Consider the following 71874-nt stretch of genomic DNA (forward strand, 5'->3'; position numbering starts at 1 on the left):
TAAACTCAAGTATGAATCTGTATGTGAGGCCCCATTCTTGAGTGCAAAGCAAAATCATATTAAGGCAGTTGTAGGGACATCTAAGTGACGCTGAAAATTTTTACTTAAAATTGACTAATGAAATTGGTTGTACTAACTGGTTCACTGCAAATTTGAGCTTATGGACGAGACCTTATTCCTCACTGTCAACCTTATAGATAGGTTCTTAGAGCACCAAACAGTTCTCAGAAAGAAGCTTCAATTGGTTGGGCTGACAGCCATGCTATTAGCTTGCAAATACAAAGAAGTTTGTCCCTATTGTGGAGGATCTTATTATTATATCAGACAAGGCTTATACAAGAGAAGAAGTTCTTGATATGGTAATATCCTTAATTGGTTCCCACTAGCTTCCTTTCCTTCCTTTCACTATTAAATTAAATTTAATGATTTCCCTTGCTTATAGGAGAGATTTATGGTGAACACATTACAAGTTAAGTTGTCTGTGCCTACCCCATTTGTGTTTATGAGGAGATTCCTTAAGGCAGCTCAATCTGACAAAAAGGTCAATAATCCAATGTCATAGAATCATCTTGATTTAAATTAGATTTTGTTTTTGTAAAAATTGATACTTATAAGTTAGATTTCCACCTATGCACAAATGTCAAAAAATTAAATCAGTAAAATCAATAATATCTAGTATATAGTTGCCACCATTTACATCAAGTGGAAATTACCGTAGTTACCACAACAAATAAGTAGAGTCAAACACTATCTACATCAGTAAAAAAATTTAGCTTACTCCTGGTTGTAAACAAACATAATATGCCATAGTTACCACAACCAATAAGCAGAGTCATATTGCCTGTCTTTTGTTCCATATTCCACAATTTCTGACCTAAAGTCGTAATTGAAACTCAAATGTCCCCTTGTCTTTGATGCCTCTGTAGGTCCCAGTGAAGAAAGTGGTTGTCTATTGATTTTCACCTCAAAATACTATTTTTCTGTTCGGTTAATGGGACTGAAACATGATCATGGTTCTGCATGTAATAACTATGAGCTAGCCTGCATCGATGAATATTCTTCAAAAAATGTTTTTCTCCTGTTACAACCTTTTCATTTGCAAACCCCACTTCTCAGGATTTGATCTTTCTAAATCCTTGGTTAAAACACAAGCAAAGCTTGAATTCATATTTATAAAAGTTCACCTTATCCACACACACACAAACACAAAAATGAAATAGAACATAAAACAATCCAATCTTAAATTAGAGAAAAGAACACTAACTGCTAAACTACTACTAGATCAGCAGTCCAAAAATACTAGTTAAAAAGATGGATAATCTAAAATGTGTAAATCCATGCATATGTATTCATGTAGCTCACAAGTTATTTTAGGCAGCTTGTATTGAAAAAATAAATCATCAACCTGTTTCAGTAATACACATTAAACAACAAGAACATCAATCACAACATCAAATTGTAGACAACAGGTTATGCATATATTGAAAAAAAATATATATCTTCAACCTATTTCAGTAATACACATTAATGATTAAACATCAAGAACATCAACCACAACATCAAATTCTAGGCAACTGGTTTTTAATATCATCATTACTGAATCAGGCAGGCATTAAACCTTCACAAGCAAAGAAATCACTATAATAGAAGTAGTAAATAGAAGTAGTAAATCACTATATAAAAATTTGACACCCTTAATTAGCAATGTACTTGAATGGTAGGGTACTTGAAGATGATCATGTTAACAGAGGCCAAGTCAAAGTTGACACCCTTCATGGTAGGGTACTTGAAGATGATCATGCTAAGGAGAATGCCTTCACAATTGTAAAATATACAATCAGAGAAAACTTCTAAGATCCAATAGGTTAAAAGTGGAAAAGTGAAATCATGGCCAACCCACAAATGACCTAACACCCTTCAGAGAAAGAAAAAAAATGAAAAACATTACATTACACATAGGGCAATTACACATTACATTACATTAACTAATTGGTATGCAATTTTTGTGACAAACCAAATGGCAATGCTAATGACTTTTTGTATGCATCCTATAGGGAAAGTAGCTTATAGTATAAATGCCATGTTTGGTCCTTAAAATTTTATCCAATTTTTCTTAAGCTTTAAAAATGCATAATTGAATGGCATATAGCATGCATTTTGATCTAATGGCATATATCATGCATTTTGTTTCAAGTTGCATTTAGAAGGATGCCATGGTTCAAACTTAGCGTATCTAATCCACGAGACCACCACTCGTCGATATCTCGTTCCGCTTAAGACATGTTTTTTGGTTATGCCCCTCTTGGTCACACAACCTGCATTGCACCTTCCTCCCCCCCTCCTTCCATGGTGTGGTTCTCGGATGTTTCCCGCCCTCGTCCATCTCATTCCTGATTCGTGTTGAGACAGGGCGACCTTTATCTCGGATCAATTGGGGGTTAGGGACGACCCTTTGAGTTTCTTTAGGATTCAGCCATGATAGTTTATCTTTCAACGCAGGGAAAATGGGAGCATAGCTCCAAAACAGTGCATTCACGCTATAGCATGGGTCAATGTACTGCTCTACATCATGTCGATACCTAATACAAACTGCAATGACATATGAACATGGTATCTTGTACAATTTCCATTTCTAACATGTGCAAGTTCTTTGTAGTATATTAACTCCATGTGTGTGATCCCCATGTCCAGCAATCCCTGGATTATGTGGTGTATCTACTTGATATGATTGTTGTTACGCGTTCAATCTCGTCACCCTGTGATGCTCCGCCTTCGCCTTATTTCTCATGAAGATATCCAAGGCATATTTACACAATTTTTCCCTGAATTCAACTGCACTATGCTCTTTTTGTAACGATTATCGAAGTAAGCATTCAGTTTGAACCATGTGTATTTTACCATTGCCGTAATGGGTATGCTACGAGCACCCTTTAGAACACCATTGAAGCACTCAGAGACGTTTGTAGTCATCGCCCCATAATGGTAACCCTCGTCAAAAGTTAGAGCCTATTTCTCTTTAGGCACATCCTTCAGATATTGGTGCGCATCCCGATTGACATTTTCAATCAAATCGAAGGTGGCATTGAACTTTCGCTCATGGGTGGCACTTGCTGCCCTCCATACTAAATTCTTTAAAATTTCATTGTTCCATCTAGTGTTGACGTTACTGCATAGATGACAAAGGCAGTAATGATGTTCTATCATGGGATGCTGCAAAAAGTCTCGATTAGTGTCTCTGAAGACAGCTTGTATCCTAGGGGGTCTATCAGATATGATGCACAGCTTGCTCCAGTCGGTAACATACCTTCTTATACAAGCCAAGAACCAACCCCAAGTTTCTGTGCTCTCGCTTTCGGCAACGGCAAAGGCTAGTGGATAAATCTTATTATTAGCATTTGTCTCCATTGCAATCATCAATTTCCCTTTATATTTTTCATAGAGGTGGGTTGCATCAATGCTAATCACAGACCTACAGTGCTTGAACCCAACAATACATAGACAAAACGCCCAAAATACGGACTTGAATGTACAGGTTCCTCGTTCATAATTATCATTCACTAGTAACTTATACTTTGTACCCAGACTTGCATTATTAAGTCCTGCCAAAAAATGCAACAACTCTACATAAGACTCCTTAAAATCCCCGTATATAGCTGCAACGGCCTTTTGTTTGGCATCCCATACCTTGTATGTGAACCATAATGATTACATTAGAAATGAATACAAGTTAAATAATTATAGTTGAAGAAAACAAATCAAGACTTGTAAAGCTATAAGATGAAGATAATATTTCTTTCTCTTTATTCCTTTTTTTTTTTTCAATTTCATTTTTCATAATATAAGGTATTTGTGGGTTTTGGGAAAAAATATCATGTTATACTTCCATCAAGACTGATGTCTCTACATTGTATTGAAAAAAGAATGCAAGTCAAAGAATACCTTGTAGTGAGATACTTCGTGTTTTAAGTCTGCCAAAGCAACATGGCGTAAGTTCTTTATCTTATACACGGGGTCTTCTCGTATATAGTGCTCAAGTACGTATACTAGGAACGCCGAATCAATCATCCGACCATCATGAGCATTCTGAATTTTGTCGCACGTGTGGGGGCCCTTACATTTTGCAATCTTCCAAACATTATCTTTCTTACAACAGATTGCACGGACTGACCATGGATAGGAATCATCCTCGTAACTCACCATAAGCCTTTCTGAGTCTGAATGCTCAGTTTTGAAGCTAAAATTCTCTCACACTGCGTACCAAGTCAACGCATGTTGCACCGCCAATTTAGTCACTAATACCATCCCTTTCATTGGCTGCTCCCCAGGCATCCAACTTGATACTTCTGCTTGCATAACCGGTGACAGATCAAACATATTATCCCAAGTGTTTTTGGTGAACCATTTCGACTTAATATCGAGATCAGGGCATGTGTCTCTATTCTCTTCTACAACCACATCTTTGATATAATCAACATCCTCATGTCCACCCATGGTATCTAGGAGCTCCTCGAAGTCATCCCTAGTAACATCAATATGGGTTGCATCATCACCAAGTCCGTGATCATCTTCATTTTCGGATGTGCCCCCATGCAGCTCATCATGAGATAAATGCTCTCCTTCATGCACTTCCTGGGCCCTTCCTCCTCCTCAATCGAGTTCACATGGGGAAATGTCTGCCACGGTTCACTGCCATACCTATATTTTGTGCTCTCTGCACACCCTTGGTGAGACTGTAATGGTATTGAGTCGATGCACTCATCTACAGTTCTATCCAAAATAGTATGTTGTGAACCCTCTCCAACCTCTACTGTGGCGAGCTCAACAATGACATAGAAATCTGAAGCAACAAATCCTTTCACCACCATTTGTTCAACAACTTCCCACGTCATCTTCACTTCAGCGCCACCTGATAACTGTAATGAATTGTAGAAAACCTGGGTGTTTACAACTCGTTGAGGTGCTCAGTACACAATGGAAATGTTATGCCTAGAGTGTTCTAACCCCCATTGCCTTCAATATTCTTTTTTTGCAATTTCATAAGACCTATCCCACACTTCACCTTAACACATTTTTGCTTTTGGTTCGAGCTTTGGTATGACAACCCATGCAACTTATGATAATACGTATCTCCATCGTAGTACACATAGAAAAAGTGAAAATCCATCACCAACTTGTTATTAACAATATAAAAGTTGTCATAATCTATAATTACTTACATAAATTTGGCGTATGATAAAAACAATATATATTCAAACTCAACCTCCTCGACTTTGTGTATAGACATATAAATAATTGAATCTCGATCATTCAAATAATTTATACACATAGACATAATGTGTACTTAACCATATCGAATTTATTTTATAATAAAAGGTCAACAATTTCGACTTTATTTTATTAAGCCAATTTCTTTGTTGAGTAATGAATTCATATTATTGTGAACACCCTTATTATTGTAAAAGTCAACAAAATATCATAATACCTCTATCTATCAACCCATTAGTTTTATACAATTAAGCCACACGTGAACTATACTTGTTACTATTTGGGAAATCTACTAACCTTTACTAATAAATGTGTACATATATATATATGTGTGTGTGTGTGTGTGTGTGTGTGTGTGTGTGTAGTTCTAGCACTTGCTTATTCTGAAGGCGTTGTTGGATTGAATATTTTCAAAGAATTTACTTAATTTCATTGTGTTTACACCACTACGTGTATGTGTGTAACTTACAAATTAAAAGGAATTGCATATATTTCAACTATCAAGCAATTACTTTTTCATGTGTCCTTCACATGGTGGTTCTGAATAAAATAATCTTACTATGCATGGTCTCTATTTGCTATCATATGGTCAAGCTTAATTCTTTTATATTTGTGCTCCATTTGTTTTGACAAAAAAGTTACATATATATATATATATATATATATATATATATATATATATATATATATATATATATATATATATATATATCACCAGCTGTACATAGTTAATGTTGCAAAACTCTGCCATGAAATACACCCCATGCATAAAAATCTCATAGGAACCCCATGCAAACACAATCTAAAACTAAGCATTTAACTATTACCTCTATGTACTGATCACAACAAGGTTGACCCAAAGGTTAAATGGACAGCACGTTGGTCTTGGATGGAGACACTGACATTGAGAGTCAAAGACTTGCAGATGGTGACCCAACCACTAGTAAAGCTTCTGCTTCCAGTAAGCCTTCTGACTCGTCACATGGACTTGGAAAGATAGATACTAAAAATAGATGAAAGCTGGCAAGGGGTTATTTTGTTACAAAATTACTTGGTGCCAGTAAGTAGGTGTGGGTAATAAGTGTGCCACTTGGTACTCGAGTTTCTAGGACTCGAGTACTGTGTTAGAAGTACCCGAGTCCACTAAACTCGAGTATGGCTCGAGTATAGCAAAATGAGTGAAATCATCTAGATTCATACTTGAGTTTCTAGGACTCAAGTATTGTGTTAGAAGTACTCGAGTCCACTAAACTCGAGTATGGCTTGGGTATAAATAAGTGAATCGTCCAATTTCATACTCGAGTTTCTAGGACTTGAGTACTGTGTTAGCAGTACCCAAGTCCACTAAACTTGAGTATGGCTCCAGCCTTAATTTACGTATTAGAATTTTGAAAATTATTTTTTACCAGTACAACTTCTTTGCAGTTTACATAATGACCATTACCTTATTTGAAGAATCCAAAATTTTATATTTGGATGGAAGGAATTCAAGTACAAGCAAGTGATGGTGCATGCATGTGCAAATCTAATTAGATAGTTTCTTATTGTTCCTCAAATATTTTTTTTTTCCTTTCTTTCTTTCTTGTAGGTGGATTTGTAGTTCTAGATAATAAAGTGTGTAGTTTCTTTCCTTCTTGTCAACATATTAACCACATATTTGGTGATTTTGACACTTATTTTCTCTCTTTTAAAAAACACTCACAATTGTCCCTCCTCTTTCTATTTCATCTCTACCTCATTAATTTTTAAGCCACCTCTTTAGATGACAAATACCTTTAACAAAACCCAAAGCTGACCTGTCCCATTGCCAATAGATTTCTTAGAGTTCGGTAATCAAGTTAATGTTTGGGTATCGCCAAGATCTTTGTAATTCAATGCTGCTTCCCACTTTTTATAACAATTGAATAAAACTGAATAATCAATTACTATATCAGAATTAAGTCCAGAACAATGGAGAGGACATATATGCAGACCAAAAAATCACTGCTTTTTATTGCAAGTATGATCCAAAAATGTCATAACTTACGTGCATACAATGGAGGCTCTCCAAACATGATAACATGTCAAATGGAGCTGCAATGAATTGAACATTGAAAACTAAAAAACAAAAAATAAAAATTAAGAAAGAGAGCAAGAAAGAAAAGAACACATCCTATAGTAGCCTAAACATTTTACCTGCCTTCAAACATGAAATTTATGGCAAAATCCAATAGTTTAGATGGAAGAAATAATGAGGAGTTAATTCCCGGCATGTTTGGAATGCCACGATAGATAACGCACAAGATTTCAACATATATGTTTTTCAAGCTACATACATATCAGCTGATGGCCTTCGCCCTTCAGCCATTTTCACAACCGCAGTCTTGACACCAATGACTGATCATGCACTCTTAGCATTGTCTTGATCCACAAAGAGAACAAATAAAATTAAAAAGTGAGAATTGCTGGCATAGAAACACGTACAGCACATTCAGAGGAACTTGTAATATAAAGCAATTTAGGATAAACTCTACAGTCACTACAAAAAACGCGGATCTATAGCCACGTTTTTTTTAGCCGCGTTTGCAAAACCGCGGCTATAGCTATCCTATAGCCACATTTTTAAGAAATGCGGCTATAGACTTAACCTATAGCTGCTTTTTTAAAACGCGGCTATGAGTTAAGTCTATAGCCACATTTGTAAGTAGTTTTAGCCACGTTTTTAAAACGCGACTATAGGTTAAATCTATAGCCACGGTCATAAACGTGGCTATAGGTCTAGCCATATATATATATATATAAATATATATATATATATATATATATTTTTTTTTTTTTTAAGGAGGACCTATAGCCACGTTTTAAAAACGTGGCTATAGGTCCAACAAAATATATATATTTTTAAAGAAGGACCTATAGCCACGTTTTATAAACGTGGCTATAGGTCCAGCCAAATATATATATACTTATTTAAAGGAGGACCTATAGCCACGTTTTTTAAAACGTGGCTATAGGAAAAAAAACCCAGATGGGTTTCTTTCAGTGTAAACAAAAATGGAATATGCCATAGAATATTCTATGGCATATTCCAAAATGTTCCATAAAAAAAATAAAAAAAAAAACTAAACTAAACTAAACTAAACTAGCTGAATGACCGACTTCAGCGTAAACAAAAAAATGGAATATGCCATAGAATATTCTATGGCATATTCCAAAATGTTACCAAAAAAAAAAAAAAATACTAAGTTGACTGACCGACTTCAGCGTAAAAAAAAAAAGAATATGCCATAGAATATTCCTAGAATATTCTATGGCATATAGTAAGCTGTCCCAAAAAAAAAAAAAAAAAAAAAGTCCGAAGATTTCAAATTAAGAAATCTCAGACACTCCCTCTCGTCAAAAGAAAAAATGGCAGTTCTCTCAGTCATTCAAAAAAAAGCTCTCTCATTCCATAATCTTACAACTCTCTCAATCTCTCTCTCATATGTGCATGTTGTCATCGATCTATGTTGCTGGAGATCCAAAAGTCTTGACCCACCGTTAATCCCTTTTTCCCACGATCTGTATGAATGGGTTTGTGAAAATATGAGGTTTTGTTCATTGTTCTTTGAGTTTTGTTCATTTTTGTTCCCTTTAACTTTGTCTCTCTTTGTAGTAGATTTGAAAGTTAAGTCTCTCTTTGGTATAGACTTGAAAATTTTAAATCAATGAAGCTAAAGTGCCTCAAAAAATTACCTCTGTTTGCTTTATTTTTCTCTAACCCATGGCCAAAAATTATTTTCTTTTGTTTGATTGTGCTTTGATTAATTTTGGGTTTGAGCATATGGACTCTTTTTGGACCTGTTTCTGTTATAGGGATTTTTGTATTTTTGAGCTTGTACTTTTGTTGAAGGAGATGTTTTGTTTGTGTTCTTGCACTGTTTTATTGTATTTTAGAGCATGTTGTGTTTGTATTGTGGGCATGTTGTGTTTGATTAATTTTGAAATTTTCTGGGTTTTTGTCTGAATTTGAATTTGCTGGGTACGTATTGTGGTTTTGAATTTCTTAATTTAATTAAAATTAAAATTTTAAAGTTTGAAAGCATTAATTTTAAAAATTTTAATTTTAATTTTTTTTTTAAATTTTGATTACCGAAAATTAATTTTTGGTAATCAAAAATTTTTTTTTTATAAAAAATATAAGGGTCTATAGCCGCGTTTTTTAAATGCGGCTATAGGTTGAGGATTTATAGCCACATTTATAAAAACGTGGCCATTGGGCCGGTCCTATAGCCGCGTTTAAAAAAATGTGGCCATAGACCCCTCAGTCCTATAGAACGTTTCTTTTATTTTATTTTATTGCATTTCCCTTGTATATAATTTTCGGCAAAATATGCAGACCCCTATAGTAAAGAACAATAATGGATTCTATAAGCTCTTCAAGTGGAGCCAGCTCCTTTTCTCAATTTGCACAAATCTATATATTACTAAAAGTTAAAGCGTAGTGTTTAATGCTGTTGCGCTCACGGTGAGCCATGTCAGTGTCCACGTCATTATTATTATATTTTTCATTTTCTTATAATTATTTTTAATATTTTTTTTATTTCATATTTACACTTCTCCAACATTTCTCTCTCCCTTACCTTTTCATCTCCTCACTACTTCTCCAACCTTTCTCCTTCCCTCACCTTCTCATCTCCTCACTACCCTCTACATTAATATCATTCTTCATCTTTCCCTTCATCTTTCTCTATTTTTGTCTCTTCTTATTCATACCCTCTTACTATAAATTTGTCACTATCTCTTTCATTCTATGCATTCTTTTCCCTTTAAAAAAAAGGTTCTCTCTCTCTCTCTCTCTCTCTCTCTCTCTCACACACACACAAAATATTTGGGTGGATTTTTATTTTTATTTTTCTTGCATCTTCTTTAGGTTGATAATTTTTTTGTATTCTTTAATCTACTTTAAGTTAATGCGATTCAGTTTTTTTTTTTTTAATTGTTGTGTTTTTTTCTCTCTCTCTCTTTGATTGTTAAATGTTATCCCATACTGCGTTATAAATGATTAAATATAAAAATATAATATTGCATTTAATGTTGTTGCGCTCACGTTAAGCCACGTTAGCGTCCATGTCATTATCTTTTTTCTTTCAATTTTCTTATAATTATTTTTAATATTTTTTTATTTCATATTTACACTTCTCTAACCTTTCTCCGTTTCTTACATTTTCATCTCCCCACTACTTCTCCAACGTTTCTCCTTCCCTCACCTTCTCATCTCCTCACTACCCTCTACATTAATATCATTCTTCATCCTTCCCTTTATCTTCCTCTATTTTTGTCTCTTCTTATTCATACCCTCTTACTATAAATTTGTCACTATCTTGATCTTTCATTCTATGCATAGTTTTTCCTTACAAAAAAAAAGGTTCACTCTCTCTCTCTCTCTCTCTCTCTCTCACACACATACACAATTTTGGGTGGATTTTTATTTTTATTATTTTTCTTGCATCTTCGCTTTAGGTTGATAATTTTTTATATTCTTTAATCTACTTTAGGTTAATGCGATTCAGTTTTTTTTTAATTTTTGTGTTTTTTTTTTCTCTCTCTCTTTGATTGTAAATTGTTATCCTATATTGCCTTATAAGGAATTAAATATAAAAATGTAATATTATTCTACTACATAGCATGATTTGGATAATTTAATTTGGTAGCTATTGTAATTTGATAGCATAATTTTTATAGTGCTCAATTTAGATGTTAAATTATGAGACTTTAATCATTTTTGTTTATTTTTTAATCCTTTGTGGTGGACAAAGTACTTTTAATAATCGTATTAGAAGTACTCTATAATACCATTTATTTAGAGAAAAGCAAATGTTGGCTAAACAAAAATTATTGGATGAGAGACAAATATTATCTTTCGCAATTTTACTTTAATTATTATTATTATTATTATTTTAAAACAATGTATATATAGAAATTTAATTCTTAGATTTTGCTAATAATTGTTTATTTGATAATATGTTTTAGGTGGACGAAATTACAATTTCTGCAAAAAAAATAACCTTAGTAGATTATAAACAACAAATTGTTTTCCTAATTGATCCAATTAATCATAATTAAGTTTTATTAATTTTTTTAGTTACTTTTTTCAGTGTTTTGGATTGTAGGCAGAAAAAATAAGTTTGAGAAAGTTTTTTTAAAAATAAAAGAATAATTTTCAAATTTTATATTTTTTTTAATGATTCACAAAATGTTATAAATAACTTTTATTAAAAAAAAATTTAGTACGACAAAAAATATTAAATTTATAATTTATGATTATTCCTACATTACATTTATGATTATTCTTATAAAAAATAAAAAATATAATTACAAAATATATTACTCTTTATTAAATTAGTTTAAATTGTATAAAAATAATTAATAAAACCACCATAAAAATAATTATCATGCGCAACGCGCAGGTTCGTGACTAGTTCCTACACAAAACCAGTGCAAGTTTAACTAAAAGCTTCATAATTAACTGATAAATTCTTACATCAAACAGAAGGTGCACTTTACATAATTCTCCTAGAACTTCTATGTTAAATGAAGAACAGAAACATAATGGTTGGTACGAAGAGTTTGTTCTATACACCAAATGTTTTATATAATGCAAGAAACAATTCAGGGAATGACGCGAAAATAGACTAAACCGAAGTACTCTTCTATGCACTATCTTTTACTAGCAATAATAAAAAGGTAAATTGAAATAGTGCACCCACAATAAATGTAACAGGCCGAAAAGTTGCACCAATTCCATCATCACAAACAACCAATGGGACATAAGTATGTGTATCAGTCACACCAGAGGAGGTATAACCTTGGTAAAACTAGATATAAACAAGAACATAGCAAGATTTCAAGAATAATGGCTATGAGATACCTAGAGTACCGTTTAGGAAAAAGGAAGAGATCCAAACTCATGTGTGAGTATGGCAAAGATATGGATGTTGACACTATAGGAGACAAGGCAAGAAACTAAATTTAGAAATATGTAATCCATGAGGAATTAAATTATAGATACAACAAATTAGGAACATGATTAAGAAAGTATGCTACAAAATTAAGACACTATCTTTATTATTGTAGCTTTTACAGGAACACCAAGTATAGCTGCTCCATTCAGCCGACCGTCTTTAAGAACCTAGAAACAAACAATTTTCCAGTCCAATCATCCTCTATCTTTAAAAGCCATATTTTGGAACAAAAAATAACAAAATTGTAAGGTTACAGCTGGAAAAGTGAGATTGGAAGGGAGAGTAGGAGATATAATTTGAAGCAATTCTGGAACATATGCAAGTTTTAGATGATTTCCACAGTTAGAATATTTGATCAAGTTTTGACTTCTTCATAACTATGACTTCAAATCCTTTCATCTATATTATTGTAGTGGTTGTAAGCAAGGAAAATGGCAAGGGTATAGATATTTCTTCATATGTACACAGTATAAACGTAACAGAAATTGCCAGTAAGCTATTGAAGTGGAATCCTCAATTCAAAAAAAAAATCCAACCTCCAAGAGAAATTTCCTGTAAGTTTAAGATTTGGGAATTATCCAGATTGTAGGCATAATTCTGCTAGAAAATAGTGCATTTGATGACCACTAATAATTTTAACAACTAAAGTTGGCGCGCTAGATAAGCATAGAACAAAGTCTAACCTTTTCTGTATCTCCTGATGATACCAAAGGTCTGGCAGAATCATGGACACAAACAAGCTCTGAGTTCAAATCAACTGCCTGAAAACGGAAGCAGCATCATTGATAATCAAACAAATTCAACGTAAAATGAAAGGGGTCATCAAACTTAACATAACCATTTATTGCATATGTTCACAGCATCAGCTTACAAATTTATAGCATTATTAGGATTTAATGTGAGCTTATTGAAGAATTCATAGAACATGTAAACCAACATCAACAACCTCGCCTCAATCCTATTCTTATGGAAGGAGAAAGTGACATATGCAAAAAGATACAAAACCATACATCATCTCAAACATAACAATGGCACAATTAACAGTTTGAATAATATGAAGTGTGAGAGCTAATAATGACTCTACAGTTTCACTAAGTTGAATTCTAAAAGCTTTGTCCCTAAAATCATTATCTGTTGCAAGAAGCTGAGGATGTGACATCCAGCTGCAGATGGGGAAAATAGACTAATACATTAAATCCAAAGACATTACCAACATCATATACCAGGTTCTGTAGTGAGTGCAATGCGATCCCTTGCGATCACAAGTTCAGGTGACAATTCATCAGAGCCCAAAGTTTAAGGTACTCCACTGCTGTTGTTAAAGCCCTTGACTTCCTAAATTTTCAGCATATTTTTTAACAGGCTTACACAAAGATGCACTAAATCGCTTCTGCCCAGTTGCCAAGCCTAAGGACAGTAGTCTTTTCCATCAAATCCTAATCAAATGATTAAAAAAAGAAATAAGTATTGTGGACAGAATATACAGGTCAAAATACACCTCTACAAGTACCAAATTAACCTGCAGAAGCTCAACATAGGATTTCCCTCCATGCTTAGTTCTAAGACCCCTTGACCAAATCGTAAACAATGCACTGGAATGTCACAAAACCAACCCCCCCCCCCCCCCCCTCAATAAAAATCATTATTAAAGTTTGGCGCGCTGGTCTAAAACAGCAGATCCATATTCTTATGCCTGTTTAAAATCCTATGGCAGAATATATATTTCACTGATTATTTCTCAAGTGCACACTATTTTGTCACAATTATTTCTCTGTGTAGTTTTTGTTGCATTACATAAAGTGATTTAGGAAAGATGTTCACAACTATTACATCTTTGGCTAGTAATGGGTAAAATGTGGAAAATTGGTAACCCAATGACAATATTGATATCTTTAAATCTATGGCACTTAATTTGTGTGTGTGAACTTTTCTAATTTGCTTTGCTGTAATAATTTGATGCACCATTTGCTGGGGTTTCAATAAATAAGTTTCTTTCCCACTAGTTTGCAAGGGTTTCTAAATGACAAGTTTCTTTCTCATTATAAGAAATTCTATGGAATTAATTGACCAGCTACATTCAAGATGTGATTGGTCTTATAGGGGCATGATAAGGTTCAGGACAACTAAAAATTGAACAAGTAACATCTATAATTGGCATTACTTTTTGACTTGTGATGTAATTTTTTTTTTATTTAAATTTTAATGTGGGTAAATTGTTCAAGTGCACCTCTCTATTATGATATCTCATGTCCTTCTGAATTTCCATATTCATATATGCTTAAAATTCCCTCTAAATGGGATACAAACTTGGTTTCAAAAGTGGAGAATGGATGTTAGGTTCAATCCTAATTTTTGGCATTTGAAGAGAAATGTCTGAAATTTTTTGGTGATATTCTGTTGTTTGAATAACATTTGGATCTCCCAAAATTTCAGAAGTGAGGTTAGGGTATATCACAAGGCCACATGAAACAAAGCTCTCTTTGATAACTTGATTTATCCAAATGTTGCTAGGTGGTTTTGAGAGATTTTGCATTATGATTTTGTGTTGGGCATTGCCCAAAAATGGGGAGAGGATGCCTCATCAAATGTGCCTTATAACAGCTCAGGTATTTTGAATATTGGGATGAACTGCAAATCCATATGTAACCCTTTTATTAGTATAATCATAGTGGCAAAAGAGTTAATTGGCCCTTTTATAGTCTAACAGGAAACAAAATTTTAAAAAGAAATGAAATCTTGAAAATGATTACAAGTACAAAACAAAGTATTCCTGATAAACATATTTATATACAATGACCTACTATGAAAACTAAGATCATCTTAGGACAAATTTCTCAATATTAATAAAAGGGAGAAATGCTGTAAAAGTTTTTTATCATGATTAATATACTTGGAATGTAATCTTGAGAACTCCAGTTCTTTCTTGCTAAGGACAAGCTCTAGTTCAAAGCAAGTTTCAACGATGGTTGATGATGTCAAAGCTGAAAGTAAGACAGCAGAACATGTTTAGTGGCTATATTGTTTGATGTGCTTATATAACACTAAGTAGAACCTATGTATTCTATTTTGGTTAGCGCTTTGTATAACCAATGTCAAAATTGGTCCAACTCGTTCACAAGAATAAAAACTCACCCATTTATCAGAAGTTCAATTCAAAGAAGCCAGCATGGTCATGCATATACAAGAGGGTCAAACAATGTAAGAATGCCTTCTAGTTCTACCACTGTTGTGCATCTTGCTCTTTTCCCCTTCAAAAGATGAAGGAATGCAAAAGTTATCAGAATCTATCAACATAGTGGTAGTCTGAACTGACAAATATTAGTTTTAGTAATAATTGATAATTGTTAGAAATTTAAAGCCATATTTGTTAGTAATACAATTAATGTCTAAGCCATATGTTACTAATTGAGTAACAACAAAGATAAGTCAACTTACAGAGAGATGTACATCCCTTACCTTAACTACTAACTGTTGGGAAATATCCTCCAAACATTTGTATGAACTGGGGCAACCAAACAAGTTGGCCTCTTAAATTACAACAACAAGGCTAATGAAAAGAGAAGACTGCAAACATTAATTGAAGTAAGTATTATTCAATGCTTTAGTAGAGATATGTAGAAGATATTATTTGTGACATGAAATCAATGCATAAAAAGATAGCTAATCTCCATATGTTTACCTCAATGAACAGTAAAATGTTGAAGTCAAAGAGAAGACTGCAAACTTTAATTGAAGTTATTATTATTCAATGCTTTGGTAGAGATATGTAGAAGATATTATTTGTGAAATGAAATCAATTTGTAAAAGACGGCTAATCTCCATATTTTTACCTCAATGAACAGTAAAATGTTGAAGTCACTTTGTTTAGATATGAGGCCATGATAACAACATAAGATTAGATATGTGGATGAACTATTATGAATTCTATTTAGTAAAAAAGATCTATTGCTTAGTATATATATAAGGAATGAAAGTAACTATGACGTAAAAGCTAAGCCTCACATTACATATTGTTGGTTGTCAACATATTGGTGCCAACTAGTAGGAACTACGAGATCAGACCAAGGTTTGTGGACCGACCATAGAATCCTGTTCAACAAGTGGAACACGTTAGCTATCCATTCTATGTTTGGGCAGTAAGGGCTGGATAAAAGTAAATTATAAAAAAAAAAGAAAAAAAAAAGAAAAAGAAAACTCAAGATAGTAATATGGCTTATCAGAATCCATAAGTTGATCTCAAGCAAAAGAGTAAACATTCGGTCAGGCTTGGCGTAAAACCAATGTTTTACGCCAACCAATAGGAGGCTGCCACGTCATCTCTTTTAATATTTTTTTTTTGAGTAAACATTCGGTCAGGCTGTGGCGTCAAACCAATGTTTTATGCCAGCCAATAAGAAACTGCCACGTCATCTTCTTTAATTTTTTTCTCTCATTCTATTCACTCCCTCACTGTTTCTGAACATCTCTCTGTCCCTCACTCTCTCTGAACTCTCTCAAAGTCCCTCTCTCTCTCTATTTCTCAGTCTCTAACTCAAGCTTCTCAGTCCCACTTGTCGTGGAGCTGAAGAAGTAAACGAAAACCGAGTCGGTGAGCCAGAGCTTCGGATTGTGAAGCAAGGTCTCGCCTTTGACGATCTTCTTGATCGTGAAGGGGATCCAAATCCGGGTCGTGACCATGAAGCCCGGTTACTTTTTGGTGGAGAGGAACATAGAGGCTGGTGAATCGGACCGATGGCGAGCTTAGTCTTGGCTCGGACGAAATTGGCCATCGACTCGGCGAGTCGCGAGAAATCGCCCTAGTTCAACTGCGCCGCTTGCTGAGGTGAGGGGTGCGGCGCGACGAGGCGGAGGGGAGGGCGGGCCTTGACGCCGAAGAGATCGAAGCTCCGTTGAGACTCTTTGAACTCGATGTTGCGAAGAAGACGTTAGGGTTGCCGGGGCGTGGGCGATGAAGGACTAGGCGAGGAGAGAGAATCGGAGTGGAGGGTTTGCCGGAGCTCTGACTTGTCGTGGAGCTGGGTGGCGTCGAAGAAGATGAGGAGGTAGTAGGGTCTTGGGGTTTTCGTGGAGGTGAGGTAGCGAGAGACGGAGTGGTCATCGAGGTGGATAATGCTCGATTTGGATCGGGATTGGAGGGATTGGAGCTCTGAGACTCAGTCCGAGTCGGAGGAGTTGGTTGAGGTTGAGATGAGAAGAAGGGAATTGAGGAGAAGAAGGGGGAGAGAGTGAGTGGGAGACATGGTTATGGGTATTTTGGGGTTACAGAGAGAATGAGTTTGGTTTGTTTTTATTTTGGATCTTTGGATTTTTGATGTGTGGCTTGATGATGATGATTGGATTTTTGGATTTTTGAATGGGTATGTGAATTTCATTGATGGTTGCTTGGTTGAATGGGATGGTGGCTGGGTTGTTGTGTGGCTTGATGATGGTGGTTGGATGATGGTGGCTGTGTGGGTTATCTTGGGTCTGTGAGAGAGGTGAGAGTCTGAGGTGGAGGTTTGGGCAAGCAAAGATGGAAGAGGGAGGAAGCTTTGGTCTGAGGGTTGTAGGTCTTTCTTAATTCAGTCTTTGTTCCGGAATGTTTCCAAGCTCCACGCATAGCCGGTGAAGCCGGTGTGTGGTGTGGTGGAGGTTTGGGCAAGCTTCGGTTTGAGGGGCGTAAGGGTCTTCTTTCTCAATTCGGTCTATGTTTGGACTCTTTGGAGAGGATTTAAGTGAGTTAGAGACTGATAAACGGAGAGAGAGTTCGAGAGAGTGAGGGACTTTGAGAGAGTTCAGAGAGAGGGAGGGAAAGAGATATGTTCAGAAACAGTGAGGGAGGAATAGAATGAGAGAGAAAAAAAAAATATTAAAAGAGATGACGTGGCAGCCTCCTATTGGTTGGCGTAAAACATTGGTTTTACGCCAAGCCTGACCGAATGTTTACTCTTTTTTTTTTCTCTCTCATTCTATTCCTCCCTCACTGTTTCTGAACATCTCTCTTTCCCTCCCTCTCTCTGAACTCTCTCAAAGTCCCTCACTCTCTCTGAACTCTCTCTCTGTTTATCAGTCTCTAACTCACTTAAATCCCTCTCCAAAGAGTCCAAACATAGACCGAATTGAGAAAGAAGACCCACAGCCCTCAAACCGAAGCTTGCCCAAACCTCCACCACACCACACACCGAGTTCACCGGAGCTATGCGTGGAGCTTGGAAACATTCCGGAACAAAGACTGAATTAAGAAAGACCTACAACCCTCAGACCAAAGCTTCCTCCCTCTTCCATCTTTGCTTGCCCAAACCTCCACCTCAGACTCTCACCTCTCTCACGTACCCAAGATAACCCACACAGCCACCATCATCCAACCACCATCATCAAGCCACACAACAACCCAGCCACCATCCCATTCAACCAAGCAACCATCAATGAAATTCACATACCCATTCAAAAATCCAAAAATCCAATCATCATCATCAAGCCACACATCAAAAATCCAAAGATCCAAAATAAAAACAAACCAAACTCATTCTCTCTGTAACCCCAAAATACCCATAACCATGTCTCCCACTCACTCTCTCCCCCTTCTTCTCCTCAATTCCTTCTTCTCATCTCAACCTCAACCAACTCCTCCGACTCGACCGAGTCTCGTAGCTCCAATCCCTCCAATCCCGATCCAAATCGAGCATTATCCACCTCGATGACCACTCCGTCTCTCGCTACCTCACCTCCACGAAAACCCCAAGACCCTACTACCTCCTCATCTTCTTCGACGCCACCCGGCTCCACGACAAGTCGTAGCTCCGGCTCAAAACCCTCCACTCCGAATTCTCTCTCCTCGCCTAGTCCTTCATCGCCCACGCCCCAACAACCCTAACGTCTTCTTCGCAACATCGAGTTCAAAGAGTCTCAACGGAGCTTCGATCTCTTCGGCGTCAATGCCCTCCCTCACATCCGCCTCGTCGCTCCGCACCACTCACCTAAGCAATCGGAGCGAGCTGAACTAGGGCGATTTCTCGCGACTCGCCGAGTCGATGGCCAATTTCGTCCGTGCCAAGACTAAGCTCGCCATCGGTCCGATTCACCGGCCCTATGTTCCTCTCCACGCAGTAACCGGGCTTCATGGGTCACGACCCGCATTTGGATCCCCTTCACGATCAAGAAGATCGTCAAAGGCGAGACCTTGCTCACAATCCGAAGCTCGGCTCACCGACTCGGTTTTCGTTTACTTCTTCGCCCACGACAAGTGGGACCGAGAAGCTTGAGTTAGAGATCGAGAATAGAGAGAGGGACTTTGAGAGAGTTCGGTAGAGTGAGGACAGAGAGATGTTCAGAAACAGTGAGGGAGTGAATAGAATGAGAGAAAAAAATTAAAGAAGATGACGTGGCAGTTTCTTATTGGCTGGCATAAAACATTGGTTTGACGCCACAGCCTGACCGAATGTTTACTCCAAGCAAAATGCATCAAATTTGAGTTTCAAGTTGTTCTTCCTTATTGGGCCCTTCAATTTCTAGCACAAATCTAACACTCTGTTTGTTTCAACAATAATGTTTTTTAGAAAATGAGTCATTTTTCAAGAAGCATTTTTCATAAAACTATCTCATTTTCCAATGTTTGGTAACAATTTTAAATGAGTTGAAAAACAAATTTCTAACTTCCCTTATTTAGTTTGCTGTGAGATAGAGTTGTTTTCCAAAAAAAATTTAATGGAAAACAATCTCTAAAAATAAGTCATACTTTTTATGTTGACCAAAGATAGTTTTCCATTTACTCATCTTTTTTTTATGCGACCAAACACTGAAAAATAAGGAAAACTATCTTTACACAAGGTTTTCCATTGAAACAAACGGAGCATAAAGACAAAATTTCATAGTCTCTGTCATTGATTATTTCTAAAGATTCAATATTCAAATAAAGATATATATTGTAACACCCCATAACTTTGATACCAATTTAATTATTATACGTAAATGATAAAGGAGGCCTAAAATTAAATGGATTAAATTGATTTGGGCCTAAGATATTAAAAATAAGATAAATACTATGAAATATGAAGCCCAAGTGAGGTGGTATAAGTAAATATATGAGCCTTGATAAGCTTTTAAAAAAACCCTAACCGACTATCATAATGCAAAATCTCTCAAAACCAATGGGCCTTGATGGGGCTTCCTTTTGCTTCAGCCGACTATTGAACGTTGTTTTTCTTCACCGTGGCTATGAGTTGGAGTCTACAAGTATGGTTTCCCACTCTTATAGGAGGCATCTCTTATTTGGGTACCTGATAGAATAATAGGTATGGCTATCTTGGATCTAAATTTATGATTATTTTAATGGGAAAAGGGGTGCTCTATGGTTATTTTATAATTGTATATAGCTTTACTAATTTCTCCACCATATGTCATGCACCTACACCTTTTTCATTGTCCAAATATGTGCCCAACAATGTCCTTATGTTTTGCGGCATCAAGAGAGCATACTAAGCAACTAAATTGATAAATTAAAGCTATCACGTGGCTTCCAATGTCAAGTTGAATATATATAATATTAGAGTGAATAGATATCTAGCAGTGGCATCAAGAGGGAATACTAAGCAACTAGATTGATAAATTAAGGCTATACGTGGCTTCCAATATTAGATTGGATAGATGTAATGTTAGAGTGAATGGATATGAATAAATAATATGGCTGTTACATTTAGGTTGGTCAGATATTCATTATTCGTCCCTATTGAAGTTTCATGAATACCTATGATGGCGTTAATGGAAATATTTGATTAGGCGGCAATATCTTTAAGTCCAAAAATCTTATCAAAGCTGAAAGTGAATTGGATAGTTAGGTGAATAAATGGAGACTTTTGGATATATCAATATTGTCCAGGATAAAACCGTTTAAGTGTGAAAATAGATTTTTAAGTGGGAAATTGTGTATTGATGAACCTATTTTTGGTGTTGCTAGGTTCTGCTTCTACTGAATTGTTGTGATTCAAGAGAGGTTGATTTCCTTTATTTTTGCAACTAAGAAGTAAGTGGTGTTTACTAATTTTGGGGGTTTTTCCAAAACAATGTTGATTATTAAACTATTTTATATCAAAGAAATATGTTGATATTCTATATATAAATTGATATTTTATAAATGCTTGATGTGCACATTGACTATTCATTTTATGAAAAACTTGTGGGACAACCTAAATTTATTTAAACTTGTATGTGTGAATATATCTTTTATATTGTTGAGAATTATGAATGGATTATTTTTGTGAGCATATTGAATATATTTTGAAAACCTATGGCAAGTTGTGATTAAAAACTCAGTAATGTATTTAGTCCTTAGCAAGGGACAATAATATTGCAGTTAGTCCTTAGCAAGGGACAATCCTAGAAAAGAGGACAGTGCACATTTGATAGCTCCTTAGCAAGGGAGTATATTATTGAGGATCCAAAAAGGAAGCTCCTTAGCAAGGGAGTGCACCTTTAAATTCCAAAGGAGCCATCTTTAAGAAAATGGATGAAAATGGGGTTCTAGTCCTAAAAGGGGACAGCACAACCTTGTCAACGGGGCGTAAACGTTGACCACGATAAAAGCCTAGTAAATTATTTATATGATGGTATTGATATATATATATATATATATATATATATATATATTGTTTTATATGACTCACAATATAAAGATATTGTTTTATATGAAATATTGATGAATTATAAGTTATGAATTTGTTGTAAGAATCATTTATTTGAAAGGTTTGTTCTCACACCCTAATGTTAGTGAATTCCACTTATTGAGTTATCTCACCCCCCTCCCCCTTTTATTTTCTCCTACAGATACATTAGAGGGATTATAGGAGTAGAGATTCTTGGAAGGCAATAGTTACTAATTATTTTGTGGAGATGATTTTATTATTATTTTTATGGTATTAAACATTGTACTGGAGAATTATTTAGATGATGTTTTGTCTTTAGTGGATTAGAGTTTTGACATTTGTGATGAGATTTTAGGTTGCTGGTTTCTTTTATTTAATATTTTTCTTTATGGATTATTCAGATTGAATAGACTTTTATTGCTTATGATTTTGGGGCGTTACATATATGATGATAACAGTATGCAAGGGTAATCACAAATGCATACCTCAGAATCTAGAAAAGTGTTGAAGTCACTGCTATGACGACTTTTTGTTAGGGAGCCGTAAGATAAGATTTGAAAAGGGGATGAATTGTCAGAAACTGAATATATTCAAGAAAGAAAAGAGTTATTTCTGATTATATAGATAGGAAATGGAAGCAACCATGGCATAAACTGTAGGAAAGCCTAGGCCTTACTTGAAGCATTGTTGATGGTGATACTGAATATACCCAATTAACAATTGCAGATGCATACAAGTTACGGTTCCAGTTGATCTGCAACCAGAAACTTTTGAGGAAAAAATAAAAAGAAAGAAAATCATGACGGTAAAAATTAATGTAGCTTGAGAATCACTTAATGCAATTCAATCATAAGTAATGCAACTTATTGACCATTATAAGATCCCAAAAGAAAAGATAAGCCAACCCTCTCGTTCAATTTATTTTGAATTTCAAGCCATACTTCCTTATATTGTACATTGTACAGTAAACCAGACTTTAAGTTCATCTACAAATCTAATTAAAATAGAATAAATAATTTTTCATTGATTATTTCTCAAGTTCAAAACTAACTTCATATAAATTCAGAACATCAACAAAATTTGGTGAAGTCTGAAATTTGAATAACTAAAGAGCCTTAATTAATCCAAATTTGATAAGTCAAAACTTAACAAATGAAGACAATATAATAGAAACTAAAGAGCCCCAATCAATACATTGTTGGTAGCCCAGAATAAACACACACACATAATCTCAAGAAATTCTAAATTGATTTTTCAAATGAAAATACTTTATTTCTGTTGTAGGGAGGAAATTTGAAGATCCAAGTATGCCATGCAGCAAAATTTGCTAAGCTATATAAGCAAACAAAAATTCTAAGAAAACTATTAAAAAATAAGTGCGTAGGCTATTCTATTTCAAAGTGAAATATTAGACAAAAGGACATTTAAGAAAAAAAACCAATTTTAGATTCTTTTGAGCTTAGATTAGGAACCAAAAGTTTATGTAGATATTTACAATCTTAAATTATCTATGTTGAAGTACAAGAACTCTAATTGGGAAATGAAGTATTTACAGCATCTGCCTATTAGCAAGGCACCACACCCTTCTTGTAGGTTGCACCTGTTTAATGACAGCTCATCAAATAAATTAAAGGTTCTCCAACTATAGTGGAAATACATCCACTCTCTCTTGTCAACTCTCTGATTTTCAAATTTGTTACTTATACTTGTTGAAAAAGATGAGGCAACAACTTGACAAAGGTCACCACCCTTATAATGTTTGATTTGTGTGCAACTTGAAATGTTAGACAACCTTTAAACAAAAAGAAAAAGAAAAAGAAGCAAGTTCCTCCAACAATTCAACAATAATTTTTCATTCTTCCATGGATCCAGATTACATTACCAAAGTTAGATAACACCACAATACAAAGTATGTAACTGGAAAATCATAATGAGTATGCAATTCAGCGCATTTACTTCCCCATTTGACAGAATATGAGAATCTTTAGTAATAGAAAAAACTTAGATTTTTCAACGTGTAATCCAGTCTCAGAAGTGTTAAATAGCATAGAGTCTCAGCTTTAGATTTTGAAACACTACCCAATAATAGATCCATGTTGATGATTAGAAAATGGTAAAGAAAAAAAAGTTCCAAAATGAAAAACGTGAAAAAGAGCAAAAAGTCAATTTTGGATGGACTTACTACCAGCTTTTTCTGATATCACATTAGCTTCAAGATGCTTCTAGGTGAGTGACATAACAGTCTATCTGCTTTAGATGACAATCTTGGAAAACCTAGGGCATTACCTTAGGCACATCCTTCCTTTTAATGATGAAAATCTTGGACAATCAAATATCTAATAGCTCCCATAATGTGGCGAGGCATTGAATGGGAGCACATGCATCAGCTATGAGGAATCACGATTGCTATATGATGCTCCTAAGTAGAATCTTCCCTTTTCTTCTACGATGGGAAACTAGGGCCATTAGTAATAGACAAAACATTTATAATTCCACAAATGCAAAAGGATTGTTACCCAACTATGTACACACAAAATTTGCAATTTCAACTATTACAACAATGTCAATATGCTCTTTTCCATTATGGTGTGTCACATATTCATCATTAATCTAAGCAACATCAATTTTTTTTCCTATCCTAAACAATGTTGTATATGGATGGGTAAATAACAAGATCCTAAGAGATGTTGAAGGAAGGGGCACGTTGTCATTATTGTAATACTTAACACTGTACTTACAGGTCAAAATACACCTCTAGTTGAGATCTATAGCTGCGTTTTTGAAAACACGGCTATGGGCTGAGACCACCTATAGTTGCATTCTTAAAAACGCAACTATAGACCATGTTTTGGGTGCGTTTTAAAAGCGCCGCTGTAGGATATCTATAGATTTGAAATGGAAATTTCTGAAGTTCATTTCCAGAATTTTGCAAGTTACCAACAAAAAATATATCAGCTTATAAGCCTAAATCTTCAAGTTCATTGCCAAAATATATGTGGTACGAAAAATATATCACCATAGGACAAAAAGATCCTATACATCACAAAAAGATCCTATACTATTGCAAGCCCAAAGCAGCACTGATTCTTGAACTTGTTGAGCTGCAACAAAAGACCAACTACAAGAATTGGTATTAGCAGAGTACTTTTCAAAAAAAGAAAAGCAAACAAATGGCAAAGCATAATCTAATTGAATTAATAATCAAACTTATCAGCTCTTCAGGTAGGTAACTGCTTCACTTTGTAATGTCTCAGAAAAAAATTTTGTTTTCCCAATTTCATAATTGAAAAACGATAGATATTGTTGCAACTGGAAAAAACAATACCTAGTACTAAACACAACTATAAAATGTATCTTCAAATGTCAGTTGACTGTTTAGACATGAGATATTGCCTCCCAAATTACTATTCTCAACACACCCATCATGAGTGCTTCTAGTCCACTTACTAAGACATTATTTTATGCTTCCTCATTCTTGCAAAGTTGTTATCAATTCCTACAGTTTCACTTGCCTACTAACTATGGTTTTCTTGTTGTTAAGACCCCCATAACTTGATCAAATGGGTGTAAGAGTGAATTAGAAAAGCTAAAACATTCACACCCTTGAGTGAGCATGTACCAACTCTGAATGAGGATGTCAAAAACTCTTACAATTAGGAATCTTTGAGTTCAATTATTTCCTACTTGACAGATATGACTAAAGGATAGCAATATGTTCTCAAGATGGATTTCCTACCCCTTTAAGAAATGTCCACAGTTGAATTGAAAATAGTATTCTTAAGAGAAACACACCACTTTGAGGGCACCATTTTTGGTTCCACCCATGCCAATTGACCATCGAAAATCATCTCCGTTTTCTTCTCCTCACTGGTTCCTTGATTGGTCTCACATTGCCTGAAAAGAACACAAGCAAATACTAATATGCAAATCTTTTAACTATAAAGAGATGTATATGTAATCGGTATTGAATCGAAGTATAGTACCATGTCCAGTCCCACAATCAAGAGGATGTGTCCGTGTCCGTGTCCGTTACGACCTTTGCGGTCTATCCTCAATGTGTGAAGCCTCTGGTGGGGGGGGGGGGGTGGGTATCGTTATCTAGATGAACTCAGTATTCACAAACTTAGGAGGGACAGCACCAAGGGTAGGTCGCCCAGGGGTGGGCATGAATCTCATGTCATCTCTACCACGTACATCGATGGGGGCGGTGCTAGTAGTCGGTGGGGGAGACATACGGGTGGTGGGTAACGGAGATGTAGTAAAGGATGTGAGTGGGTAGGTATCATCGCAAACCATGGATGGGGACCGAGATGTGTCCCCATGGGCAAATGTATGGGATGGACCCGCATCATCGTGTGCCATGGAGCCCATGTCATAACCAGTGTCCAAACACATCTCATCTGCTGTCTGACTTGCCTCCTCCATGGTGTGGTCATGCACGGATGTGTAACGCCGACCAAATGTGGGACGCTGACTAGATGTATAATGCTAACTAGATTGACGGCCTCCATGCCCTTAACGTCCACCTGCTTGATGACCACGCCTTACAGCCAGTTCAATTGTGTTGCCCATAGCGCGTGCATCGTCCAAGGTTAACCGACCGATCTCTTCAACAGCTTTCAAGGAATTAATACAATTGGTGTAGATCTCGGACCCTAGTTCACACTTCGTTATAATCTTCAACTGTGATTCAACTTATCACAAGTATACAAGAGTAGTGTTAGTAGGTTGAACTAAACTATGTGAAGCGAGGTACATTTATAACAGAACAACCTTTGTAAACTTACCAAAGTGTCCCAATACGAGATCTCTTTTGTAGTATGGCGAACAGTGTGGAGACGAAACCACACAATATTCTCATCATTATAGCTCATCTCCCCATGAAAGGGCGATGCATCGGCAATTGTGGCGTGCGCAGACCATCTAGCAATATGCGTGGCATGTTCTTCAGCCCAGTTTTTATCCTGCTTGCCCTGGAATGTTATCTTGTGAAGGTTAGTTGAAGTATCGACATCAACTGGTATGCCTTGCTTCATCCCAAACTGTCGAAGAACACGTTCGGGATGATGACCTTCAACCACCTAAAAATGTATAAGCGGCACGATAGACTTCCATATGTGTTGGCCTGCCATACAATATGCAAGTAGGGAACCCAAATAATTTCTATATGGCCCCCAGACAATCTGCAATGATCCAACATATACAAACAACCATATTAACAATATAATTAGAAAATATGTGTAACAAATGTGAACAATATATGGCAACAATGTTTAACTCCAAAATAAAAAATGTTTATTCATTCCAAAGCGAATTTTAAGTACAACAACTACATGCCAAAGCGGTTCCCACTTGTAAGGCACGATACCTAATTTGGCCGTAGCGAAGCAAGCGACACATGATAGGCGCGTAGGACGTGCATTGGATGTTCAATTGTGCACTTAGCCCCTTTCCATCTTGTAAACAACACAGACATAACCTTCATGTTAGTTACTTACATAATTCCCATGTGAAAAAGTTAATGCGAAAATGTAAAACGGTAACTATTTAAGATTCTACATACCTGATAGCAAGTGGACCGGGGGCAATGCCTGGTATGGATGCCTCATCATAGGACATATGTATGGAAACCTCGCCTATGCCCACAACTGCACCAATAGCAGTGCACCACCAATCTGCTTGGTTGTCTTCTCTAATGCGTTACAGAGGTGTCTATATAGCCAAATTAGTGCTACACTACCCCAACTATAATTCTTTCCATTGCTGATTGGATTGAAAAATTGCAGATACATAATTTAGAGTCATTCACTAGATCTGTCCATAAACAACATACTACCCAACATCCCCAGTATATAAAACCGAGCATACTGCTGCACAAGCACCTCAGTGGCGTCATCTAGGAAAGGGTTGCTAAATTGCTCCTCAAGCCATTTGGCTTTTACCCTCGGCCCTTCCATCATTATAGTGTTCTTACTAGCACCGACTACTCTGTTCGACGGCCTATGCCCTAGCAATTCGGAGCAGAGGTCGCCCAAATCTTGCATATTGGTAAATCCCACCAACGGCAAGTCATCTACAGGTACCTCCATTATAACCTCCATGTCTTGTAGCGTGATGGTCATCTCACTGTGGAGCAAGTGGAATGAGTGCGTCTCCAACCACCATTTCTCCACCAACGTCGTGATCAATGCATGGTCAAGGTCTATATCTGGGACCCGAAGTAGCCCCTCTAACCCCGCATCTGCGATATAAGTGGCAATCTATGGATCTAACCCACCTTCTGATACACTTATAAATTGGTGACGACAAGTTAGTACACCTGGCACTTCCTGCAAACGGAGCAGCATTGTATTAATAATAGCATTCACTAAGCACGTAATAAATATGTTTCAAACTTAAATTCCAATGCTAGGGACAAGTGCATAGTAAGAAAAATCTTTCTACTACACTACGATTTTGGACAAATGCATACCTCGCATGCTGAAGGAGCATCCCAAAGCGAACTCGAATGATGCACATGCTGCCTTGTCAACAAAGGTTGGACAGAGGGTCCCGCTCAATGTGGGTCCATATCTAGCATAACTTAAAGGTGATTAATGGCCCATTAAGTGACTATTGGCCCATTAGGTCGAATGCAAAGCATAAACATTCTAATCCTCTTTTTTTTAAGGAGCATGACACATTCTAATTCTAATTCTCTTTTTAAGGAGCATGCCCAAGGCCTAACCTTTTAGATATATATTTTTTAATATCATCCAAATTAGATTTGAAAGCATATTCATCAAATACCCACAAGCAATTATACACACACACACACAAAGAAAGGAGACACATTTTATGGCCTCATAAGCAAATAAAATATTTACTCATGCCTAAGCCACTTGCATTAGATATTAAAATGAACGAATACAAATATATATTTTTTTCTTAAGTAATTAATCCCTCAAAACCAGCAAAGCCAGTGTAAGCAGAGCTGACCTCCCCTGATCAATCCCAATTCACAATATACATAAGAGATATTCATAATTACTACTGGTCCAGTGATAGCAGTTTGTCTCTATTGATATGGTCCCACATTTTACTCCAAAATTAAGAAATAAAACACTTTTAAAATAAATAATTTAGGATACATGGTGCAAAATTGGACTTCAATTATAAAATGTAATTGGATTTTCTCTAAGCTTTACCTATTAATATATATATATATATATATTTATATATATATATATAGAGAGAGAGAGAGAGAGAGAGAGAGAGAGAGAGAGATAAGTAATGAACAATTTCTATTGCAGAGATTATCTAATGTACAAACAATCTATTTATGCATCAAAAGCTATGAAGAGAAATATTACATGTTACCATAAACTATCACTTTTAGAAGTATCATTAATCAAAGATTAATATGAATTACAATTCAAAATAATCCTGTGTCCCAAATACTAAGCTTCAATCTTTTCCCACCGATTGTTTGTGAGCAGCTTAATCTTAAAATCCACAACTAGAAATGATTAAAACAATAATGAAAGTTCACCTCACTAATGAATTTCAAAACAATGTGTAATTCTTATTTGATATAGAAGAAAAAAAATGGGGACTTGTAATTTTTTTTTTTTTTGAGAGACAGTTGTAATTGCTTTTAAGAAACAAACAAAGTTTCTATGATAGCCTCAGATTAGCATTTTGGGACATTTTTCATTGCAATAAACAACATTTATTATAGTAATTTCTACATGGTGAGCAAATAATATGTTGTTGCTGCGCATGCCATAATGTTTGTTATCATTAGAAATAACGTACACAAACTTATTAGCATGCAACTAGACCTTAGCTTCTATCTAAACCTGATACAAAGTTCTATATTATTTAACATAAAAGTTATGAACTTTCAATCAAGAAAATCTCAATCAATACCTTTTTTTTTTTTTTACAAATTCTTAATTTTTTAGGCATCATGTTAAATCCCCTACATGTATGTATAGAGAGATAGACTTAACATTAAGAAAGACATTGGCTAGGCCCTAAGATTTTTTTTAAGGCTCAAGGGATTGAGAGAGGACCCCTCCAGTATTGTTAAAATCATAAAACAACTACTCCTCTCATTGAAGTTTTAATGTTTAGATCGATATGACATTCATTTGAAGCTACAAAAATGCAAGCCCCATGATCATGACAGCACAACTATTCTCTGAACTACAGAAAAAATCACTTGTAGACAATGAATGATATAGATTGAAATCATTATATGCAGATGTTTAACAAAAACCAAGTGTTGCATACCCCAAATCGAATCCATTTCATCCAAAGAACAAAATAATAAAATCAAAATGGCCACAATCAGAACAATGATAAGACAAGTTCATGAATAGCATATGGTTGCTTCTATTCACAGCATCCCTTTTCCAATAGCCCAATTACATTTTCCACCCAAAAATAAAATAAAAGGCAATATCAAAATCAAATTCAGCTATCCCCAAAAAATATAAAATCAAAACAGATAATTTCGGCAGCATTTGGATAGAGTGGTTGCGTCTTGCAGTCAGTGTTTTCAGGTTTTTTTTTAATTTTATATTACTGCGAAGTCATTTCAGTTGTTAGTTTTTACTGTTCACGGGACCCACTACCACTTTATTCAAAAAAAATATTAAAAATGGGTCCCACGGCACTATTCACACAATGAAAAATTATTTTGCTACAGTGTTTTCAGTTTTCAGCTGTATCCAAACGGACTCTTAAACTCCAAGCAACCATATCAATTCTAGCTCTGTTTCTAGGAAAAGACCATATCAATTCTAGCTCTGTTTCTAGGAAAAGGGAAAAGTACTTTTGAGTCTTATGTTTACCTTTCTTCCAAATTTGAAAAGGAAAAGTGAGAGACAGTGAGAGAGCTGAGTGAGAGGTCACCGATGAGAGTCTTTTGTCGCCGACGAGATGCACTTGTCTCTGGTGGAGTGAGGGTTTGGGGTTTGTATGTTTGGGTGTGAAGGAGAGTGAGAGTGTGTTCTGGTAAGTGAGAGTGAGAAGTGAAAGTGACAAATAAAGTTAAATCTTTTGTGTTTTTAGTACCGTGCAACCCGAGCCATACTTGAGTTTAGACGACTAGGGTACTTCTAACACATACTCGAGTCCAATAATTTCAAGTACCAAGTGGCATTTTTAAATCCATATGCTAGCCCAGCCTGTGCCATGGTGGTAGAATTTCTAAGAAAGTTTCATAGACTCGAGTATTAGAAAAGTGATAGATTTCTCTTCAATTCCGAAGCAGTGCTAAATTACTATAAATTTTGCAAAATAGTGGTATTTGGCCATTTTCGCCAATCATTTGCACCTGAATAACTTACTGTTTAGATAAAAATTCAAGTAACATAAGTTGCACCCCTAACTTTATCCAAAAAAATCATTCATTTTAATTTTTTTTAAATTTGAAGTTAAAGTAATTTTAATTGGTAATCGACGCGGTCGTGAAATTCAAAATTAGTAGACGTCTGGGGACACAAAAGTTGAATATGTATGGACTTGTAGACAGACACTTTTTCGATGGTGACGAGGAGGGAAGATGATGGTGATGATGATGAACAACAGCAACATCAAGACATTGTCGACATCTCCAATGCCCCATCATCATCATCATCATCATCATCATTTTGAACGAAGCCGAAGCCGAAGCCGACTTCGTCCATGGCGTCGCAGCCGCATAGGCAATGCGGCGGTGGCCGTGGCGGCACTTCTCCTCTCCACCACTGCCTGGCTCTCTCTCGTTTTCTCCGGCACCACCACCGACTGCTGGAACCGCTTCAAGCATTGGGAAGCCAACCCCCATTCTTCTCTCCACTGGGCCTGGAACAACCAATCATTTGTGTCATCACCACCGCCGCCACCCACTCAGTCTCGCAATCGCAGCCTTTCCGAAACAGAAAAGCAGGACGAAGAAGAGGAGTTGTCACTGAAACACATCGTATTCGGCATTGCCGGGTCCTCGCAACTCTGGACTCGTCGCAAGGAATTCGTGAAGCTCTGGTGGCGGCCAGCCGAGATGCGGGGGCACGTGTGGTTAGAAGAAGAGGCAGAAGAAGATAATGGATCGCTGTTGTTGTTGCCGCCGGTGATGGTTTCAGAGGACATATCCCGGTTCCGCTACACAAATCCGACGGGCCACCCATCTGGGCTCCGCATCTCCCGCATAATCACAGAGTGTTTTCGGCTGGGTTTGCCCAATGCTCGCTGGTATGTGCTTGGTGACGATGACACCATCTTCAATGTTGATAATTTGGTAGCTCTTCTTCACAAGTATGATGCTTCTCAAATGGTCTACATTGGTAGCCCATCTGAGAGCCATTCTGCCAACACCTATTTCAGTCACTCCATGGCCTTTGGTGGTGGCGGCATTGCCATTAGCCACCCTCTTGCGGAGGCGCTCTCTTCCATTCTCGATGACTGCCTTGATAGATATCCAAAGCTCTATGGCAGTGATGATCGCCTCCATGCTTGTATTTCTGAACTCGGAGTTCCTCTCACCAGAGAACCCGGCTTCCACCAGGTCTCAATTCTCAACTCTCATTTCATTTGTAGTACTAGTAGTAGTATAGTTGAATATTGAAAATTGAAATTGAAACTAGGTAATTAATTGCAGTGGGATATCAGGGGTAGTGCACATGGTATTCTATCCTCACACCCAGTTGCCCCATTTGTGTCTATCCACCATGTTGAAGCAGTTGACCCTATCTATCCCGGGTTGAGCTCTCTTGACAGCTTGAAACTCTTCACCAAGGCCATGAGACTCGACCCTGCTAGCTTCTTGCAGCGATCAATTTGTTATGATAGACAACGGCGTCTCACTTTTTCTGTCTCGTTGGGTTATGTTGTTCAAGTGTTCCCAAACTTTGTGCTCCCCCGTGAGCTGGAACGCTCGGAGGTCACCTACACTGCTTGGAACAAAATTCGTCAGAGGAATGAGTTTGATTTCGACACCAGGGATCCTTACTCTTCTCTTTGTAAAAAGCCTACCCTTTTTTTCTTGAAACATGTATCAAAGCAAGGTAATGCTACATTGGGTTCGTATGCGCGGGCCACACCAATAGATGATTTCAAAAGAAGAGTTCTCTGCTTTCCTCGTTCACCTCCCCTACGCAGTTTGAAATATATTCAGGTCATGCGAAATTCACTGACCAAGAATTGGCATTTGGTGTGTTTCTTTTGCTTTGCTTTTTGTTGTTCTATCTCTACAAAGGTTTGTTTCAATTTTATGTAGTTTAATGGTTTGAATGTCCTTGGACAGGCACCGCGTCGACTATGTTGCAAACTTAACCAAACCACTGAAGAAGGTCTTGTATTAACAGTTGGACAGTGTGAGAAGGCAGCTTTTAGTTCTATAACTAATTTTCTGTGACTATTGTCTGGGATAGTGGTGCATCAGTGTATTACTCCTCAATTAATCTGAATATATGAATTCTGCCTAAAATCCAAGTGTCTCCACCAGCATGCGCTCTATCTTGTTCAGGCACATTAACACCACCTCTGTCTTTCAACAATCATTGATAACTGAGATATGGACATTTGATAGTCCAAGCTTACAGGTTGCAGATAGGAGGGCGTTTTATTTTATACAAGCAAGTTAAATTGAAGATGAGTGTGCAATCCTTCAGCTTGGTATTTACATTCTCTGCCTTCAATTTTTCTTCAGAAGGTATTTAGTCATAAACTAATATCCAACATCTCAGAATTACTATTGATGTGAGAAAAGTAGTAGTTATAAAACATGAAATGCTTATATCAGTGATAATGCTTAAATTGATGATGATGGAAAAAAAAAAAAAAAAAAAACAGATGGGCATGATTATCCAGCTTTAGGGTATTCAGAGACAGTTTAATTAATCCCACTTGTGCTGAATTAAAGTTATAAAAGGGAAGTGCAACTTTGTAACCCATGTTATCACACTACAGAAGCATATATTAGTCCTCCATTGCCACATGTATATTGAAGGCATTTAAACTTTATCAATTTTTTTGTATTCAAGACATTTATTATTATTAACAGTTGATATTATAACTTATAAAATGATATTTTAAAGTTACAATTTGTTCATGCTGGCTCCATTTGTGTAGCCTGGGTTCACGCTTATCTACTAATAGAAAGAAAGAAGCTTATGGACTATGAAGAGTCCTAGAAACTGCTCTTGGATTTGGAGGAATCTTTTGAAGCTAAGAATTACGCAATATCTGTTTAGATTGTGATGTACACACAGGTTTTACTAAAAGTTTTGAGTGACTGAGCTATGGTGATCATCAATGATGCATGATAATGCTTTATTTGATGACTGTTATAATCTACTGCATCATTCTTTATTATTTTATTGTTTTTTGGATTTTGACTTTGGATAATGACCGAGGTTGCATCAAGTGTTTGATAATGAATGAGAAGCCTCAACTGTTTAACTTGTTATATCTGAATAAAAATGTTCTTAATTTAACAAGCCCTTAATTTCAATTCATTTTCCTTTAGCAAGCACGATTTTTGTGCCCTTTACCTCTATGTAAGGTCATATCCCACTAAATAAAATTTGAGCCACATTCTCTTGTGTGGACTCATAAGTTCTGGTGTCATTATTTTAAAATCAAATTTCTCTTCCTTGATAATGTGTATGATTACATAGGAAGCATGGACACTTCATTTAGGATGCCATACTCATGTTGTATATGTGTATACCTGTGTCATACCAATGTCGTATTGGCCGTTTCATATTATAATCTTAAAAAAATTGCTCGTGTCGTTGTGTCATACATGTGTCCGTATCCGTGCTTCCTAGATGATTACTGATAGCCATTGTACATAATGACAACCATCTTAGAGAACTTTCCTCATTCTGTCCTGTTGTGCATTCATTTCTACTGTAATTTTTGTAACAGGATCTAATTACCTATGTGATACATAATTTTCAACTAAGTTGAAATTTTGAATGCCCTGCCTTCTGATGCTAGGAAATGAAATTGATGTGATACGTGGATTATGTAAGTTGGAGGAAAACGTTAGTTTGAGGATGACAAGTTGCTGAGCCAAAGTTGGGGCAGCTGGGTTGAAAGTTGCAATCTTGGTTGCTACTGGGGGCTTTGGCTTGCCTCTTGGCTATGTTGATGAAGTCGAACCCTCTAGTTTCAGTTATTCATCTTTATGATGTCGTAAACTCGCCTGGTGTTGCTGCTGATATTGCTCACATGGACACTGGTGCTGTGGTAATATTTCATTATAAATGCTATTAAATTTTCTTGTTCTTTTGTCCCCTCCCTCTTACAATCCAAAGCGACTTATGGGAATTACAATGCATAATGTTGAGTGATCAATAACTGGATATGTTGATTTGTGTTCCCCATTTTAAGGATTCTGCTAATTTGCATTTGGCTTCATTACAGAAGATACCACAATTATTTGTTTGTTGAGAAAAATAGATAATTGTCCAACAATAAATATTCTTCTATTGCAACTATTACGCAAAAAACATAAGGTAGTTTGACAAATGATCAAGTAAAAAACAGCTCCAAATGCAACAACACATGCATAAAATAATATATAAGTTAAATATATCGTGGATTCAACTCCACAATGATATAATCCTCTCTTCTTCTATCCCAAGAGACCTGACTTACCCCTTCTTCTTGAGCCTAGGCCTGATCTGCTGGGGATTCAGGGAAGGCTGTTGCTCGGACAGGTTTAGGCTTTATAAGAGTCCTTTTTGATCAATAGCATTGCCTCAGCATCCCCATGCAAGATATTCTCCATATTCTTGTTGTTCTTGTTTAGATACTAGAGTAAACTCTAATTGTTGATCCTCAATTGTTGCTTATGATTTTGTATGCTTAAATATCTAGAGTTCTAAGTGATCCACACTAGTCTTTGTCATTTTCATATTGCTAACCTATGAATATTTTCCTCAATAATTCTCCTGAAAACTGAGTGTCAGAAGAAAATTCCTAAATTTTTTTAATGCACCTCTTCAACAATGGATTGCAAGAATAAAAAATAAATGAAATACGCCAAACCATGATAAACGATGGTAGTGCACTATTGCTTGCAGAGTGCAAAGTAAAAGCATATATGTTTAATTGATTTCTACTTTCTTTTTGGTTAATAAGTTAAGTTGTACTATTGCTTGCAGAGTGCAAAGTAAAAGCATATATGTTTAATTGATTTCTACTTTCTTTTTGGTTAATAAGTTAAGTTGTATCTTATTCGAGGGAAGTAAATGTTGACAATTTTGCCTCCTGTCACAAGATTTGTAAAAATGAATTTTCAACTTCAACAATTCAGACCCTGTTAATGCAGCCATCTAAGTAATGCATTTTATAACGTAAGCTGCTCTGAGCTACCAAACAGTTGGTGAAATTAAAAATAAAATAAATTTTATGGGTCTTCTGCAAAAATAAAAAATCAACACTTCTATTGCTCATTATTTATTATCAAATTGCACAATGTATACATGATGTGGTACTGTGGTTTAAAAAGAATTTAAATGAGTATTTTTTCTTCTGTTACAATGCTAGCTACAGACAGCCCCTCTTTTCTATTTCCAAATACACCAGTCTCTCCAACAATTTCTACTCTGTTACTCTCTGTAATGTTAGACTCAACAAAATTCATGAACATCTGACACCTTTGGGAGGAGCAAAAATCTTGAAGAAGACAAGACTCAAGAGCACTTTAAGTCTGAAACTTTTTTATGGGTCTTCTGTAGTTATTGTGCAAGGGATTGATGGGTCCACCATATTTTTCTCCCCCTCAGAATCTATAGATTTTCCAGGAAAACCGTTCTCTTTATTTAGTTCACAATATAAAACGCCCTTGCCTGAATCCTCAGACTGTTGAAGCTCACCATTATGCTTTGCTTGATCTACTTGTTCTTGAAACCTCAAGAGGCGAGTTGCATTCTTCTGGTTTGTTCCCGAGAAATTGCCTTCAGGTGAAGTTAAAGGTGCTTGGTCACCAATTTGGTCAGCAACTCTCACCTTGTCAATCAAACCCGGGTTAATTAGTAATCATTCCACTGGTTACAGACTTCAAATTAAATGTGTAGCATATAAACAAATCATAAGCAACACAGTAATTCATGTAGTTTAAGAAGTTGGGATTAAACAGCAACAGGGCTTTAAAAAAATTGTCAAACTTGTCACCAATGGTAATTCAAAATAGGAAATAATACAGAGAAGTACATTGCAAATGAGGGGAACAGCTGCATACAAAGAAAGTTCTAGTTCGTCTAAAAATCTTGCCCTAGTTAGGAAGTTGTTCATTATACTGAGGTTTTGTGAATAGAACAATTCATGAATGCTACAATATCCCAATCAGGTTTAAATCTCAAAAATTAAAAGGGGGGACAATACAATGTGATGTAAATTCAGTGCAGATCAGTTCCTTGTATTGGAAATTATTTGCAAACTGATCTCTTCAGTGTTCAATGGGGGACCAAATTATTACATTTGAAATCAGTATAAGTACCTGTAATGGCTTCATCATCTCAAATTCTCGATCATCACTTTTGCTGAGTGCGTCTTGAGCTTGTAGTTCCATTGAGTCACGGAAAAGCTGGCTGAGAAAGTTTACATCATCAGACATAAGACCAAGCCCCTTCAAAAGTTTAGAGCCCAGCTGTAAACTTGTCTGCATGAGGAAAGTGAAAACTTTAGTAAGCATGCCCAGACCATAATACTGGAGAAATTTTAGTTTACACTTTACAAGTCCAAACATAACTTAAAGAAAATAAGATTAATTCTATTAATACCTCTGCATTTTCCAAAATAGCATCTGTTGCACCTGCTTTCTTCAGATCTAAAAGATGCATGAGGTCCTGCGCTATTGCATAAATTGGGATCTGATGGATAGAATTTTCGCCACAAGATTAACAATCAAACCAGCAAAAATACTAGAAATTTAGTACTATTTATGAAGTAATAACATTAACAAAAACTCAATATAACTTTGAAATAATAATATTAAGAAAAAAAATCCTAAAATATTCTTTTATGATATCACACCTAGTTAACCCCATATACTTTTCCCACTCTTTCTGCATTCTGTGATTAGTGGTGAGCTGATTTTCTGATCTTGTTTGTCATGGTTGTCACCAACAGATCATGCTCACATGCATGAGAGAGAGATAGAGATAATGAAAACATTACCGCAGGGAAAGCAAGTCGAAGCCTTTGAACAGCCTCAATTGTCCTGTTCTTCTCTGAGTACATAACCATGACAGCCTTTGGAGAAGAGATACCAGCAGACTGCAAAACTGCTGGACGTGATCCATCCCCATAAAGAATTGGAAAGCCAAGTTTTCGAGATTCCTGCCGAGGCAGTGGTGAAAAAAAAAAAATTTCTTTACCCTGTTCAATCTCTTATTTAACACAAAATAAAGAGAAATTGCCATATCTACATACAATTTATGCTACAAAATTACAACACAAAGGCTACATACTATATCAGAGTGATTCCTATAAGGATAAAATATAGGATTTTTATTTGGAGTATCCCCAAGACATAAATTAATTAAAGAGTGAAACTTGCGATCTCAGATCATGAAGATAAAAAATCTTAAAACTGATTTGAAACCGCCAAAAATAATTGTAATTTCAAAATTGCTATACCAAAAATACAGTTAAAATTTCTCATATTTGATTTTCTTTTTGCTTTCTACATTACAAGCTCTACAGTACAAGCAACTTGCAGTTACCAAAGGGACTGAGGGAGCTTTGAATTGGTCGGAGGCCTTTGGTGGAGCTCTAGCGACCAAACAAGATATTTCATTCCATCAAAGTGAACTCAACAAGACTTCGATAAATAATGGGAGAGACGAAACAAATAATCCAACCATTGTTCACAAACGGTGGTGGCTGAGCTTTTGAGGAATGAGAGAAATTATGAGATCAGAGACAATGGTTAGAAGAGAGGTAAAGTGAGAGACTGGAAAATGGAAAGGGGGGCTTGTAAGGATAAAGGGTTTTGATAAGATTCGGGCAAGACTGAATGTTGTCATTGCATTCTTTACTTCTGTCAAATGTTGCCACATTTATAATACACACACACATATATATATATTAAAAACTAAATAAACTAAATATATTTAACTCAGTTTTGCTGTGAGAAATCAAAGCACCAAACGTCAAAAAAATTTTACAAGGTAAAACTGATACCGACCAACCATGTACAGAAACCAATTGCGGTAGGATTGGTTTTCTGGTTTTTAGCTGCACCCCTAGCTTTTCCCATTACCTTTTCACTATGAGGAATAAAGAAATTTTACTATTTGTATCTTTCCTGTGTACTTGAACATTCTTCTCTTGTTAATAAAATAGTTTTATTTATCAAAAGAAGAGGAAGAATAAGAAAAGACTATTAATCAGAATTTATACTAGCTTCCATCAATTTGTAGAGTTCTTTGGGAAAGCATGAACTCCAAATTGAAATCAACAAGAACATCATTACATATGATCAAAGAGTTATAGAAACATTTTTAAACTGAAGAAAAAGTGCATAAAAATATTCAAAATTGGATAAAGTTATCAGTTTGGAGGATCACGTGGCAGTTCCTATGACCATCCACTTGTATTAAATGACATGATTCATTAAGTAGGTCATATGACTATTGAGTAGGTCATATGACTAAAAGAACACATGAATATTCATTTGACTTGTCACATAGTAGGTTGGATGTACTTTCCTCAATACTTCAGATGACAATTCTGTTCTTCAAAATTAAGGTACACTAAAATCAGGCACATATCCACCAAGAAAAATTAAAAATACATCCAGGAAATTTTACTTTTGGATTATTGAAATCATTTAATTGAGTCAAATTAAAGAAAGCAGTCTTTTAAATCTAACGGTCATTTACCTTAACTATAGAAACATCAAGATCAAAAGCAACATAAGCCTGTCCCACAGAATCACCATCTAATCCAGAAGCCAATGGGGTGGCCAAAAAATTGGCAAGGACCTGCATCAATTTAAAAAATATATATATATATATATTTTTATTTTTATTTTTGTTTTTATTTTTATAACATAGATAAAAAATCATCGACAATGGAATCATGAGCTACAGCTCAAAGTAATAATTCTTACTGTATAAGATTTACTTTACCTGACCCATTTGTCCAAACCCAAGGATCACTACAGGTTCACTAGCATCAAAGTTTCCCATCTCAGCAGCTTTCTGTGGAAATTTCATATTTCAATTTAAGCATACTAAATTGTTACTGAAGAAATGGGAATATATTATATCTGTAGTATTATCTAGCAGAACTGACATATTGAATGAAATACTACACGTTCCAAGTATGGTCAAGAATGCAAGAACTTAGCGATAGTTACTGAGTAAATAAATTTAATTATTTAATAAGTCATCTGCTTTTATAACTTTCACTTGTTACTTAACCCTTTCCTTGTTTTCATTAAAAATAAAATTAAAAAAAAGCAAGTGAATGGTTTGAAGAGTAGGGCTGGGAAGATGCAATCAGCATCTAACCTTTTTTTTTTTTTTTTTGAGAGGATTTTTTCTTAAAAGTGATGGTTCAGTTGGGTTGACAGTGGCCATGTTGGATCCAATTGGCACTGCAAAGAGTGGGAGGTAGTCGCTGCTCTGTGAAACCAGCCTCACACATTGCCCTCCTCTTTAGGAACCACTGAATCCAGAGCCTTAGCTCAAGTCCATTGGCTCATCTCTTTGCTTGGAATGGGCGGGCCAGATGAAAGCCTCACTGAATCCAACCAACTGGTTTGGGCCAAAGTCCCATCACATTTATGCCCCCACTTGGGTTACAAGCTCATGTTACTAAGCATGGCAATCAGTATCTAACCTAAAATGACTAGATCAGCTACGTGTATGGCATCCAAGTTGCATCCTATTTTAGTCGTCATATGCAAACTTAATCCAACCACATTAATGCTAAACATGATTTCCCAATTTATTAAGCCATTTGGTGAGGCCTTCAAGAAGGAACATACATTCTCTTCATCAAACTTGTCCCCAATAAATTCAGCAGCCCTTCTCCCAGCATCATTGAGCAATGGAGTCAATGCCATTGACAAGACAACGACAATTATAAGCAGCTTGTTAAGCTCAAGTGGTAGCACACCAAGCCTGGTTCCAAGAAGGCAGAAAACTATATAAGAAAAAGGAAATATGGAATGCTTAGTCTAAGAAAATTTGTAAATTAAACTAATTTATGACTCACCTGTTTGCAAGAGAAAAAACAACAAATCCAAACTCGCCTCCTTGAGATAAAAGTAATCCTATTCTTACACTTTCCTGAATAGTCAGTCCAACACGAGGACCTATTGCTGTTATGATCAGAGTCTTGATGACAATCAAACCTGCCAAGAGTGAAAGTACATTTGGCCACTCTCGGATAAGGAGCTGTAGAGACAGGAAAAAATGATGGCTAGACTTAATAGTGATTAGTGAGCTAAAAGAACCAGCACAATGCACAGGAACCTTATTAGATTTTAAATTATTAACATTTTACTATAAAAACAAATTAACAAAGCAGATGTGAGAGAGAGAGAGAGAGAGAGAGAGAGTTTTAAGTTTGTTATCCAAAATATTATCCTTTTTCTTTCTAAGATGACTTTTAATGAATAATACAGTAATAACTAATATTTACGAGATACAATGGATGACTAAGACTTAAAGAGATATCATTGAGGAAAGGCAAGCTCCACAAAAGTTAAATAATTTAAATAAATGATTAGAATAAATATGAGAGGAATTCACATAGGATTAATCAATGTAGAGCTATAAAATCAACAGATTCAGGATGACTAAAATATATTGAGATATTATGCTTTTTCCAATATGTATATTTCAATATATTTACTTATATAATAGCCAAACGCAAAGAAATAAGTTTCCTTGTCACATAGGTTAAAGGGAATTATGACTCAGATTTCATGTTTTTCAAACTTCCATAAGATAAATAAGTATTTAAACAGTTAAAATTTAATTCAGCCACTTCAAGTGAACTCTTCCCATGCTCCATTTTTGAGAGTATCCATCATAAACACAAATCTTACAAAACATTGTAATCAGAATTGAAATGCACACCCATCTGGGTCAAAGAGAAGTATATTTGAGAAAACTGTTATTATGTTTCACCAGAACCTTACATCATCTGTTACAAAAACCTTGTGTACTTAGCAGCTTCTCGTCATAATAAATTTCCAGTCAAATACACAAAAATTAAGAAATTCAACAATGCATAATATTGTATACCTGCATATCAATTGATGTCCCTGTAGTGACAAAAAATAACCCAAGAAGTAAGCCTCTAAATGGCCTTATATCAGCTTCAATCTGTGTCCGGAAATTTGTTTCTGCTAATAGTGCCCCAGCCAAAAATGCTCCAAGCTGCAGTTTGAAATCAAATTTCACCACTGGATGGAAATTAAGAATAAAAAAATCAGCCATTTTCCATGCTTAAGAAAAAAAATATCAAACCGTATCACTAAAGCCCAACTTCTGGGTGAGAAGTGAAGTCCCAGCAACAGTCAATAGGCAAAGAGCAACAAATCCCTCTGAGCTTCTTGCTTCTGCAACAAACTGAAATAGGAAAAATAACTTAAACCCTCTAAATTATAAAAGTGTCTTGGGCCCTCATAAAATCAACATGATGCGAACCTCAAAAACTCGCCTAAGAAGATACTTCCCTGCAAGAGAAAGCAGACCCAGTCCACCTAAAGCCTTTAAACTTTCTTTGGCAAGCATTGGCCAAATACTTTCCTCTACCAGATTCTGCATAAAACCAGAGAGAAAGAGAGAGAACAAACATGCAAGGAGTCAATAAATGAGATTGTATGTGAGAAGCAAAAATATAATAGAAAAAAAGTAGAGTGAAAATACAAGAAAATAAAATACTATCAGGGGACAGGACTATAAACGTGATGAGAAAAATTCATTGACAAATATTACTTAGAAATTTAAACTCAATGAAATTTCTGAATATATCTAGATTAAAAGGCATGGCTAATAAATTTCAAAGTTTTTCAGTTGGATTTTGATAGCGTACACACAAGCACACACATTGGTTTAGTTCTAGATAATATCTCTCTCCACTGATTCTCAAAAAAAAAAAAAAAAAAAAATCTATCTCTACTATTCGTTCCTCCTTTAACCCTAATATCTCATACTTACAACTTAACTATATTTGAACAAAAACATCACAATATATATTGCAGATCACAAACAGCTCTATCCATCTTACAGAGAATCTCAACAATCATATCCATTAGAGACTACTAGCTGGTTTATAAAATAAAAGACAGGTTACATTGACCTCAAAGATTAAAACTCTAATTACTAGACATTAAAAATGAACATTGCATTTTTTAATGCAAAATATATTTCAGGTACTTGGCTTTAAGAAATTATAGTCATCCTATGTACCTGGCTCTCTAGCACCGGAAGTATGACTAATAGAGGGACAACTGCTATGTCCTGCAAATATCAACCAGTGGGAGTCCAAAAGTTACTGACATCATACTTGATGTGTACTACTTTGCAAAGATGACCCTAGCAAAATTCAGAAAGGGAAGTAAAAAGAACTATAATAGCACCAGTATTAATATATTGATTTAACAACAAAACAGAAAACCATGCATTCATCAGTCTCATATAGAACCTGTAACAGAAGTATTCCCAGAGTTGCTGAGCCAAATCTTGTTGGGAGCTCGCCTTTTTCTGCAAGAAGCTATATACTATACTAAGTAAGTAAAAAAGAGAGGGCAGGAGGGCAGGAGAATCTAAATTAAGCCATATATGGAATAGGGAGTAAAGGATATCTACAATGCAAGTCACTACTAACTGCTCCTAACTCAGCCTGAGAGTCTACTATACTAGGTGCCCACAAATCTATCAACCTAATCACAAGATCCAACACTAACCCATCACACTATCTCTATTGTCTTGTCTTACAATGCCCCAACTTGTGTCTAGAATAATTTAGAAATTTTAAAAAAACTTTCACATTATTTTCAATCATTACACACCGATAGAACACATGATCAATAGAAAATTGTTTCATATATGAGCCAAATTGTGAAGTAACAAGTTCATAACTGAGAGCAATTGCTATGACATTTAAGTTGGGTTGGCATGCACCTTTCAGGTTACAAGAAATTTGCCAACCTACAGCCACAAGCTCAATCTTCTCTGACAAAATTGATCTAAAACCATGGTAAATACATTTATAAACTAGATTAAAATATGAGGAAGAGATAGAAAATTTTCCACCACGGTTGATGGCATCATTCTGGAGTTGCATAAGCATCTATAATTCTATATGCCAACTTATTAATAAGCATATCATCATACTTCTCCAACAGCCAATCTACAAGCTTAAGCTTTCAAGGCAACCCAATTAAGCAACAGTTCCCCTGAATGTGCACATATACTCAACTTTGAACTTCACAATACCATTAAGATTCAAACATTACTTATTAAACTCACAAAGTCATTACAAAAGAAACATAAGATAGCAACACGAATCACCCATGATATATTACTAATTCTCCCAAAAGCTTAAGTTGATAGGAAATGTTGAATTTAATCATTTAACCAATATTTTTTTTGATAAGTAATCAGAAAGCTTATATAAATGAAAGAAAGTAAGTCATACAAGAAGTTCATGATGATGAACAACAAGAGAATGAGAAAAGCTACTAGGGAACAAAGCTAAGAGAGGACATAAACACTGAGAGAGGACATAAACACTGAGAGAGAAGAGTAATTAGTAAACCCCCAACACCGAGACCACTCTAATAGACTACGCTAGCATAAAAGATTTAGCTCAATCAAGGTCTTCTCTTTGTCCTCAAAGGAACGGCGATTCCGCTCCAACCACACAGTCCACATTAAGCACCCTGGAATCAAATTCCAAATGTCCGACTTATCCTTTCCATGCCACTGATGCCAGCAAGAGATCAAATCCGCCACCGATCCTGGCATAACCCAAGGAATCCCAAAGGCCTGAAGCATCCAAGACCATAGGGAGTGGTTAACCGACTCCCCATCCTTGCAACACAAACAACACCTATTAACCAAAGGCCTACCCTTAAGCATGAGGTTATCCAAGGTGAGAATCCGGCCATGAGCAGCAGACCACAGAAAGAACGCCACCCGCTTAGGGATCTTAGGTTTCCAAACCCCCTTCCAAGGAAGCCAAGAATCCGAAGCACCCCGAATTGTGAGGTAATAAGACCGAGCATCAAACATACCATCCCCTTTAAGCCTCCAATAAAGGATGTCTCTCCTACTACCATGAGGGATACAAGTTTGGATAAGCCGGAGAAGAGAATACGAAGCCGCCAACTCCCAATATTCTAATACTCTCCCTCACGCATGGGCCCAAACTCTCTTTTAATAAGTTAGTCCCAACATATGGTATTTTTAAAGTGAGGCCAACTAGTGGGAATTTTAACTTTTTAGAATGGGAGGTAGAATAGCTCTGATACCATGATAAATTTCTGATTCTCCCAAAAGCTTAAGTTGATAGGAAATGGTGAATCGAATTACTTAACCAATATTATAACAACCCCCAATCATAATACTAGTTTATTGCATCATCCTCAACCTCCAGTTTCAAATTTGTGTGCTTGGAGAAAATAATTCACATGATCAGGTCAAGAATAGATAAGGATACAACTCCATATCTTAATATGTGACATTGTGGGTTTTTTTTTTTTTTAATATATAGACTCTTTAGCAAGAAGTAAACTTCCAAGTACAAGTCCTAAAAGTTCATAATGCCACAAAAAGTTAGTGGTGAATCTAGCTCAATTGATTCATAATATCAGAAGAAGCAAATCAGCATAATTGCTACATTGGGTGCTCATTCAAAGATGTTTCAACTTGTTGAAACTTCGAAGTTTTTCAGCATAAGAGAAATCTAGATAGAAAAATTGCCAATATCCGAACTTGAGCTTGACTATATGTATTTATCAAGGGGTTTTAATAATTGCACAACTACGTCCAAAATTACAATACCAATTAATGGGAACATACTTAATATGTAGATACCTACAATAAGAATACCTGCAGAACAAAAGCTGAAGAAGATAGAGAGAGTGCAGCACCAATCACTACAGCCTCATCAATGCTTCTGATGTTGACCTGTAACAATACAGTTGAACTTATATACTAAAAAACAACATTATGTTAGGAGTACTTCAGAGCATATAGAAGATGGCTCCAGTAACAAGGCTTTCATTCAACATGGTCAAAATGTATTGTTAGAGAACTCGCACATTTGCATAATCTATGTCAGAAGAGTATGCATATATTTACATTCTATTTAGAAACACCTAGCATGGTAAGTGAAATACACATCTAATGTAAGTAATGATAATAGACATCTCTATCTATAAAAACAAAAAAGGGGTGCTTGTCTACACAATCAAAAAACCAAAAACCCCATGGTGTCCACCCCAAATTACCTCAACTAACCCTGAGGAGGAGACAAAGAGAGGGAGAGAGAAAATATGGTGAAGACTGTTTTTAGATCAGAGATATACCTGCAAATGCAGGTTCCAACAAGCTGAACAAATCATGGCATTAAAACTTTCAGGTAAATAGTCCATTTCATATGAGATTCCAATTAAAACAAAAAATGGTTAAGACAGGTTATTACATGCAAAGTATAGAAGACATCTAGAAAAAGAGTTCTCACCAAATCAGACCTTGAGTGAAAAAGGAATTCCAAAATTTTTGTTCCAATAGCCCCATTAGGTGGAAGTTCAAATGCTGTGAAAGCAAGAGTAGATAACACAACCTTCAAAAGCACAAAAAAATTGGTGAAACAAGATAGGTAATCAATTTAAGGACCCACCCAGAATTCATAGAATTGTTAGTCATGTCTTGCCACACAGCTTCAAGAACCACCATGAGAATTAAATGCAAGCTAAACAAGTAAATCACAAGCAACAGCACCAATATGGAATGCATTTTAACAAAGCTAAGTCAAGTGGATTCCTATTTCTGAACAATAAATTACTCAATAAACTTATATATATAATTAATTTGATTAATAATTAAGTCATCTTTGATGGGAATTTTCCATGAGAGTAGCTAATTAACTATGGAAACAACTTTTCATACTCAAATCTAGTACTGGTTTATCCTAACCAGTCAACCAAAATTGTTAACATCTATCTGTAAAGTGTTGGATTTTGAGCATGTTTTATTCGGACATGGCCAAAAACCATAATAAATAATAAATTTATTTTTTACCAGTAAGCTATGCACCAACCCTATGGATCTTGAACCCACAACCTTACCCACCACCTTGCTCTTACAAGAGGATGAGGTGCTATTAAAGCTAGAGCTCATTGGCCAAAAACCACTGAAACATCAAGAAAATTCCTAAAGAATGTAATTTCCAAGCTATAGAAAACAGAATTCCAAGTCCAAACATTGTCAAAAAGGTATGTGTCTCTCAAAGCAGAACACACATAAACCTCCAATAATATTAGAAAATCAAATTCTTTGTATCATTAAATCTTGAGAGTGCTGCAAAAGCACAATTTTCCATCAATTTCACATCCTGCATGTCAGGAAATTTAATGAACCATTGTCGTAACTTTCCAAATTGGATTTTCATTTTCCATAATGCTCAAGAACTGGAATAATACCATCTAATTTACAAGAGTATTCAACCCTTATGGAGAACTAGATCTTAACTTTTGAGATCATACCTGAGTCAAACCCATGCCAAAGGCAAATTTTGCAAGAGCTTTTAGACGTGCAAATGAAAGCTCTAAACCCATCTCAAACAGCTGAAAACGTTATGTGTTAGTCCCAAAAAAAAAAACCTTCATCTTAACAAGGCACGCTGCAAAATATTCATTAGTCATTACAAGTGGACAATGTGATAGTTATATAATCTATATCCTCTAATCTTTTCAGAGAAATTAAAATTCAAACCAAGAAATAAATATCCAAAACATTATGCAAAGAAGACAAACTTTTCTGGGAAAAGAATTCCCACACGTTGTCCTGTATATTTATTAGCTCATAAAATTGGAACATGAAACCTAAGTACTTCTCACTGCCCTACCTTTTAATGTTATAGTTAGGTGCAAGAAACAATCAACTGATAAAAAATAAAATAAATAAAATTACACACACAGACAGCTTAAAGTTGATACACGTTCATAGATCAACATCTAACAAACATTTGTGCAGATGTTTTCTGATACTAAAATCAATCAATATCAGATATTTAAGAAAAAGCAAAAACTCTGCATACAAAATGTTATAGATGTAAATTCAGGTCCTTAGACATAGTTTGCCATCTTGGTGAAAAGGTTATACAAGGATAAACATTTCACAATAGAAATACTGTCAGGAGCTATGTGATGGACATATAATGGCAGATGATTAGTTTCAGTAGTTGGTATAGCAACATGCTTTATTGCATTATATATATATATATATATATATATATTTTAATAAAAATGTAATGATAAACATCATCATGAATAACAATAGAATTGAAATTGTAATGCTGTGGTTATGACAACGATTAGTTCCAAAAATACAAGAGCAGCAAAAGTCGCAGATAAAGCAGACAAATTATTAAGCTTACCAAAAAAAGAATCCCCCACTCGGACAAAACTTTGACATCTGTGAGATTTCTAAACAAACCAAACTGATTGAGCACAACCCCCGCAAAGAAGAAACCAAGTATCTGCAAATGATTGGTACTAAAATTGTCAATAGAAATGAAATAATGAACTGATAAGAACTTTTGCACCTGTTCAATTCTTCCACACTTGATTTGAACATGAAGCTTTTTGTCAAGTAGCACTGCATTGTTGTAAAAAAGTATGCAAAAACATGTATACAAGCTATTGCTTTTGTATTTTATATTAATAAATTCTGATCCTTGCAATATTAATTGACTATGTATAAAGTTAGAATTATTAAATTTTCAACAAAATAATAAGCACAAAAATATCATTGTAAAATCTAAGTAAGTAAAATCAAGTTAGATGTCTTGCTGATCATTACAAATAAAAAATTTGACAAAAAGAACTAAAATTCAAATGGACAATATCAATCGTGTAGATTTTGTTGTATAAATTAGTAACCATAATTATAATGTCTATTTTACTCATAATTAAGAATGAAAACATTCATCTGTTTGTGTGGTGTGTTTGGATTTTCTTTTCAATGATTGTCCTTACATTGTCACACCTTTTGAGAAAAGCACAGGGACAAATCTAACTCGACTCTAAAGAATATACATTCTTGCATTTGTGCGCATGTGTGTGAGAGAAAAAGAGATAAAGAAAAAGGATCAAAATGCATATGTTACACTTACAGGGCTAGCTTTAATGGTCTTGAAGGCCGGAACAACCAAGACAGTCACACCTAAGAATGTCAGAGTATCCAAACCTAGATCATTAATGACATCAACAGCACTGGCAACATCAAGTGCTGCATACACCCGTGATCTTTTGTAAGGGCCTAGTCTATAGTTAGAAAAACAGAATCCTCGGCAATTAGATACCGAGGAAATCAACAAAGGTCTGCCCTCAAAGATATATCCTGAAACAAAAGATCTATGAATAATCCCATAACTGATGGCAGATGATGGCAGACATACTTTCCGGTTATGGGAAGAAGATATATGAACATATTGTTCACCAAGTCGTGAAATAGCATGAGGGTAAGCCCGGATTGGGCTCTTTTGTTTGATTATGTTGTATCCCTGGAAGATGACAAACAATTGAAATAAATTAGTATTACCACCAACCTTTAAGAATTCAAAGTTCAAGTCAACGCACAATAATACACATTTAATAATCAAACATGCACAAATAGTTGAACTAAGGTTGGACATACATGAATAATCACGCACATTAAAGGGTTAATCAGGCACCTAAATTAAGAAAGTGAATATCATCATGTCATTGATGTGCCAACTACTCCAGAGAAATTTCGCAGATAAAATTTATGAGCATGTCAAGAAGCACTGGAGCAGGGAGATATCTAACTTGATATTTGCCATTCAAAGATTTTTACTTTAACAAGATCTAAAACCATCCAACTTCTCAGAGGTTTGGGGGGGGGGGGGGGGTTAGAAATGATGAAAATGAAGTTCTCTCCAATTCCAAATTGCACATAAAATAGGATGACAAATTAATGAATTCACAAAATTATTCTGGGCAATGATTATTAATCTGTGGTCACATTAGTGCTCTAGTTCTGTTGGGAAACTAAGTTTGAGTGGAAATTTGGGGAGTGTGGGAAACTTAACACCAAACAAATCAAAAATAACATAGCTTGAAGAAATTTTACAGGTATTCAGTGTATGATAGAGGATGTATTGATATTATTACACAAATACTAAATACGCCGCCCTATAATTTGGCACTTCAATTCTATTTGCAACATCTAATTTTTAATATCAGTGAGATTTCCAATTAAATTAAGTAAAATTTTTTATACTAAACGTGCTTGTTGGACAGTTGCAAAAAAGCTAACCTCCAAATATCATTGATGGTTAACCGATGCATACACCTTGAACACACACCAAATTGCATACCAACAAAAGACAGATATCATTTCATCAAGAAAAGCCAAATCAAGGTAACTAACATTGAAGTGAACAATTTCTGTTTTTTTCCCCCCTTTACTTATTGTTTTGTAAGTGAACAAAGTCAACAATCCTAAATTCAATAAAACCACCATGAAACAACCAAGTTCCAAAAAAAGCGAACACCCATTATTGCATTAAAATAAAAAACCAACTGGGTTAGCCAAAAAAAGCACAATAATTTGTAAAAAAACAGGAACTGAAGTACTGAACCAAACAATGAACCAAAACTCTTAGTGAAGGAATACTACCTTAGAGTTATGGTAACAAGCAACTGAGTCCAACATAGTGCGTAGGTTCATGAAGCAAGTACACCCAACTCGAACAAGTTAAATTGCATTTGGTTGTTTTGCTGACAAACCCAATTGCAGATATTTCAAAGAACACTAAGAAAACGATTGAAGCTTTGGCTATATATTTAGACAACTCAAAAAAAAAAAAAAAAGTGACAACCACGAAAACAAAAACAAAAGCAAAGGGTGAAATTGAGGACAACAAAAGCACACGTTGGAGCCCTGTGAACTTGGAACTTTTTAGAGAGAGAAAGAGGAATCTGCTGAATCTGTATCTGTCTGAGAAGTGTATGTGTATTTTTGTGGAGGAAATTTTAGCGCTCAGAGCATGAATTTGCTTATGATTGATTATTTTTTGAAGTCAGAAGCTAACGTAATATCCACGTGGCAATTGGTGATTATCCTATAAGGAAATGTTGAAAAAAAATGATTAAATAATATTTTGACTAAAATACCCTTATAGATTTTAGTCTACATTCTTTTTTTTTTTCCCTCAAATTTAAGAAAGTTATAATTTTACTGGCAATTTTTTTTTCTTTATCTGATGTGGTCTAGATTAATTTAATATAACACAATGATATAAATTTTTTTATTTATATTAATTATGTAGCTTCTAATTAGTTGAAATGATAAAGTTTTTTATTATTGAATAAAAGAGTTAAGTAAATAATAAATAAATAAAAAAGAGAAGACAATTGATATGTTGACTTAGGGCCTGTTTGGAAACAGCTTATTTTGCTGAAACTGATTTTTTTTTTTTACTTAAAGTATTGTAGATAAAGGTAAAAACTAGCTGAAATAGTACAATGAGACCTATGAATACTACCAAAAAATACAATAGAACTCATGAATAATAACAAAATAAGCTGAATAATAATAAAAATAAGCTAAATAGTAAAATAAGCTAACTTAAAACTATAATCATGAACGCAACCTTAATGACGATGGAGCAAACTCTGTGATTTGATTGTGTGGGAGAGATAGGTCTAAGAGTACGTATTTACGTACATATTGGGCTGAAGGCCCAATCCGAGGACATTAAGCAGTCCGAGGATGGATAAATATCTTACTAAGAGTCCATATTGGTATATAATGAAGTAAAAATCTAATCATGATCATTCAAGAAGGTGGCCTGAGGAGAAATACTTCCTCGGCTTAACTAGGCAGAGGTCGGAATGTATTGTCTGCCACCCAGAAGCAATGTCCCATGAGACTCTGTTGATAAAGATATGCACCACGCGAACATAAGCCCAAAAGAAAACCATGAAATATCTAAAGGAAAAGCTTCTACCACCGCATTGAATGCTCTACAGCTAACTCTCTAACTGCATTAATAAGGAAGTGATACCTAAGCAGCAGTGTCCAGCCTTACAACTACTTTTAAAAGCTTCAAGAATGAGCTGATGAGACAAGTATCCAGACTGACAACATGATCCATACGTGGAAGGCAGAGAGAGGAGGAAGGAGAGGATAAAAGGGAGAGGAGACCCTCAGAATAGGAGATCGGAGAAAAAAGGAAATGGTACACTGTAGACTCAAGAACAATACCTGTAGTTTGTCCTTAAGAGAAAGAAATATAAGAATTAACCTCCTTGGCTTGAGTCTGAGGACAATTTTCACTATTCAAACTATTCCATCTTCATCATACTGTGATCTTGGCCCACTATCATTGTTATCTAAACTCATTAAAACTTAGATTTCTAACACATTCTCTACAAATTCATTGTATTGGGCTCTTTAGGTCTATCCCCTTCCTATTTTGGGCTTAGGTGCAAATTGTGTCCTTACAATTGGCGCCATCTGTGGGAAAACCTTGTGTTTTAGTGAGTTTAACGTCTAGTTATGGTAGGTTCAGGTCCACACCAGGCAAAGTTTATGGGGTCCAGCGTCAAGATCACTTTCTGAACCTTGAACGAGATAGGGACCGGGAGGGAAGTGTACACACCACCCATACTAGCAAGAGTCAGTTACGAAGTAGGAGCAGAGTCTCTCATGAGGAAAATGATAGAGCCATGCAGTTAGAGATTGATCATTTGAGGAGAAAATTGCGTCATAAACGACGGAAGTGAACTCCTTCCATTTCTGACTCTTCTTCTGATGATGGTGGGGATGGCAGTTACTGGCCCAGGTCAAGGACTCCCCCTAGTGAGTCTTTCTCGTATGAAGAAAACAATCCTCATGGCTGCAGAGACAAAAATTCGTCTTACAGGGGCTTGGAAAATGACGCTATAAGCAGAGCATTAAACCAAATTCTAAATCACCATTCACGCGTAAAATTGAAGAACGAAAACTTCCTCGATGTTTCACTCAGCCAACATTCACCATGTGCAATGGCTAAACAAACCCTGTGGAGCATATAAGCCACTTCAATCAAAAGATGGTTGTGCACTCCAAGAATGAGGCTTTGATGTGCAAGGTATTCCCATCCAGTTTGGCAACTGTGGCAATAAGGTGATTTGACGACCTGGGAGCAGGTTCTATTGATTCTTTTAAGGAACTCACCCGGGCGTTTGGATCTCACTTTATTATTTGCAGCAAGGTTCCTCAGCCTTTGGATTCCTTGCTATCCATGACTATGCAAGAAGGGGAGACCCTAAAAACATACTCAGATAGGTACTGAGAGATTTTCAATGAGATTGATGGGAACTTTGATAAAGTGGCCATAAGAACTTTTAAGGTTGGTCTGCCTGCTGAGCACAATTTGAGGAAATCGTTAACAGGGAAACCAGTTAATAATGTATGTCAGCTCATGGACCGCATCGATAAGTATAAGCGGGTTGAGGAGGACTAACAATTAGGTAAGGGAAAGGCGAAGGTGGTCTCTCAGGATAGGACGGACTTCAGGTCGAATAAGTACAACAATATTCGTACTTGGCGGGATTTTACTAGGCAGACTAGGGCTGCTACTTTGCCACAAGCGATCAACAAGGTATTCCGAGAGCCGGTGCATCAGGTCCTAGACAAGATCAAGAATGAGTCATACTTCAAATGACTAAAAAAAATGGGAGAAGGCCTCATGAAACGCAATCAAAGTCTTCATTGTCAGTATCACCAGGAACGAGGACACGCCACTAAGGATTGCAAGACTCTGTGGAATCATTTGGAGCAACTGGTCAGGGATGGAAGGTTAAAACAATTTTTGTATCGGCCTAATGGGCAAGGAGACCATGGAAGTTCAGGGACTCAGGGGAAAGCTTCTTCAAGACCTCTTTTGGGCACAATTAATGTCATTTTCACTGCTCTTGGGAGGACTGGTTCTTGTCCATCCAGAGTAATGTCTGTAGCTTGGTCACTAGCCGAGGACTCTAATTCTAAGCCGAAGAAGGCTAAAGTTGGAATTTGACTAGCATTGAGTTTTTCGGAGAAGGACAAGGTTGGAATTATACAGCCACACGATGATGCTTTGGTGGTCACACTCAGGATAGAGGGATATAATGTGAGGTGTGTATTGGTTGATCAAGGCAGTGGGGCGGAAATTATGTACCCCGACTTGTATAGAGGGTTGGAGCTAAAACTTGGGGATTTGACTAGTTATGATTCACCCCCGGTAGGTTTTGATGGGAAGGTAGTTATACCAATAGGGCAAGTCAAACTACCAGTGCAAGCTGAGTCAGAGTTGGTAGACGTCAACTTCATAGTGGTGGATGCATATTCTCCCTACACAGCCATAGTGGCAAGACCCTGGCTTCATGCCATGGGGCTGTTTCCTCCACCTTGCATTTGAAGGTGAAGTATCCATCTGGCAACCAAGTTGAGGAGTTGATTGGGAGCCAATCTATGGCTAGGAAGTGCTTGGTGGCCGCAATTAGACATCAAGCTGAGGGAGAGTCCTCGGCATCCAATAAACAAAGTTTGTAGCAATTAAAGGAGCCATTGGTATCTGAAGATTCAATGAAACTAGTAGAGTGTGAAGGGTTAGAAAAGGTGATTATAAGTAATGATAAGGAGAGATATTTTCAGGTCGGAGCTCAACTGCCTCCTTGGGAGAAAGACGAATTAATGATGTTTCATAGGGAAAACATTGATGTGTTTGCTTGGAATGCTTACAAGGCCCTAGGGGTGGATCCGGGTTTAATTTGTCATCATTTGAATGTCAGCCCAACTGTCGTACCAAGGAAGCAACTACCTCGGCGATCATCTAAGGAACATTCTAAGGCTATCAAGGAGGAGGTGATCAAGCTCGAGCAAGTAGGAGCTATCAAGGAGGTATTTTACCCTGAATAGTTGGCTAATACAGTGGTGGTGAAAAAAAAGAATGGGAAATGGCGAGTATGTGTAAACTTCACAAATTTGAATAAAACTTATCCCAAAGATCCCTTTCCAATGCGTCAAATAGATCAATTGGTGGATGCCACTGTAGGACATCCTCGAATGAGCTTTCTGGATGCCTTCTAAGGATATCATCAGATACCCCTGGCCTCGAACGATCAGGAGAAAACAGCCTTTGTCGCTCCTACAGGAAATTATCACTACAAAGTGATGCCTTTTGGCTTGAAGAATGCAGGGGCTACTTATCAAAGGATGATGATTAGGATGTTTGAGCCACAACTAGGTAAAAATATTGAGGTTTATGTAGATGACATGGTGGTGAAGAGTAAGATGGTGTCTGAGTATGTCTGAGACTTGGGGAATATTTTTGAGATTTTAAGGAAACACAAATTGTGCCTCAATGCTTCCAAATGTTCTTTTGGCGTGGGATCAAGTAAATTTCTAGGTTATATGGTAACTCATCGTGGAATTGAAGTCAATCCAGATCAGGTTAAGGCAATTAATAGTTTGTTGCCACCTTGGAATCCTAAAGAAGTTAAAAAATTAACGGGAATGACTGCTGCCTTGAACCGATTCATCTCTCGGTCTGTGGACAGATGTAGGCCTTTCTTCTAGTTGTTGAATAAGTGGAAGGGATTTGAATGGACAGAGGAATGTTCTTTAGCTTTTCAGCAATTTAAGGAATATCTTTCTCGGCCACCTGTTATGTCCAGGCCCGAGAAAGATAAGGTTTTGTTTACTTATATTGTCGTGGCTTCTCATGTTGTTAGTCTAGTGCTGGTACGAGTTGACAATGGTGTGCAGTGGCCGGTTTACTACGTGAGCAAGTCATTGCACGGGGCCAAGGCCGAGGCCCGAGATCCGTTACCTACCATTAGAAAAAGCCATTTTGGCAATGGTGCATGCTACGCGTAAGCTCACCCACTACTTCCAATCTCATACAGTTATATTTTTAGCCCAACTTCTGCTTAAATCAATACTTCAGAGCGCTGATTACACGGGAAGGATTGCCAAATGGGGTACGATCTTGGGGGCCTTTGATATTAAGTACATGCCCTGCACCTCTGTTAAAGGTCAGGTTCTTACAGACCTGGTGGCAGCCGAGTTTGCTAAGCCTTCAATAAGAGAAAAAGAAGACAAGCAGAATATGGATAGAAAATCAGTTGGCATGGTCTCCTTGCAAGAGCCTTCATCCTGGAAGGTGTATGTTGATGGTGCGGAAAATTAAAGAGGATCAGGAGTGGGGCTAGTTATAATTTCTCCTGATATGATCATTATTGAAAAATCCTTAAGGCTAAGTTTCTCGGCCACAAATAATGAAGCTAAGTATGAGGCCATATTGCGGTCCAGAAGGTGGAAAGAAAAACAGTGCAGATGTTCTCAGACTCAAGATTGGTTGTTGGACAAGTGGAAGGAGAGTTGGAGGCTAGGGACCCGAGAATGCAAGAACACTTGAATCAGGTGAGACATATACAGTCAAACTTTGAGTCTTTCATCTTAGTGGAAGTCCTTAGAAGCAGGAATACCCATGCTGATTCCCTAGCCACCCTCGCAACATCCTCGACGCAGAGCTTACCTCGGGTCATCCTTGTGAAGACTTGTGCAAGCCTACTGAGATAAAAGGTGATATGTTCCATATTCATCAGATTAGGGCGTGGCCTAGTTGGATGGACTCTATAGTGCTATTCCTCAAAGAAGATATCTTGCCCAAGGAGAAGTCCGAACCGAACAAGGTACGTAGAAAGGCACATCAGTTCTAGCTATCCGAGGACCAAAAGCTATACAAAACGTTCTTTTTCTAGACCATACTTACTATGTATACACCCTGAAGCAACAGAGCTACTTCTAGAAGAATTACATGAAGGGATTTGTGGAAGCCACACGGGAGGTAGATCCTTATCTCACAGGGCACTTACCCAAAGGTATTGGTGGCCAAATATGCAGAGGAAAGTACAAAAGTATGTGAAGAAGTGCGACCAGTGTCAGAGGTATGCTTCGAACATTCGTCAACTAGGGGGCGTCCTTAATCCTCTATCTAGCCCTTGGCCTTTTTCTCAATGGGGCTTGGATATTGTAGGACCCTTCCTTAAAGCAGCAGGGAATAGGAGATGACTGCTGGTCGGCACAAATTATTTCACTAAGTGGGTTGAAACGAAGCCACTGTCAAATATCAGGGACTTTGATGCAAAAAGAATTGTTTGGAAAAATATTATCACCAGGTTTGGAATTCCTCATACCCTTATCTCAAATAATGACTTTCAGTTTGATAGTAAGGCTTTCAGAAGATATTGCTGCGATTTGGGCATTATGAATAGATATTCCACCCCGACTTATCCACAAGGAAATGGATAGACCGAGGCTGTCAATAAAGTAATAGTGAATGTGCTCAACAAGAGGTTGGATGATGCTAAAGAAAAATGGGTGGAAGAACTACCACACGTCCTTTGGACCTATCAGATTACATCTCGTAGGTCCACAAGGGAGACCCCTTTTTCAATGACTTCTGAGGCCGATGCTGTAATTCCTCTCGAGACCGGTTTCCCAACATTGAGGATGAGCTCTTTTACTCCGAGTAACAATAATGGGTTGTTAGAAAGGAGCTTGAATTTTGTTGAAGAACGAAGAGAAAACGCCATGGTTCAGTTGGCGTATTATCAGCACAAGCTCAAACAAGGCTATGACTCAAACATGAAGTTAAGGCCACTAGCGCCAGGGGATTTGGTATTAAGAAAAGTTTTGGGTATTGCAAAGAACCCAACCTAGGGCAAGTTAAAGCCCAACTGGGAAGGGCCATATCGTATTACCTCAGTAGCTAGGATAGGGACTTTTTATCTTGAAGATCTAGATGAAAATGTTGTACCACGTCCCTGGAATGTAAATAACTTGCGAAGGTATTATTATTAATGAAGTTATCTTCTGTTATATATCGCTTATTATTTTATGCGTTACATTTCTCATTATAGCTAAATATCAAACAGAACCTGGTTATATCTGACTTCTCGGACCACATGCCTTGGGTAAATTGATATTTTTCAACATTTTTCTAAGTATTAAACAGAACCTTAGTTATGTTTGGTTCCTCGGTGTTAGGATGTGTGCCCTTAAATCCTATTTTATGATGCTATGTAAGACATTATGTATGACTTAATGTTGTGTTTAATAAAGTTGTTTTATTATTATCTAAAATAATGGTAACATGAATATTGTGACATTATCATATAGTCCATGAGATGCATAGTATATGATTTATGTGATTCAGTCACAGAAGATATAAGTCACAAGTTTTTTGTAAACTCAGAATTTATAGTTCATAGTCGGTGATGAAATTGGGCATTTCATCTACAAAAACTATAACATATCAACTAAGATGATTTGTCTTGATCGTGGAAGTGGAGACTTCTAGTTCATATGTTGATATATTTTAAGAGTTAAGACATATTGAACTGGACCGCTGTGAGATTTATTATTCTCCTAATGACTGTCAAATGAACAATAAATCTCACAACTTCTATTTGCATGAACTTTTAATCCTGAGAGAATAATGGACCTAATCATGGCGTGTAGGTTGCTTTGATATATCAGGAGTGAAATCTAAAATAACGGTCAAAACCTCAATATATTGGGCAGCCACATTTAGTGTTGATGGAACATATATTCTCAAGATGGAATTCATAGTCTCTTAACGGAGATATAAAATATTCCCTTAAGATAAGTTTAATAAGATCAGTTATTCAAAGAGTTAGGCCTAACCACTTTGGTAAGAAATTCCTAAAGTATATATTTATAAAATTGAATTTCATAAATATATGATGAATAACTTTAAAAGGATTAAACCAGGTACTCAAGGATAAGATGTAGTAATTTACAAAGTCGCAGTCTATATTTATGACTTTGTGTTACTACGAATATTTTATGAAGAGATTGCATGTATAATAAAGTCTTGGGATATAATTTATTAATAAGGCCTAGAGTGCAATTATATTTATATAGTGGTATTAAATATAATTAATGGTAACTTTGGACTTATTAAGAGTTGACGGAAAAACCCAATGCCCATTGGAGCTAGTGTCTTATTGATCCCTTTTGATCCCACTCCAAGCCACACACTAAAGCCCAATTGGAAAGACCCAATAGGCCAGCCCAATTAAATAATTAGTTAGTTATAAAGGAAGAAACATACAAAATTTTTTATTATTCCAAGTCATATAAGAAACGGTATGTATGTGAGAGTGAGACATACTTTCATTCTCCCTTTGAAAACTGATTGAGAGACCACATATCTTGGGCGTAAAGTGGAATTGAAGTGAAGATTAAAAGTGCTCTTAAGTGCTTCTAATCTTTGTTTTGAATTTCTCCACACCAAAGTACGCTATTTTGTTCATAAATTCTGAAATTTATACTGTGTACGTTATCAATCATGAATGAAATAGATTCTTATTTGTTGCTTCCGCTATGTGTTTTGTATGAGATACAAAATCTGTTTTTCCAACATTCGGACTATCTACTTTGAGTAAATTAATACATCAGGTTACTTTTATAAGTATCAAATAGATGCTTGGCTATGCTAGGCTCCTCGAACCACATACCTTGGGTAGATTGATATTTCCCAATATTTTTTTAAGTGTTAAACAGAACCTTAGTTATGTCTAATTCCTTGGACCATTTACTTTGGGTAAATTAATACTTCAGGTTACTTTTCTAAGTATCAAACAGAACATTGGCTATGCCTAACTCCTCAGACCACATACCTTGGGTAAATTGATATTTTTCAACATTTTCCTAAGTATTAAACAAAATCTATGTTATGTTTGGCTCCTTGGATTACATATCCAAGTACAGAAATTGCAGATATTTCAAAGACACCAAGAAAATGATGGAAGCTTTGGCTATATATTTACTATTTAGACAACTAAAAAAAAAAGAGTGACAACCACGAAAACAAAAACAAAAACAAAGGGTGAAATTGAGGAAAACAAAAGCACACGTTGGAGCCCAGTAAACTTGGATCTTTTTAGAGAAAGAAAGAGGAATCTGCTCAATCTGTATCTGTTTGTGAGTGTGCGAATTTTTGTGGAGGAAATTTTAGCGCTCAGAGCATGAATTTGCTTTTGATTGATTATTTTTTGAAGTCAGAAGCTAATGTAATATCCACGTGGCAATTGGTGATTATCCTATAAGGAAATGTTGTATTTTTCATAAAGGAAAAAAAATGTTTAAATAATATTTTGACTAAAATACTCTTATAGATTTTAGTCTACAACTCATTTTTGTATCCCTCAAATTTAAGAAAGTTATAGGTTTACTAGCAATTTTTTTTCTCTGATGTGGCCTAAACTAAATTTAATATAACAAAAGGATACAAAATTTTCTTTTATTTATATTGATTATGTAGTTTCTAATTAGTTGAAATGATAAAGGTTTTTATTATTGAATAAAAGAGTTATAAATAATAAATAAATAAATGAAGACCATTGATATGTTGACTTATGATGGAGCAAAGTCCATGATTTGATTGTATTATGTCAAAACTAGTTAAGGTTGCACGTTCTACTCTTTGAGTTAGAAAATTTAAGATGAATTTTTTTTTTTAGTAATATAAAATCATATATTTAAATTTAGAATAGTTTTTTAACATATGCACTGTGGCTCCACATGCAAGCCAAAGTGGTCATAGGACCACCCTAACTTGCAAAAAAATGCATATATATACTTGCCAAAAAATTATTTTATGTTAAACTAATATATTGTGACCATTCTAATAAAAATGTTGAACACTCTGACTTGAGAATTACAAAAGGTTTGGTTCAATAAGAATAAAAAAAATGCTACATTCACAACATTTTCTCAATACTTTTACAACAAATCTAATATGGTAAGCTTGTGGGGAGTAAAAGGACCCAAGTGGGCATATGGGCCTTTGGACTGTAGCATGAAGGGCCGACCTGCTCCAGAATTAAACTCTACGAATTGGTCCATACGCCGAGGATCCAAGGATACAACCGAGGGCGAGCTTCTCCTCGGACAGATCCAAGAGAACTCAAAACTTCATTATGAAGGTCAAGGCAACTCTGGAAAGGCTAATGGTTAAAGGGGGACACCCTGAACCTTCTAGATGCACCAGTGTTGAAGAAAATATCAAGAGCAAAGGCTGCCACCTCCACATTAAAAGCTCTGCACCTACCTCCCTGGCCGCATTAATGGGAAAGTGACCCCTGAACAGTAGAGCTGAAACTTCTAGTCACTTTCCTAAAAGTATTAGGGAAGGAAGTATTTAAGGGGGGTGAAGGCCAAAGAGAAAGGGGGGGATCTGCAACAAAGAAAAAAAAAAACTAAGAATTGTAACTTTTAAGTAAGAAATAGAAATAATACAGAAGTAGTCCTCGGCTTATGTTCGAGGAGGCCTATTTACAATTATCTTTTGTTATTTGCATGTGTTTTGTAACTCTTAGCCTGTTATCAAGTTCTCAGTACTTCTAACCTAGGTTTCAAGTCCACACTCTACAAATTTTATTGTTTAAGGCTCATTGGGCCTAAGCTCATAGTTGTCTTTGGGTCTAGGTGCAATTGTGCGCATACAATTGGCGCCGTCTATGGAAAGTCTAGTCTAGAAGGAGTTGGGATACTATGGCAGGCCTGGGTTCTCACCATGCGGAGTCACAGGGATCACAACCGGAGGATCTTTTCGAGCGTCTTGAGCGTCAAAGGGATCGTGAGGGAAGTGTCCATACAGAATACCCCGGGGCTAGCCGTACTCATGGTGGGGGTAGTACCACCCATGAGGATGGTGCTAAAGCCATGCAGAAGGAGATTAATCGTTTGAAGAGGAAGTTACGCCGCCCCAGACGCAGGTCTTCACCGTCCTCATCTAGTCCTTCCTCAGAGGAGGTACGGGGAGGTAGCTACAGCTCAAGGTCATGCTCACCCCCTAGTGCAATGTCCTCTGGTGAGGAGGACGACCAGCCAGCTCGCAGACGCAAGAAGCTTCCTTCAAGGGGCCTGGGGAACGATGCTATGAGTCGGGCGTTGCACCAACTCTCTAAATCTCCGTTTTCACGGAGGATTGAGAAGGGGAGGCTTCCCGAGAGGTTTACCCAGCCCACCTTTACCATCTACAATGGCCGAACTGATCCGGTGGAGCACGTGAGTCACTTTAACCAGAGGATGGCGATGCACTCTCACAACGAGACCCTGATGTGTAAAGTTTTCCCCTTTAGCTTGGGACCTGTGGCTATGAGGTGGTTCAATGGCCTTAAATCGGGGTCTATAGGTTCGTTTGGGGAGCTCACTAGAGCATTCGCTTCGCGGTTCATTACGTGTAGCAAAGTACCTCGGCCATTGGACTCGCTGCTATCCATGACCATGAGGGAAGGGGAGATGTTGAAAGCATATTCTGACCGGTACTGGGAAATGTTTAATGAAATAGATGGAGACTTTGATGAGGTGGCGCTCAATACTTTTAAGGTAGGCCTTCCTACTGATCATGACTTGAGGAAGTCTTTGACTAAAAAGCTCGTTCGCAGCGTACGTCGCCTCATGGACCGCATTGACGAGTACAAGAGAGTGGAGGAAGACTAGCAGCAAGGAAAGGGAAAGGAGAAGGTTATCCCGCAGGAGAGAAGGGATTTCAGGTCAGACAGGTACCACAACAACGAGCCGAGGAGAGATTATGTTGGGCAGTCCGGCTCGGCAGCACCTCAGGCCATGAACACTGTGTTCCGAGAACCAGTACATCAGTTGCTGGAGAAAGTTCGTAAGGAGCCCTTTTTCAGATGGCCTGGTAAGATGGCAGGAGACCCTGCGAAGAGGAATCAGAACCTCTTTTGTCAGTACCACCAGGATGTGGGCCACACTACCGAGAATTGTCGGACCCTTTGGAACCACTTGGAGCAGCTGGTCAGTGAAGGGAAACTAAAGCAGCACTTGTGTCAACCTGGTGGACAGGGCAGTCAATCTGGCTCGAACAATCAGAAGAATAATCCATCTCGGCCCGCATTGGGAACGATTAATGTTATCTTCATTGCACCTAGCAGGACTGGCTCAGGTCCTACTAGGGTGATGGCGGTTTCCCATTCTCAGGCTGAGGAACCAGGTTGCAGGCCGAAGAGGTTGAAGGTGACCTTACCCGTATTGGGATTTTCGGAGGAAGATAAGGTTGGTACCATTCAACCCCATGACGATGCTCTTGTGGTCACTCTCAGGATAGAGAGTTTTGATGTTAAGAGAGTTATGATTGATTAGGGCAGCGGTGCAGATATCATGTACCCTGATTTATTTAAGGGGTTAAGGCTGAAGTTGGAAGATCTTACTCCTTATGACTCGCCACTCATAAGCTTCGAAGGAAGGGCCGTTGTGCTGAAGGGATAAATTCGTTTGCCCATCCAATCCGGCTCAGAAACGGTCGAGGTGGATTTCATTGTGGTCGACGCTTACTCCCCATATACAGCCATCCTCGCCAGGCCATGGCTGCACGCTCTGAGAGCTGTCTCCTCTACCTTGCATGTTAAGGTTAAGTTTCCCTCGGGGGAGTATGTTGAGGAAATCCTTGGCAGCCAATCAGTGGCCAGGCAATGCATATCGGCCGCAGTACTTCATCAGTCAGAAGCCGAGTCATCAGCTTTGCCCATCCAAGAGTCATAGCAATTAACAGCTTCAGATGCATCTGGGGCGGTGACAGGAGATGAGGCTGTTTGTGAGGAGTTAAAGAAGTTTTTAATAGCAGATGACCCGGAGAGGTTCTTCCAAGTTGGCATACGTTTGCCACACCAAGAGAAGATGGAGTTGTTGGAATTTCTGAAGGAAAATATTGATGTTTTTGTGTGGGACCCTTATGAGGCCCCAGGCGTTGATCCGAGCTTCATTTTTCATCGTTTAAATTTCAACCCTGCCATTATGCCAAGAAGGCAGCCACCTCGGCGCTCTTCCAAAGAGCATGCCGAGGCTGTAAAAGAAGAGGTGCTCAAACTCAAGAGGGTTGGGGCTATTAAAGAAGTTTTCTACCCCAAATGGTTGGTGCATACGATTGTGGTTAAAAAGAAGAATGGAACGTGGAGAGTATGTGTGGACTTCACAGATTTGAACAAGGCCTGCCCCAAGGATTCGTTCCCAATGCCGCGTATTGATCAACTAGTAGATGCCTCTGTCGGACATCCTCGAATGAGTTTTTTGGATGCCTTCCAGGGTTACCATCAGATTCCATTAGCATTGGAGGATCAAGAGAAGACTGCTTTTATTACTCCAACAGGGAACTACCACTATAAGGTCATGCCATTTGGGTTGAAGAATGCTGGGGCTACCTACCAAAGAATGATGACCAGAATGTTTGAACAGCAACTAGGGAAGACCATTGAGGTATATGTGGATGATATGGTGGTGAAGAGTAAAACAATACCTTTACACGTGAAAGATCTGGCCGACACATTTTAGGTGCTAAGAAAGTACAAGCTGCGCCTTAACGCCTCAAAGTGCTCTTTTGGCGTGGGGTCCGGAAAGTTCTTGGGATACATGATTACTCACAGAGGCATAGAGGTGAACCCAGCGCAGGTCAAGGCTATTCAGGATTTGCAGCCGCCTCGGAACCCAAAAGAGATCCAGAAATTGACCGGAATGATCGCTGCATTGAATAGGTTTGTCTCTCGGTCAGCTGACCGATGCCATCCTTTCTTCCAATTTTTGAATAAGTGGAAAGGGTTTCAATGGACTGAGGACTACGTGTTAGCTTTCCAACAGCTTAAGCAATATCTTTCTCGGCCACCCATTTTGTCTCGCCCCGAGGCAGACGAGGTCTTGTTCACTTATCTGGCAGTGGCCGTCCACGCGGTCAGTCTGGTCCTTATAAGGAATGAAAGCGGGGTGCAAAGACCGGTCTACTACGTTAGTAAGTCTTTGAATGAGGCCGAGGTGCGCTATCTGCTCCTGGAGAAAGCACTTCTGGCCATAGTTCACGCCACGCGCAAGCTTCCTCATTATTTCCAGTCTCACACTGTGGTGGTCCTGACCCAATTGCCTCTTAAGGCGGTGTTACGCAGTGCTGATTACTCTGGCAGGGTGGCAAAATGGAGAACCATTTTGGGAGCCTTTGATGTTAAATACAAGCCTCGCACCTCGGTGAAGGGTCAGGTCCTCACTGACTTGGTGGCAGAGTTTACCGAACCATTGCTAGAAGAAACCCTGAAAGAGGCACACATGGATGAAAAACCAGTTGGTGTGATCACAGCTGCAGTACCTCCGACTTGGAAAGTGTATGTGGATGGGGCAGCTAATCAGAGAGGGTCTGGTGTTGGACTTGTCCTAATGTCTCCTGAGGGAATTGTCTTCAAAAAATCTTTGAGATTGGCGTTCTCGGCTACCAATAATGAGGCCGAGTATGAAGCAGTCTTGCTGGCCATGAAGATGGTGCATAGGATGGGTGGAAAGGTAGTCCAGGCGTTCTCGGATTCTCAGTTAGTGGTCGGCCAAGTCACGGGCACCATGGAGGCTAGAGACCCCAGAATGCAGGAATATTTGGCCCAGGTCAAGCGTCAGCAAGCCGAATTTGACTCCTTCGTCTTAGCTCACATTTCTAGGAGTAGAAATACTCATGCAGATTCTTTGGCTACGTTGGCAACGTCTTCGGCTCAGGGTTTGCCCATGATTATCCTCGTGGAGGATTTGTTAGAGCCAACTCTTACCATTGTTAGCACAGTTCACATTCATCTGATAAGGCCTGGACCTAGTTGGATCGACCCGGTTATATCTTTTCTTAAGAATGATACCCTTCCTGAGGACAAATCTGAAGCAGATAAGATACGTCGAAAGGCGCCACGTTTCTGGTTGTCCGAGGACCAGAAACTGTACAAACGATCCTTCTCAGGACCGTACTTGTTGTGTGTGCACCCTGAATCAACGGAAGCACTACTGGAGGAACTGCATGAGGGAATTTGTGGAAGCCACACTAGGGGAAGATCCTTAGCCCATAGAGCTCTGACTCAGGGTTATTGGTGGCCCAATATGCAGAGGGAGGCTCAGGATTATGCTCAAAAGTGTGATTAATGCTAGAGGTTCGCCCTTAATATTCATCAACCTAGAGGGGCTCTCAACCCTTTTTCCAGTCCTTGGCCTTTTGCATAATGGGAATTGGACATAGTGGGGCCATTTTCGAGAGCTGCAGGAAATAAAAGATGGCTTCTCGTAGGGACAGACTATTTCACTAAATGGGTTGAGGCCGAGCCCTTAGCAAATATCAGAGACGTTGACTCCAAGAAATTTGTCTGGAAAAACATCGCCACTAGATTCGATATTCCACACACACTTATCTCAGACAATGGCGTTCAATTTGACAGCAAGGCTTTTAGGAAATACTGTGGTGATATGGGCATCATAAATAGATATTCAACCCCAGCTTATCCTCAGGGAAACGGGCAAGTTGAGGCTGTTAACAAGGTCATAGTTAGTGGGCTCAAGAAAAGGCTGGACGATACGAAAGGCAGTTGGGTAGAGGAACTCCCACATGTTTAGTGGATGTATTGGACTACGCCACCCAGGTCCATGGGAGAAACACCATTCTCTATGACTTATGGAGCCGAGACGATTATACCCCTATAATCTGGTTTTCCTACCCTAAAGACAAGTTCTTTTAGCCCGGAGAATAACAATGGACTCCTGGAGAAAGGCCTCGATTTACTTGAGGAACAACGCGAGGCAGCTATGGTCCAAATGGCTTATTATCAAGAAAAGCTAAAACGGGGATATGATGCCCACGTGAAGCTAAGGCCGCTCGCACCTGGTGATCTTGTACTAAGAAAAGTTGTGGGCAATTCTACGAACCCAGCTTGGGGTAAGCTAGGACCTAATTAGGAAGGCCCCTATCGCATTGTTTCAATAGCAGGCATAGGGTCATATCAGCTAGCTGACCTAGATCAAAGAATTATACCACGCCCGTGGAATGTAAATAACCTTAGAAGGTATTATTATTAATAAAATGTGCTTTTGTTAGTTAACATTTCAAAGTTATAAGTACCTCTGGCATTCGAAGCTACTATTCTTAAGAATCAAACAGAAACTTGGTTAAGTGTAGTCCTCGGACCACAAACCTTGTGGAAATTGATATCTTATCATTTGTTAAACAGAACCTTAGTTATGCCGGGTCCTCGGACCTCCTACTTTGGGGAAATTAACATTTGAAGCTACTATTCTTAAGAATCAAACAGAAACTTGGTTAAGTGTAGTCCTCGGACCACAAACCTTGTGAAAATTGATATCTTATCATTTGTTAAACAGAACCTTAGCTATGCTGGGTCCTCGGACCTCTTACTTTGGGAAATTAACATTTGGGGTTACTATTCTTAAGAGTCAAACAGAAACTTGGTTAAGTATAGTCCTCGGACCACAAACCTTGTCACTGTTCTTAACATCTTGTCACTGTTCTTATTCTTATCACATGTTTTATGGAAATCAGTATCTCACCATTCATTAATTTGGATCTCAAGTTCCACATTTTTAAGTGTTAAACAAATTTTTGTATGGAATGGTCTTCGGACCTTACATCCTACTGAAAGCAATATGTCAGATTACAAAGGTTTAATCATCATGTGAGTTGTCTAACTGTGACATTATTTAATATCTAAATTAAGTTATGTGGCTGTTTTGAAGTCATAGTTGTTTGCATGGTGGAGTTAGACTTATTTATTCTGTTTTCCCTTTAACTATTTGTTATTGAAAACTTTCATGGCAAGCACAAAAAGAATAAGGTAAAACAAAGACAACATGAACGAAAGTTGAATAAAAATGTTCTTCATTAATTATATACAAAAAAGGGGGAGGAGTACAAAAGGTTCTATCCTAGGCCTTAAGCTTGTGCAGGGGGTCTTGGAGGGAGCTGCTGCTAGCCTCGATACTCTTCAACTCCAGTTCAAAGGTGGACAAAACTTGCTTCCCTTTGTCTGTTGAAGGGACGAGGGGCTCCGTGTCTTGAGCTTGCTCCTTCTCGGCGCCATCACACTTGTCCTTCTCTTTATAGGAACCTTCAGGTTCTGTAGGATCAGGAACAAGTTCTTGCACCACAGGAGGAAGGGCAGGAGAGGCAGCAACAGGAGGGTCTTCAATTTCTTGTATGTTTAGGGGAAGCCAAATGTTCTCGGGCTTCCTCAGCTCGGAAGCTTGAGGAACCCCTGCTGCATTCATGGCCTCTCCCCAGACCTGCTGACAGTACTCTCGGCACAAGGCCGCAAAAGCCTCTGTCAGTTGTTCTTGCGTTCTGGTTACCCCCTCCTGATAGCTGGCCTTCTTCGCGGCCTCTAGTGCGTGCTTGTGGGCGCGAGCCTCCTCCTTCGCCCGCCTAAGCTCCTTTTCCAAGTCAGAGCGTGCCTGTTGGACTTGGGTAAGCTCGTCATCCTTTTGGCGGAGAAGCTTACACTGCCCCTCCACTTGGCCCTCCATCGTCTTCAAGCTGGCCTTGTCACCATCTCTTTCTCTTTTCAAGTCGGCCAGCTGTGACATGATCTTCCCGTTCTCTGCTAGGGCCTGGCCTAGGAACCTTTCTGCCTTTTACCTCAACTCTTGCTCCATCCCAGCGCGCTTCTGAGAATCCTCCACGAACTTCTCGGTCGCAAAAACTTCTTGGATGGACTGCAAAAATGCCAGGAGGTTAAATACGGTGAAGTGTTCACAAATAAATATAAAGTATGAGTGTGAGGTGGAACTTATTAGTGCTAAACCCCTTTTTAAGGAAAGGAACAACTACAGCTGACCCATCTTCTCCAAGGTTTCCATGTCTTTGGGCAGCAGAAGAGGACGCCCCAACACCTCGGCCAGATGATGGGCGTGGCCATGTTAGACTGCCCTAATGCTAGAGTGACAGGGAATGGGTGCGCCGTCCAATCTCAAGTCAGGAGACCAGGTAGCTGGTGCTCGGCGCACCTCGGCCACGTCTCTGATCTCCCCGCTTTCAACTGAGCGAGTGCGCCCTTTGCCCTTGTCCATCTTCTGCTGCTGTGCTGGCACGAGCTGTTTCATCTTCTTTTTTTTTTCACCTCCAGCCCCCTCGGCCTCCGCTTTCCTTTTCTTCTTGGGATCTTCGGCTGGAGGCTTAGGGTCGGCTGGAGGAGGAGAAGGTAGTGGTAAAGCTGAGTGAACCTAGAACCCCCTCGTCCCTTTCTTCGCCACTTGTACGCCTCTTGCGGTCCTAAGGCCCTTCAGCTCGTCCATCTCTTCTTCAATGGAGCTGTCGTCTGGACGCGCTATCACTAGACCTTCTATCCCAGAGGCTTCGGCTGCTTCTTCTTCCTCGTCGGAAAGAACAACGAACGGGTTTTCGCGAGGTCGTGGGGAGTCTTTGAACTGAAATTGTTCTATCTCCTCGTCCAACGTGTTTAAAGAAGACACTCACTCCTTTAGGATAGCAATTTCTTGAGAGTGCATAGCGAGGGGAACTGCCGCTATGGGCTGCGTGTACAACACTGTGTGTGGGGCGTCAGGGATGTCGTGGTCGGCCAAAAAGTGGGGTCTGGCTACGTTAATTCTCCTACGCCTTCGGTCACCCGCGATTATTGCGTTCTCGATCTCCTGGAAGTCCGAGGAGACGGGATCGTACCCCAGAATCAAGTGGGCTGCCCTAAGTTGTAAGTCTCCGCTAACGAACACCTCGGAGCGTAGCACTCTATTCAAATCTGCAACATTGCAGTGGCTTAAGCGTGGGCGCACGTTTTACTTATCTGCAAAGGAAAACATCCAAATAAACAAACATGGTCAGATTCGTAGAACATATGATAAATTAAAGTTAGACGCTCAAGTAAATGCGAATGCACATGCCTAGATGATTTAGGGAGTTATGGAGGGGGAAGTTAAATCCTAAGGTGTCGCACCTGGATCTCCCCACTCAACTGGGCAGTGGGGGCCGTCGTGCCAGTTGCCCGAGACGATGAGGTAGTCATCCTTCATGCCTTTATTAGACTTGGGCAAACAGGAGATCAACCTAACTACGCTGGAGTGGGATTTGATGTAATAACCTACTCCAGTGAGTTTGTGGCATTCGTACATAAAGACGACATCATGCCATGTGAGGTTCACACCCATTTGCTCGTTTAGAGCATCGACGCTTCCTAAAACTCTAAAAACGTTTGGAGCGCACTGATCGGGACACAACCGGTGGTTGCGAAGGTACTCCTTGGTGACGGGTTTCATTGGGAGGGTCATCCCACCTTCTACGAAGGCGACCATGAGGATGATGACCTCTCCGGTTTTCCTAGAACCGGCTACGGCTTCCGCCGGGCAGTATTTTAGACCTACGTCGCTGGGAATATGATACTTAGCTCTAAAACCCTCCATCCTAGCAGTGGTATCTACTAGACACTTAAACTTTCCCATCAGAAAGAAACGAAAGACTAAGTTCTAAGAGATGGAACAGTTAGAAGGGGGGCCGAGGACAGGATCCGAGGAGAAAGGGTTAAGGAAAAGGAACAAGAACTTACAAATTTCAAGTTGTGCGAATTTCTACGGACTTCTGCAAACAAAAGGTGGTTATTGATGTTTTGATGGGATTAGCCTCTGAGGAAATAAATGAGGGCGTAGGTTCCCGAAGCGTCACGACGTGCGGGAAGTGGCCTCGAAATTGCATTTGTCCCGCCCAAATTTTCATGGAGTAACAGGGGCCGTTGGATGCTCATCTCACCGTTGAATGTGGGGGACAAGGTGTAACTTACGGTAATAAATGCGCGCGTTTTTGAAAATAAAACCGCCAAGTGGCATCCTCTAGAACGCGAAATGATTTCCACACGTGCAGTTATTTACAAAACATGTGGGGTAAGTCCTCGTTGAATCAAAACCCTATTTTTTCTCCTCGGATGATGAAAAATAGAGTTTTGAGGGGCTATTGTGGGGAGTAAAAGGACCCAAGTGGGCATATGGGCCTTTGGACTGTAGCATGGAAGGCCGACTTGCTCCAGAATTAAACTCTACGAATTGGCCCATACGCCAGGATCCGAGGATACAGCCGATGGCGAGCTTCTCCTCGGACAAATCCAAGAGAACTCAAAACTTCATTATGAAGGTCAAGGCAACTCTGGAAAGACTAATGGTTAAAGGGGGACACCCTGAACCTTCTAGATGTACCAGTGTTGAAGAAAATATCAAGAGCAAAGGCTGCCACCTCCACATTAAAGGCTCTGCACCTACCTCCTTGGCCGCATTAATGGGGAAGTGACCCCTGAACAGTAGAGCTGAAACTTCTAGTCACTTTCCTAAAAGTATCAGGGAAGGAAGTATTTAAGGGGGGTGAAGGCCAAAGAGAAAGGGGAGGATCTGCAACAAAGAAAAAAAAACTAAGAATTGTAACTTTTAAGTAAGAAATAGAAATAATACAGAAATAGTCCTCGGCTTACGTCCGAGGAGGCCTATTTACAATTATCTTTTGTTATTTACATGTGTTTTGTAACTCTTAGCCTGTTATTAAGTTCTCAGTACTTCTAACCTAGGTTTCAAGCCCACACTCTACAAATTTTATTGTTTAAGGCTCATTGGGCCTGAGCCCGTAGTTGTCTTTAGGTCCAGGTGCAATTGTGCGCTTACAAAGCTGTTACTAATTCTAATTTAGGTCCAATAATAATATTATTTTTTTACTCACTAATAACAACTTTTTGCATAAGATTTATTATAAAAATGTTGTGGATTTAACATTACTCCAAAATTAATTTTGGCCCCCCAAAAAAATCCTTAATCCCTTTTATAAAATTAAAAAGAAAAATCTTAAATAACAACAATAAATATTAGCCCCAAAAAAATAAACATAAATCAAAAAAAAAAAAAAGACAAGACCAAACTACATTAAGTGATCGAATTATTCAA

General features: G+C 37.6%; 4 protein-coding genes, 1 long non-coding RNA gene and 2 pseudogenes across 9 annotated transcripts; 3 read left to right on the top strand and 4 right to left on the bottom strand.

Annotated features, from left to right (window-relative positions):
• Positions 1-3006: 3006 nt before the first annotated feature.
• Positions 3007-4491, bottom strand: LOC142644155 (uncharacterized). Its single transcript, XM_075818830.1, has 2 exons — positions 4300-4491; positions 3007-3684 (listed from the first exon to the last, which is right to left on the bottom strand). The coding sequence occupies exons 1-2, from the start codon at positions 4489-4491 to the stop codon at positions 3007-3009; spliced, it is 870 nt and encodes a 289-aa protein (XP_075674945.1).
• A 7833-nt stretch (positions 4492-12324) lies between these two features.
• Positions 12325-15814, bottom strand: LOC142642413 (uncharacterized). Its single transcript, XR_012845654.1, has 4 exons — positions 15705-15814; positions 15381-15496; positions 12932-13009; positions 12325-12415 (listed from the first exon to the last, which is right to left on the bottom strand). It is a non-coding gene; the product is annotated as an uncharacterized LOC142642413 (long non-coding RNA).
• A 946-nt stretch (positions 15815-16760) lies between these two features.
• LOC142644156 (putative dolichyl-diphosphooligosaccharide--protein glycosyltransferase subunit 3B) lies at positions 16761-17488 on the bottom strand (annotated as a pseudogene).
• A 617-nt stretch (positions 17489-18105) lies between these two features.
• On the top strand, positions 18106-19489 carry LOC142644157 (putative dolichyl-diphosphooligosaccharide--protein glycosyltransferase subunit 3B; annotated as a pseudogene).
• Positions 19490-31335: 11846 nt separating this feature from the next.
• Positions 31336-38766, top strand: LOC142642904 (uncharacterized). Of its 4 annotated transcripts, XR_012845769.1 has the most exons (5): positions 31336-32399; positions 32493-33044; positions 33138-33545; positions 34838-35089; positions 38547-38766. XR_012845769.1 is itself a non-coding variant. In XM_075817346.1 (3 exons), the coding sequence occupies exons 1-3, from the start codon at positions 31419-31421 to the stop codon at positions 33246-33248; spliced, it is 1644 nt and encodes a 547-aa protein (XP_075673461.1). In that variant the 5' UTR covers positions 31336-31418; the 3' UTR covers positions 33249-33934. The 4 variants fall into 4 exon arrangements, 1 of the variants encoding a protein (XP_075673461.1); XR_012845768.1 differs by lacking the exon at positions 38547-38766 and having other exon boundaries at positions 34838-35259; XR_012845770.1 differs by lacking the exons at positions 34838-35089; positions 38547-38766 and adding an exon at positions 33965-34822.
• LOC142642903 (K(+) efflux antiporter 3, chloroplastic) lies at positions 36273-51118 on the bottom strand. Of its 2 annotated transcripts, XM_075817344.1 has the most exons (19): positions 50749-51115; positions 49220-49609; positions 48482-48583; positions 47589-47669; positions 46565-46666; positions 45931-46008; positions 43520-43588; positions 43285-43335; positions 42520-42633; positions 42340-42441; positions 42115-42249; positions 41078-41259; positions 40848-40983; positions 39985-40056; positions 39736-39837; positions 38027-38188; positions 37630-37719; positions 37347-37508; positions 36273-36856 (listed from the first exon to the last, which is right to left on the bottom strand). In XM_075817344.1, the coding sequence occupies exons 1-19, from the start codon at positions 50797-50799 to the stop codon at positions 36569-36571; spliced, it is 2469 nt and encodes an 822-aa protein (XP_075673459.1). In that variant the 5' UTR covers positions 50800-51115; the 3' UTR covers positions 36273-36568. The 2 variants fall into 2 exon arrangements, 1 of the variants encoding a protein (XP_075673459.1); XR_012845767.1 differs by lacking the exon at positions 36273-36856 and having other exon boundaries at positions 37459-37508; positions 37883-38188; positions 50749-51118.
• A 2673-nt stretch (positions 51119-53791) lies between these two features.
• On the top strand, positions 53792-54514 carry LOC142644158 (uncharacterized). The gene is made up of 2 exons (XM_075818831.1): positions 53792-54061; positions 54158-54514. Exons 1-2 carry the CDS (start codon positions 53792-53794, stop codon positions 54512-54514), a joined length of 627 nt encoding a protein of 208 aa, XP_075674946.1.
• Positions 54515-71874: the final 17360 nt, after the last annotated feature.

Source organism: Castanea sativa, chromosome 7 (assembly GCF_040712315.1).
Source record: "Castanea sativa cultivar Marrone di Chiusa Pesio chromosome 7, ASM4071231v1".
Classification (NCBI taxonomy): Eukaryota; Viridiplantae; Streptophyta; class Magnoliopsida; order Fagales; family Fagaceae; genus Castanea; species Castanea sativa.

What these genes read in the sequence shown, in the direction of transcription:
- LOC142644155 (XM_075818830.1), bottom strand. Translation starts at nt 4,491, where the DNA reads ATGGGTGGACATGAGGATGTTGATTATATCAAAGATGTGGTTGTAGAA. An exon ending in AGCAGCCAATGAAAGGGATG is followed by an intron (nt 3,685 to 4,299) that starts GTATTAGTGACT and finishes TTCACATACAAG; the next exon opens with GTATGGGATGCCAAACAAAA.
- LOC142642904 (XM_075817346.1), top strand. Translation starts at nt 31,419, where the DNA reads ATGATGGTGATGATGATGAACAACAGCAACATCAAGACATTGTCGACA. An exon ending in GAGAACCCGGCTTCCACCAG is followed by an intron (nt 32,400 to 32,492) that starts GTCTCAATTCTC and finishes AATTAATTGCAG; the next exon opens with TGGGATATCAGGGGTAGTGC. An exon ending in TGACCAAGAATTGGCATTTG is followed by an intron (nt 33,045 to 33,137) that starts GTGTGTTTCTTT and finishes GTCCTTGGACAG; the next exon opens with GCACCGCGTCGACTATGTTG.
- LOC142642903 (XM_075817344.1), bottom strand. Translation starts at nt 50,799, where the DNA reads ATGAACCTACGCACTATGTTGGACTCAGTTGCTTGTTACCATAACTCT. An exon ending in CTTCAGCTTTTGTTCTGCAG is followed by an intron (nt 43,589 to 45,930) that starts GTATTCTTATTG and finishes TATAGTATATAG; the next exon opens with CTTCTTGCAGAAAAAGGCGA. An exon ending in AGATGATGAAGCCATTACAG is followed by an intron (nt 36,857 to 37,346) that starts GTACTTATACTG and finishes TTGATTGACAAG; the next exon opens with GTGAGAGTTGCTGACCAAAT.
- LOC142644158 (XM_075818831.1), top strand. Translation starts at nt 53,792, where the DNA reads ATGGGAGAAGGCCTCATGAAACGCAATCAAAGTCTTCATTGTCAGTAT. An exon ending in CTGGTTCTTGTCCATCCAGA is followed by an intron (nt 54,062 to 54,157) that starts GTAATGTCTGTA and finishes TTTTCGGAGAAG; the next exon opens with GACAAGGTTGGAATTATACA.